The following is a 72,089-nucleotide window of genomic DNA, read 5'->3' as shown; positions in this document are numbered from 1 at the left end:
TTTCATTCACTCTGATCTTTAACCACCTTCTCTCTCATACTATTTCCTAGTTGTCTCCTTCTCTTTCTCTCTGAGTCATTCATTCAACAAAGATGACTTTGGAGCCCGATTTTCTGGGTTTCACCCCAGCTCTTCCACTTACTAGTTCTGTGATCTTGGGCAAACTGTACCTTGGAATCAATTACCCACTTATGGGGTTATTGCAGAGAGCAGATGAGTTAAATATGTAACCTGCTTGGAGGGTTTCTGGCACATAGCACTGTAGATGTATTTGCTATTATAATAACCATTACTATGTTCCAGGCATAGCACTAGCTCTGGAGATAAACAGTGACCAACGAAGAAATTCCACCTGCCCTCATGGACCTTACATCTTAGCAGGGAGCCGCATCTTATGATTGTGACAAGTGAAAGGAAGTAGAAGTACACGGGCTGGGAGAGATGTAATGGGGGTGGCACCTGAGTTGAGCTCTCCCCTCCCCAAGGACGCCTCATTGAGTTGACTTCAGAGGACGGTGGGAGTTGGCTGGACAAAACAGTTGGGGGGCCTGAGGTGGGAGGAGCATCTGAGGAAGTGAAAGGCCTATGTTAGTGGAGTTCTCAAACAGCAGGGTGGGGAGGAGATGAAGAACCTGAGGGAATCAGGAGTCAGGAGACCTTGGTGTGGGCCACGTAAAATTAGAGTCAACACCAAAGACACAAATCACAAAAGAAATAATTGATAAGCTGGACTTCACTAAAAATAAAAACTTCTGCCCTGTGAAAGGCAAATCAAGAGAATGAGAATGCAAGCCACAAACTGGAGGAAACTATTTGCAAAGGATATATCTGATAATGGACTGTTATCCAAAATATACAAAGAACTCTTAAAACTCAACAATAAGAAAATAAATAATCTAATTGAAAGATGGGCAAAAGATCTGAACAAACACCTTACCAAAGAAGATACACAGATGGCAAAGAAGCACATTAAAAATTACCCTGGGGAATTCCCTGGCGGTCCAGTGGTTAAGACTCTGTGCTTCCACTGAAGAGGGCATGGGTTCAATCCCTGGTCGGGGAACTAAGATCCCACAGGCCACACCGCACAGCCAAATAAATAAATAATTTTTTTAAAAAGTTACTCTATGTCATATGTCATCAGGAAAATGCTCATTAAAACAATGAAATACCACTACACACTACACGTTAGAATGGAAAATACTGACAACACCAAACACTGGCAAGGATGTGAAGCAACAGGAGCTCTCACTCATCGCTGGTAGGAATGCAAAATGGTGTAGCTGCTTTGAAAGACAGTCGGCAGTTTCTTACAAAGCTAAATTTATTCTTACCGTGTGATCCAGCAATCGCACTACTTGGTACCCAAAGGAGTTAAAAACTTACATTTACACAGAAATTTGCACACAGACGTTTATAGCAGCTTTATTCATAATTGCCAAAACTTGGAAGCAAACAAGATGTCCTTCAATAGGTGAATGGATAAATTGTGGTCCATCCAGACACTGGAATATAAATCAGTGCTTTAAAAAAAAAAAAGAGCTACCAAGACATGAAAAGATATGGAGGAAACAGATCCATATAACGAAGTGAAAGAAGTGAATCTGAAAAGGCTACGTGCTGTATGACTCCAACTATATGGCATTCTAGAAAAGGCAAAACTATGGAAACAGTAAAAAGATCAGAGCTTGCCAGCAGTTAGTGGGAAGGGAGGGAGGAATTCGTGGAGCACAGAGGATCTGGGGGGCAGTGAAACTACTCTGTGTGACACCACAATGGTGGCTACATCTCATTATACATTTGTCCAAACCCACAGAATGTATAACACCAAGAGGGAAGGAACCCTAAGGTAAACTATGGACTTTGGGCGATTAAGATGTATCAAGTTAAGTTCCTCAGTTGTAAAAAATCACTACTCTGGTCAGAGATGTTGATAGTGGGGAAGCTATGCATATGTGTGGGTAGGGGGGATTTGGGAAAATCTCTGTACTTTCTGTTCAATTTTGCTGTGAACCTAAAATTGCTCTAAAAAATAGTCTATTAAAAGGAGGGGACTTCCCTGGTGGTCCAGTGGTTAAGAACCTGCCTTCCAATGCAGGGGATGCATGTTCGATCCCTGATCCGGAAACTAAGATCCCACATGCCTCGGGGCAACTGAGCCTGTGCTCTAGAGCCCGTGTGCCACAACTACTGAGCCCACGTGCCCTAGAGCCCGCACACCACAACTAGAGAGAAGACTGCACACGCTGCAACAAAGATCCCACGTGCCGCAACTAAGACCTGATGCAGCCAAATAAATAAATACATATTTTTTAAAAACAGGAAAAGGAGAAAAAAGTCAACCAAGGCAGCAACAGTGGAGAGGGAGAGTGAGAGGGAGCCAAACTGAATACGTGAACGATGAACTGGGGTTAAGGGAGAGAAGAGGCTTGAGGGTGACTCCCTTGTTTGGCCCCAGGCCCTGGGGGTTTGGTGAGGGTCTGTTGGGGGAAGAGCCAGCCTGGGAGTGTGATGTGATCATTTCTGCCTTAGACATGCTGGGTTTGGAAAGTGTGTGAAACACCCAGGCAGGGGTATCCAGCAGGCATTTAAATTTATGGCTCTGTGTTGTACGGCAGAAACTAACACAACATTGTAAAGCAATTATACTCCAATAAAGGTGAAAATTAATTAATTAATAGCTCAAAACAACAAGGTCCTACTGTATAGCACAGAGACCTATATTCAGTATCCTATGATAAACCATAATGGAAAAGAATATTTTTTAAAAAAGGATGTGTATATATATATATATATATATATATAACTGAATCACTTTGCTATACAGCAGAAATTAACACAACATTGTAAATCAACTATATTTAATTAAAAAGAAAATTTTTTAGTTAAAAAATTTATGGCTCTGAAGTTCAGAGATGGGGGAGGCATGTACATATAAAAGATGGTTTAAGCCAGGAGAGTGGAGAGATTGCCCTGGGCAACATGAAAAGACAGAAAAACAGGAGGCCTGGTTTCTGCAGAGGTTACGCAAGGTCCTTCTTATGCGTCCCAGCCACACCCTGAGCCCCCAAATTGTGCCTTATTACCAGTCCCCATCAAAGCACAGGCAGCTGGGGCTCCCCTATCTTTAGAAAAGAAATCTGGTCAGACTTCAGGGCCTCAAGTTTAGGTGGAGTGGGTTTGGCCAACTGAGAGTGGGGATGGAGGAGGGGAGATGCTTGAGGGACAAGGGAAATGTGGCCCCAGCTGGGAGGGAGGGGAGAAGAACAAACAGGAAGGGAAAGAGGTGGTTGAGGGAAAGGAAAGGATGGGCTAAGGTGAGAAGGAAAGACAAGGCCAAACCCACCCAGCATAAATAGCTTTTGTAAAAGAAATCTCCTGGAAGCTAGCATTTACCCGTAGTGGGAAAGGGAGCTTCTTAGCAAATATATGAATGCAGGTATGAGTGTAAGTGCAGGTATGAATATGGATAACAACGGACACAGAAATGCATGTGGATGCAGATGTAAATGGAGAGGGGGACGCGTGGATGTAGTACGCATCCTGATGAGGAAAAGAGCACTGGGGAGAAAGGCTAAAAATAAGCAAACCGCCCGTCTACCGTCCTAACAAATCTGTTTTCATTTCCTTGTGTGCCTTCCCTGTCCATATACAAGTGTGCATAAGATTTTACCTCCCTGCAATCTTAATGAATACGGAATTCTCCTTTCTGCTGCCCCCACCGTGTACACACACCTGAGAGGCAAGCCCCTCGGCAGTCATCTGCTTTGGCCAAATGTTTCAGACTCTAACATTAGAGTCAATTACCAGCTGAGGGAAGCAAAGCTGTGCCTCACCCAGCAAAGTCCCGGACACCAGAAAGCAAACTCCTCCTGGAGTCATCTCCTCCTGGCAAGTCCCCTCCCCCTCCTAACATCCCCACCCCAGCTCCGACCCCACCCCAAGCTGGGCCCGCTCTGCATTTGTCTTGGCCTCCGCTTTGAGTTTCCCCATCCTTCCTCCTCTGAGTGCCCACTGCTCCCCCCAGGCTCCAGTCACTCACTCCTCCCCAGCACTGCATTGCCTCCCCCCGCACTAGGTTCCACCGTCCGAGGTAGCTGGCAGGTTTTTCCACAGCTGATGGTCCCTTTGCAATCCCTGCTCTTTCTTCCTGCTCTGAGCAGCTGGGAAAGCCAGCGACTCTACAACGTCTCATGTAAGCGCTTTTCCATGTCATGTGCAATCTGTGTGGTATCAGTTTTACTGACTGCATGTCCTCTACCTAACCATTGCCTAGGGTTGGAAATTTTGGGCAACTACTTTTTTTAAAAAAGGGAGGGTGGGCTTCCCTGGTGGTGCAGTGGTTGAGAGTGCGCCTGCCGATGCAGGGGACACGGGTTCATGCCCCGGTCCGGGAAGATCCCACATGCTGCGGAGCGGCTGGACCCGTAAGCCATGGCCGCTGAGCCTGCGCGTCCGGAGCCTGTGCTCCGCAACAGGAGAGGCCACAACAGTGAGAGGCCCACGTACCGCTAAAAAAAAAAAAAAAAAAGGGAGGGTTTTCCCCTTGAAAGCGTTCCCTATGAGCCTCAGACATGGGGAGGGGCGCGCTTCTCCCGATCCTTGGGCAGTTACATCCCAGAACTGTGGAAAGCCCGAGACAGTGGGGTTGACCCGTGTCCTGCCTTATCTGACCTATTTCCCTGTAGCCCCAGGGGAAGCCTTGGAGAGGGCCCCAGTCCCAGGGACACTTGGATCACTATCGCTCGATTTGCCACATTGCTTTAGAGATGCCTCAGGATCCTCCCTCCTCTGGTCACCACGAGGACCCTAAGGGCCGGCCATGTTCTCCTCATCTGTCTGCACAGCCCTCAGCTCAGTCCCGGGCACATTGTGATATGAATACACAGAGCAAACACGAAGGGAGCACTTGCTCTCTGCCATGCACAAGCGCCTTACACACATTAATAACCTAAGAGGTAAGCCACTAGTATGCCCATTTTACTGATGCTGAGACTGAAGCCCAGAGAGGTTAATTAACGTGCCCACAGTTATATGGGAAAGAGAGACCCAACTCATTTTCAGGCTCCTGAGTTTCTAGGTGAAACTTCCCTGAAACATTTATATAGCAGCAGAAATCTGGAGCCAGCTCCAGGTCTGGAAGGGATGGCTCAGAGGAAACACTGCCCCCAGCTCTGCTTCTGTTGAGCAATAGATGGCCTCAGAGGATTTAGAATTTCCCCAGAGTGAAGTAATGATTATAAATACCTTTATTACAATAGGCCTTGCACTGCTTTTACATAAACTTTTGAAAGCACTTTCCTATCAAATCTCTTTTTATGTTCTGTGAAGAAGGCAGGGCAGGTGTCCTTTCTATTTCTGTAAAGAACCCAAAGCCCCGAGAGAGGGGACTTATCCAAGGTCACAGCATGGTGAGGGCAGGAACGGTGTCCGTCAGCTGGAAAGGCTTCCAGAATAGGATGGCGCCCGTCTTTACTTGGGGAAGAAGCCCTCCTTCTGCCATTTGCCCTTGGCTTGAGGCCTCTGAGCTCAGGGCCCAGGTCTCAGGCCCGGCACTGCCCGTTCACCAGCCTGCCCCCTTCTTGGAGGCAGAGGCTGAATTGCCAGCACTCAGGATGGTGCCAGGTTGGCACAGGTCTCCTCTGCCTCAGTGGCTGCACCCTGCAAAGCCAGCTTTATGAAGGAGGACCAGCAGTTATTTCCCACCTAAAACACTTGCAAACACCAGACCCTAAAGTGAGCTTGCTCGGTGGGACCTGCCTGAGTAACTCTGTCAATCTGTCATAGAGAAACTGGCCCCTCCACCCAGAATGTGGCTGAAACCAGAGCCTGGGTGTCACAGCAGCCTTACCGCCACACCTGTAAGTCCAGGCTGAGCTGGGAGGGGGCAAGAATGAGACAGACAGTCCCCGGCTTCTCAGGAAAATGCACAGTTGGGATGTCTGTACAGTAGTGCATGTGCACGCTTGGGAAACCCCCACCAGACATAGGGGAATCCTAGAGGGTTGGCTGCCCAGCAGCTTCTTTTCTAGAAACTGCACATCCACATGGTTACAGCGAGACTCCCAGGGGCCATGTGCCTTTCTCCCCAGCCCCCACTTCCAGCTACATGATTGGACCAGCAGTGGAAGCCCATCTGAGTTGGGCCAATCAGAGTTCTTCCCTAAGAATTTGGATTTAGAACCAAGAGATCCCAGCAAGGTCTGGTTTTCTCACAAACAAGACGGATATAAACTTCAAGAATGTTGGTGCTGGCCATTTTCCTCCATATAGGCAAGGATACAGAGGAAGGCAGTCTGCATCAGGAGAAAAGAATGAGTCCGACCTGAAAATGAAAAGAGAAGGCCCAGTAGCATTTATACCCTTGGGTTCTCTGATACTCTAAGATTCTTCTAACAAAGGCACCATTTTTGCTTAGAGTTGGTTTCTGTTAATCACAACCAATAAAAAGTTAATATAGGGCTTCCCTGGTGGTGCAGTGGTTGAGAGTCCGCCTGCCAACGCAGGGGACACGGGTTCGTGCCCCAGTCCAGGAAAATCCCACATGCCGCGGAGGGGCTGGGCCCGTGAGCCATGGCCCCTGAGCCTGCACATCCGGAGCCTGTGCTCCGCAACAGGAGAGGCCACAACACTGAGAGGCCCACGTACCGAAAAAAAAAAAAATTAATATAGTACAACTCAGTTGTTCTCAACCAGGGGTGATTTTGTTCCTCAGGGGACATTGGCAATATCTGGAGCCATTTCTGGTTATCATAACTGCAACTACTCATCCTACAATGCACAGGACAGCTCCCACAACAGAGTTTTCCAGCACAAAAGTTGATGGTAGCAAGGTGGAGAAACCCTGGTGTGACTGAATGTACCATGTATGTCTAAGGCAAGAGCATCATCATATAAAAGTAAGTTCTCTGGGCTTCCCTGGTGGCGCAGTGGTTGAGAGTCCGCCTGCCGATGCAGGGGACACGGGTTCGTGCCCCGGTCTGGGAAGATCCCACATGCCGCGGAGCGGCTGGGCCCGTGAGCCATGGCCGCTGAGCCTGCATGTCTGGAGCCTGTGCGTCCAGAGCCTGTGCTCCGCAACGGGAGAGGCCACAACAGTGAGAGGCCCGCGTACCGAAAAAAAAAAAAAAAAAAGTAAGTTCTGTGTCTCCATTTAAATGGTAATATTCTGGTGGTGAGAGTTCTCAAGCATTGAGAGTGAGAGGAGTGTGGGTTAGTGCAACCTCTCAGAAGAATCATTTAACGATACGTATATCAAGACCCTTAAAATGTTCACTCTTAGATCCAGTAATTGACTTTGTAGAATTTATTTGTGGTAGAAATTCTTAATTCAGAGATATACACAAATATTTATACGGAAGGATGTTCATTGCAGCTTTATAATGGTGAAAAATCTTAAATATCCAACCATTGCGTATTGGTTACATAAATTACGATACGTTCGTGTCACAGAATAATATATGTAGCACTGAAGATTATGTTTGTAAAGTTTACTTAATAACAGGAAAATGCTCATTATGTTAACTGAAAAACAAGAATATAAAAATTTTGATACATATATGCTGTAGGGAAATATATCAAAACATTAATCATGGTTATATCTAGAGAGTAGGATCACAGCTAGGTTTTGTTTTCTTAATTTTAAGAAATATTTTCCAATTTTTCTACAATGAAACATGTATTACTTTTATAATTAGGAAAAATTAATACCAAAAATGAATCCTAAAGTCAGAATTGAGGACAGTGTAGATTTATTCAGTTATCCAAAAATAAATATATACATCAAGAACCTTCCATGTACCAGACATCGTGAACAAAAGACAAGGCCCCTGCCCTCGCTGGGTTTCTAGTAGAGAAGGAGAAGCAGCCTGGAGTTTCCAACCACTTTCAAATTCACCCTCATAGAAATCCTTTAAAAAGACTTCATTATTAATAGTTAAATATCTACCATTTATTGAGAGATTATTGTAGAAGTACTAGATGTCTTACAGTTTGGATCTCATGATCTCTGCACAACACCCCAGAGAAATATGGTCAAGTCTTGGTCAAGGTCACGTGGCTATTGGCAGTGGTCAGGATTCAAACCAGACCCATTTATGCTGTGAACAAATTACCTGTCCACTCTGCTCCCTTCCTCAGTGACTGAGCATTTGTGAGCCTGAACCAGGTGAGGTGGCAAATGGGGGTCCTCAAGGAGATTTTAGAAAGCGACATGCAAAGTAGGCCACAGACCAGGTATCAGGCTAACGGGCCAAGGGTCAGTTGTTTGTAGTGTCAGGGAAGGCGGCAGAGCCAGGGGTCAGCAACACTGTCACAGTGGTGCTTGAAGCATCCCATGGGAAGGAAGGATGAAAATCTCCCTCTTCCTTGGTGATGGAGAAGCCCAGGACAGGTGGGAGTGGAGAGACTGGGAAGCCCCAGCAGTGAAGCTGCTGGATTGTGATCAACGGGTTAACTTTGTGAACTGAATTAAGTAACAAGAGTGGATGCCTGGAGTGGAGCAACTTGGTTGGTTTGTGCCCAGAACAGAGGGGACGGTATCTGCACTTCCAACAGCTGGCTGCCCGGGTTAAACACTCCCCTCAAAGCCCAGGTCACTGCGGTTGGCGGGGGCGTCCTGGCGCCTTCAGTGGCAGAGGCAGAAGTGGAGAAATACCAGGCAGCCTGAGCTGATTTCCAATCACAGTCTGGCTCCTTGGTTCAGATATTTTGTCCTAAGAGGCAGAGGAATTTCCAGGGAAAAGCCCCAGGCTAGGAACCCAGAGGCCTGAGTTGGAACCCCAGGTGGACCTCATGTCAAAGGACCAGACCTTGTCACATAACCCCCTGAGCGCCCATGTCCTCAACTACAGACAGAGAATCACAGAGCCCTCCCCGCCCCTCCCGAAGAAGCCAGTTCTCTTGGGGCCTTAGTGTCCCCTTCTGTACAGGGGAGGTGATAACAGCACCTCCTTCTCCCCAAGTAACACATAACACCCGCCCTGAGAAAAAGCCTGGTGCAGAGGGACTTTGCTGCTGCCGCTGCTGTTTTTAGGCTAATTTGAGATAGATGTGGAAGTGCTTTGAGAAACACAAAGCACTCCATGTTCAAATAAGAGGTGTTATTTCCATTCTTCCTTCTTCCCACCTGGGTCCTCAAAACATCCCTCTCCACACCAGGCAGCTGCATTACTCACCGGTACCATCACCCCAAAACCTGCCTTGAGCTCCCTCCCGCCCCATGTTCTCCCTAATCTGACCACCCCTTCACCTGGCTGACTGAGACCCCCTCCCCTTGGCTGACTCTGAACCCCCTCCCCCTGGCTGACCCTGAACCCCCTCCCCCTGGCTGACCCTGAACCCCCTCCCCCTGGCTGACCCTGAACCCCCTCCCCCTGGCTGACTCTGAACCCCCTCCCCCTGGCTGACTCTGAACCCCCTCCCCCTGGCTGACTCTGAACCCCCTCCCCATGGCTGACCCTGAACCCCCTCCCCCTGGCTGACCCTGAACCCCCTCCCCCTGGCTGACTCTGAACCCCCTCCCCCTGGCTGACTCAGACACCCTCTCCCTGGCTGACTTGCTCCTGCCTGGCCCACAAAGCCCCGCTCTGCTTCCTCTGCCCTGGAAGCCTTCCCTGACACCCCCAGACGGGGCCAGAGGCTCTTTCTCTGGGCTTTGCCAGCACCTGTGCTGACTCCTAGCTGAATATGCTGTAATTTTCTGTTTTCACGTTTTGTTTTGTTTTTTTTTTAGTCTCTTGCCCTCACCAATTCCCCTCCCCTCCCCTCCCCACTCCCGACCCCCAGCACTATGAGCTCCCCACGCACAGACAGGTGTCCAATGTGTCTTTGTGTCCCTGGAATCTGGTGAAGTCTAGGCATATGATTTTAGGCTCGGTAAATGTGTATGTATTTGAATGAATGGGTAAATAATGTATATGAAATCACTCTTGACAGTCTTAAGAATGATTATTTTTAATAGTTCATTCCACAAATACTCATCGATCACCTGCTATTCTTTGCAAAACCTCTCCTAGGTGCCTTAGGCAACGCACATGAGTCCCTGCCCTCAAGGAGTTTGCAGGGGAATGGGAGGAGCCCTAGTGTAACTTTATTCCCTACAAACTTCAATAGCATATATATATTAGCATAAAGATGTGCTATGAAACAGGCCCAGGTGACATGTGGAAGTACAGTGAGGAACAGCTCTGCGGTGGGGTGGGGGGCGGCTTCGGGAAGGCTTTCTGAAGGAGGGGATGGCTTGAGCACTGCCTGTCAAGGAGCCTCGGCAAAACCTGTGGCAGGACCCAACCCTCCCCCAGCCCTGGCCCATTCAGTCTCACAGCCCGGCCCTGCCTCCCTGAAGGCGGCCAGCCCGCCTCAGCTCCCTGAGGCAGCCACCCCGGGACCACAGGGAGCCCTTGCCTGAGACCTCTGAAGCGACACCTCTGGCCAGGGCCTCAAGGCCAGCAGAGGCAGAAGTTGGTGGAATAAGGCTTTGCAGATACCAAACCCTGGCCGTGCCACTCACCACTGTGTGGCCTGACATGTTGACTTTACCCAAGGCTCAGTTTCCTCATGCATAAAATGAGGGCAACAATTGTAACTGGTGAGATGGTGACACAAATGAAACAATACATATAAAGAACCTGAAACATTAAAAAAAAAAAACTCTAGGGCTTCCCTGGTGGCGCAGTGGTTGAGAGTCCGCCTGCTGATGCAGGGGACACGGGTTCGTGCCCCGGTCTGGGAAGATCCCACATGCCGCGGAGCGGCTGGGCCCGTGAGCCATGGCCGCTGAGCCTGCGCGTCTGGAGCCTGTGCTCCGCAACGGGAGAGGCCGCAGCAGTGAGAGGCCCACATACCGCAAACAAACAAACAAACAAAAAAACCTCTATAGGGCTTCCCTGGTGGCGCAGTGGTTGAGAGTCCGCCTGCTGATGCACGGTACGTGGGTTCATGCCCTGGTCCAGGAAGATCCCACATGCCGCGGAGCGGCTGGGCCCGTGAGCCATGGCCGCTGAGCTTGCGCGTCCGGAGCCTGTGTTCCTGAACGGGAGAGGCCGCAACGGTGAGAGGCCCACGTAACGCAAAAAAAAAAAAAAAAAAAAAAAAACCTCTATAAATGTAACCTTTTTTACCTCTAGGATCCATCAAACTGCAGTACTTCTCAGGCAGGGTGGGTCTCTGGGCCTAATGGGTGTGTCACTCAGACATCTTACAGGCCCTGCCCCTCCCTCTGGTCTTCAGGTTTTTCCTGGGATCCCAGGAAAATGATGCAGGTTAGTAAACCCCAGACCTCCTAAATTTTACAGGTACATTTAAGAATCTCTCCCATCAGCTGGTCAAGAATTAGCCTGTAATTAGACTGTAGATGTCTGAAAAGAGAGAATGGTCCCATCTGAGCCTCTGAGCCTGTGAAGCACAAGAGGGCAGGCGGAATTACCCCAGATGAGGAAACCAGGTGTGGAGAAGGGAAATGACTTGGCCAAGGTCACACAGGGAGCTAGCAGCAGAGTTCAAACCAAATCTACTCCTGCTTCTACCACGTAGAGTTACTATCTAACAGGCTTGATGCCAGGGCTGAAGGCCCCAGCAAATACAAGTCACACCTAGAGCCACGCTACCTAACTCAGGGATTGGTTAGGTTTGGGGGAGATACTTCTGGGAGCTAATCAGAAATGTCTAAAACCCTCAGCAAATAGATCTAGTTCTTAGCTCTGCAACTTAAAGCCCTGAGACCTTGAGCATGTCCCTTTCCCTCTCTTGGTCCCCCCCTTCCTCCTTGTGGAATGAGGCAATTTTCCTTGAAGTCCCCAAGATGCCTTGTCCCCTGACTCTCAGGGGCTCCCAGCATTCAGAGGAGGGGGTGTAAGGCCAAGTCTCCAGCCTTGATCTCATTCTCTTTCAAAGGACACAAGCCTTAGGAATATCTGGCCATTCATCCTACTCCCTGCCCCACCCCCTTCCCCTGCCTCCTGCTTCCCAGATGGATCTGTCCCTAGTCCCCTGGTTGTCAGTGCTGCAGCTGGCTGGCGGGGAGGGAAGGAAGAGGCCGGATTCATAACAGCCTTGCCTGTATCTACCAAGTAGATAGATACCCCCACCCACCCCATTCACTCTGCAACTGTATCATCTCCAGTCACCCCTCTCCTCCCTGCACCCCATGCCCCAACCACAGGAGCCTAACAGATTCCCAGGTCAACAGCTCCTTGCAGCTGGACCCTTTGCTGGGGGGATGGGAGCCCTCTGAGCTGCACATCTCAGGGAGAAGACGACTTGGACCTCTGCTTACTGGGTCTCCTCTCTGTTCCATTTGTCCCTGTGCACGAGGTTGGTAGGAACAGTCACAAGTCACCTTGCCTGACACATTAAGGATGACGCAGAAGCCCAGGAACGTTCAATGGCTTGCTCAAGTTCAGGGTTGGAGCAGGAGGGGGAACTCGCTCACTCAGTGTCTGGGATGCACTTGGCCAGGACACCAGGCCTCCCCTGTACCCACCCCACTCCCGCCATAGCCTCACCCAGTATGGTGGTTGGGTAGATATGGGGGAGGGGAACTCTGTCTTCTAACTCAGTTTGTTGTGGGGATTCAGGGAGAACTCCAATTTCAAAACTGCCAGTGAGGCGTGGCAAAGGGGGAAAAGATAAATCAAAGACCACACACCCTAAAGAAAGGAGGCTTCAGACCCACTGATACACTCCCCCGGCCCCCTGCCAGCTCCCAGAGCCTGACACAACACCCCCTCCTACTGAATCTTTAATTAAAAGAACCAGGCTTACATGGGGATGGGTGTCAAGCTACACAATTAATCTGCACCAGAGACTGCCCCTCCTGGAGGGCTGAAACAGATCAAAGCTCCGACTGTGGAGCACACACTCTCCAGGGGAGCCAGAAGCAAAAACAAGATTTGGAAAACCAAAAACATAGATGAGGAAAAAGAGGAGAGTTGGGAGTGAGGGAATGTTTGAGGAATGCTGGACAAGAAGGGCACAGGGCTCCAGGCCACGCTTGTTCCCTTGTGTCTCTCTTCACCCCCGGCCTCAGTGACAAGACAGTTGGTGTCCTCAGCTCCAGGTCACTGCAGCGAGCCCCCTGTCTCTGTCCACCTGACCCAAATGAAGCTCCCTCTTATGACTTTCTTTCATCTCTGTTCCCAGTAACTTACAACCCTCCCTGACCACCCACCTTCTCTTTCAGGCTTCCAAGCCTTTGCAACTGCTGCTTCATCTCCCTGGAGTGTCCTTGGGTTGGGTTTTTGTCACCGGCAATCAAGAATCTAACATAAGAGAATGCTCACCTGGGGGCGTGGAGCAGAATGGATAGTTGTTAAGTGTGTGCACTTTGGAGGGAAATTGCCAAATTCAAATCCCTATGCCACCATTTGCTAGCTGTGTGACCCTGGGCAAGTCATTTAACTTCTCTGTGCCTCAGTTTACTCATCTGTCAAATTGGGTTGTAACAGTACCCAACTCACAGAGTTGTCATTAATGAGTTAATATCTGTAAATATCTGATTAGAAGGATATACCATGTAAGCACAGGCCGTTATTACTGCTATGACCACACCCCACTGGATTGACAGGCAAGGGCTCCTTTGCAAAGTAGGTATGCGAGTTACTCATTCAGCCAGGTGGGCCATGCCTGGTTCTGTAACCACGGAGCATCCCCTTGTGTGTTGTCCTCCAAGGCCACATCTAAGAGTGGGAGGACTGGACCACCAATGGGGGAGGAGTTAAGTGGGAGAGGACTGTGGACAGAGAGAGAGGGGAGGGTTGGGGAACAAGGGAGTATGCACATGGGACATCTAGGAAGTCCTTGTCTTCCATGTAGTACCAGGAAAGGGACACCCGCAGGTTCTGCAGAGGACAGGGCTGAGCTCTGGTCTCAGCGATCCTTGCAGGGGGACTTCTAGCCCCCTGAATGCGGCCTCCTATCCCCACAGCAGCTGGTTTCCTCCTAAAAAGTCTTAAGTCAAATATACCTCGGCACCAGAAGATTAATTTATCTTCAGAGCTCCCCTTTGGTCTATTAGAGGTATTCACATTCCTCCGACTCTCATAACTTTACTCTGTCTCACAAGAACTCAGACTCCTGGCCTTATTTTGCAAATAGAGCATTTGTCCCCCATCCTTTACCTTACAAATTACTTACAAATTTGCTCCTCCGACTGAGCAAAAACATTTTAATCTGTCCTGTATAGGAAGGGAGGGAGGCAAGTGGGGAATGGGGTAGGATGAGGGATAATTAAATACATTCTGCTACATGAAAGAAGGAACAGCATAAAGCTTTTTAAAAATAATTAATTAATTAATTAATTTAGGCTGCATTGGGTCTTCATTGCTGTACGTGGGCTTTCTCTGGTTGCGGCCAGCGGGGGCTACTCTTCGTTGCGGTGTGCAGGCTTCTCATTGCAGTGGCTTTACTTGCTGCGGAGCACAGGCTCTAGGCACCCAGGCTTCAGTTGTTGTGGCACGCGGGCTCTAAAGCGCAGGCTAAGTAGTTGTGGCGCGTGGGCTTAGTTGCTCCACAGCATGTGGGATCTTCCCGGACCACAGCTCGAACCCGTGTCTCCTGCTTTGGCAGGCGGATTCTTAACCACTGCACCACCAGGGAAGTCCCATAAAGAATTTTTATGTGCTGCTTTTCCCAGTGAATTAACACAAACAATCCCTCTCTCCTATCTGGTACTCAGTAAATAAGACAGAATGACTGTCTTTCCTTGCTCTGATAAGTCATAAAGTCCATGCAGCCAAGTCAGCAGTAAACCTAGTTTATATGCAGTTTTTGTTTTGGGACCCCAGGCCAAGGTGAAGAAAATATTTGTTGAAAAGAAGTGAGAATGTTCATTCACTGTCTGTGTTTGGTGGGGCAGGGGGGTCTACCTGGCTTGGTGTTGGGAACTGAAGGGTGGCCTCCCTCTGGTTTCCAAATGCAGTTCTCTGGTTTCCAGACAAACCAGGGTTAGGCTACCCATCCTTATGTGGGACCCCACAGGCAGCTCCAGTGAATGACCACGATGTGGGACCTCATTCCAGCTGAGCACAAAAGTGTGCAAGAAAGAAGGGGAGATTCGGGCAGGACAGGTTCTGGCCTCAGTTGGGCCCTGCTTTACTCATTACAGATATTTCAGGCTTTCCCTAGTGCTGCGATCGGTCTGTCTGTCCTTGGTTCCACAGGGGAATTGCACGCAGATCCTGGTTACTACTTGTACATTGAGCATGCTGGGAGATTCTAGGGACAATAATTTCTGAGTAAATTACCTAAGTGCAGAGGGTCTAACATCGGAGCTAGGAGAGCACAGAGCAGGGACAGGAAGTGGGAATAAGTGATTTGTGCATTAATCACAAAGCAATCAGTGGATGACAAGGGGCCCTGGAGCCACTGGGTCTGTCCAGCTGGACTCGACAGAGGGAAAGGTCACACTTGCTCCATCCATCACCAAGACACCCACATACCTGGCTTCCATGTGCCCAGGCCTCCTGTTTCTGGCTCAGCAGAGATGCTGCTCTGACCTGGCTCATTGTCCTTGATCCTCTGGGCCATCCCAGAATCCACATGCCCTGCCACACCTGGCACAGGCCACGGGGTCCCCTTGGCCAGCACAGTGCAGAGGAGGGCATGGCGTTGGCCAGTTAACCTTTGTAAGGCCAACTGGCCCGAGGCAGGGGAACGCAATCAGACTCACAGGTTGCATCAGACCGAAACTTTCCGGACCACCCAGTTCCAGAAACTGACCTGGAGACTTTCTGGACCACCCAGTTCCAGGAACTGACCTGGGGACTTTCCACCCGGCCCAGGCTTCCCGCCTTTCGAGGGGTGGGACTAACGGTCCCAAGACTGATGCGACCGGCACCAGATATTGCCACGATACCCGAAAAGACCACCAAATAAGGAATACCCTATGCCCTCCCGGATTCACCACACCCCTTTCCCTTCTTCCCCTATAAATTCTGCCCAAACCCTCGCCCGGGCGCGACTTCTCTGGCCCCTTTCTCTCGGACCAGTGAACCTCGCCCGGGAGCGTTCCCAAATAAAGCTTGTTTAAGCGCTCCTCCATTTTTGGTGCCGTTCCTTACAACCTTTAGGAAGCCGTTTTGGGGGCTGGCCCTCCTCAGCTCCCGAAGTCTGCATCCTCCTCTTCCTACACCTTGTATCTTCCTGGTTGTCACGGGGCAGGGAGAGAGGGCACATTTCCCACTGCTCTGCCACCAACTCACTCTGCTGATCCTCCCCAGCTTCCTCCTCCTGTCAGGTCCATCCCTACCCCTCAGTCCCGGACAGCACAGAGGACCCTGCTGGAGGGAGCTCCTTGCCTACCTTCCCCGGCTCCTCTCTGACTGGAGAGGAAACCAGGTGTGGAGAAGGGAAATGACTTGGCCAAGGTCACACAGGGAGCTAGCAGCAGAGTTCAAACCAAATCTACTCCTGCTTCTACCACGTAGAGTTACTATCTAACAGGCTTGATGCCAGGGCTGAAGGCCCCAGCAAATACAAGTCACACCTAGAGCCACGCTACCTAACTCAGGGATTGGTTAGGTTTGGGGGAGATACTTCTGGGAGCTAATCAGAAATGTCTAAAACCCTCAGCAAATAGATCTAGCTCTTAGCTCTGCAACTTAAAAGCCCTGAGACCTTGAGCATGTCCCTTTCCCGCTCTTGGTCCCCCCTCTTCCTCCTTGTGGAATGAGGCAATTTTCCTTGAAGTCCCCAAGATGCCTTGTCCCCTGACTCTCAGGGGCTCCCAGAATTCAGCAATGCACATGAGTGCATTGCCCTAACGTCTTGGGTCCCAGGTGCAGATCAATTTGTTTCTGACATTATTTTCATGGCAAGTGTGTTACGCCTTAAAGGGCATTTCCATTTGAACGGGAGCACTGTCTTTGCCCAGATGTGACACTTGGCAGTGGATCTCAGCAGTGGTGACGGTCTGGGGGAGGAAAGAGTCTTGACTATAAGGGCTCATTCATGGTTCAAATCCACAGCTCTGGATTCAGACCCTGGATTTCAAGCTGGCACAACAACTTCCTAGCTGTACAACCTTGGGCCAGTCATCTAACCTCTTCTAGTTCCTCATCAGTAACAGGTATAAACATACCCACCTCACAGATCAAGGAGAGGATTTAATAAGTGTATATTTTAAGAACCTGGTACAAGTTTGAAACTGTTCCCCTTTGCATGGTAAGGCTGGTGTTTCTGGCATTGGAGAGGGGGTGAGGGGAGGTTGAATCAAATTGTCCTCTGAAGCTGAATGCCAGGAGGGCAGGTTATTTTAAAGGTACTTGGCCCCAAATATCTATAGCACAGCACCCCTCTGGATTTTCACCATTATAGTCATTTTTCAGGGTAAGCATCATTGTTCCCCTAGGGTCCTCTTTTGAAATGTGAAAATCCTTGGGAAGTCAAAGTCACTAATACTGTACCGTGAGAAGTTTAATCAGATGATTTTGTTTATTTCATTGGAGAAAACACAGGGTGCCCCGCAGCTCGGAGTCCAGAAGAAGCAAGGATTGTCCCAGCTGTGGAAGGCACACTATGTGCCAGGACCTGAGCCAGGCACTCGCTTACCCATGACCTCATTCCACTCTCACGACAACTCTCAGAGGTAGTTATTGTAAAACGGTAATTTTTTTTAAAGGTAACATCAAGATCTTTGTACAAATATAAAATTAACACAAGTCAATGATATCATTTAACTCATCAATTAACGAGGGATCTAGCAAGATGTTACAATTGCTCAAAAGAGAATCCAAAGCGCAGATGTACATAAGCCATCAGGAATGCTTGCAATTAATTTACTCAACAGACACAACATTGGTCAATATCCACAGGGCAATAATCCACTGCATGTCCACTGGATACAATTTGTATTTTTATTGGCAAAATCATTTGCACTATGATCAGTTTTCTACAATTTACAGAGTGGTAAAAGAGCTCAAAGACAATGAAAGGCAAAGATAATCCAAAGAGAAACTAGACAGGACACCCAATAACCTTTTTTGCCCATTTCAAAGTCTTTCACAACTTTTCCTAACATGATGACTATCCTCCTTTCATGACAAAGCAGAAACGACAGAGACGGGCACAGAAAGTGGGAAGGGAAAAGCCATCTAGTGCCAGCCCCATCGGAGTGCTGAGGAAGTCCATGACAAAGATGTCACATCTGGGATGAAATTAGGAAAATAAGAATGAGATAACTTTCTCATAAAGCTATAAGATTTTATTCAAAGGACCATCCTTTATTAGAGATTATCTCCTTCACACATTTGTGGCATTAAAATATACTTTCCTTTATGAAAGGATGGCGGTAATATATGGTAGCAACAGTTGTTCTTTTTTTTTTTTAATTTATTTATTTGGCTGCGCTGGGTCTTAGTTACAGCACACCGGATCTTCGTTGCGGCATGCAGGATCTTTTAGTTGCGGCATGCAGGCTCTTAGTTGTGGCATGCATGTGGGATCTAGTTCCCTGACCAAGGATCGAACCCTGGTCCCCTATTGGGAGTGCGGAGTCTTAACCACTGGACCACCAGGGAAGTCCCGAGTAGTTGTCCTTTTTTTTAATGTATGTGTTTGATGAAATAAAGGCTGGCAACCCTATGTAAGTCCCCATCTTAAAAAAAAATGTCAATTTTTATTGCTGTGCTTTATTTTTAATTCCATTCATCTGTGATAGCGAAAATTCTGGAAATGCTGATCCTGTTCACAATTCTGAAATTTTGTGCTGTAGGTAAATTCCTTAAAGGATGATTCCTGAGCAATACTACCGAGGTCCCCTAACCTATCAGAGTTCTCCTTGTAGTGGAGGATGGGAAGCTGATTTGGACAGAGCATCCAGATATGAGGCTGAACAGAGAAGGAAGAAGAAAATGATGACCCATGGTCTGACTCCCAGGGATGCCAGAGGGGGGTTAAGATGGAGGAGAGCTAGGAAGTCACCTTCCCTGGCACTGGCCTCAGAATTCATTCTGTGCGTTGTGCTGCAGGCCTGTCAACAGCCTTTACCTACACCATCCTCCCTGCCCGTAGCAGAGAAATTTTTGAAGCTCAATAAAACCTGGCCTATGCTGGATGTGGTCCAGGAAGGATAGGCAACAGGGCTTGGGACCACCTCCCTTCTGAGAGCCCACCCTAAGGCCTAGGGTATAGGGATGTAAGCAAAGTAAGGAAAGAGAGGCGTTACAGACTTCTGAAGCCAACAACTGACTAGACCTGGAGGACTGGAACAGAGATTTCCTGGCATGTTAGATATTAACATTTGCAACCTGGTTTTCAACTCCTCCATATCAGGAGTTTCCTTGGCAAAGCCCTGCTGCCTCCCCCACATTTGCCTGCCCCACTGCTACAAGTCGGAAACAGCAGAGGGACTGCTTTTAAAGGCACGGTGCTGCCCGCCAGAGAGCAAGACGCCCCGGTGGCCCCTCCCCAAAGATCAGGGAGGGCAGGCGCTGGAGTTTGGAGTTTCATTCCCATCACAGTCCAGAGGGGAAGGTGGGTTGAGTCCGAAAGAGGATCCACAGGCACAAGCATTCTGTGTCAAGTGCCTGCTTTCTGCTGGACTCACAGCAGAGAAAGAGAGCAGAGGGAAGGAGATAGTTCCCGAAGGTTTTCTTAAAAAGTGCATTTAAACTTAAGACTATAGTGCAGCTGAACAGCTGGATTGGAAAACTGGTTGTTTAGCTCTGCAGTCGGTGTCAGGGCCCACTGGCTGAGAGAGAATAAAAGCTGTTTGAGTTTGTGAACTGCCAGTGCTATGAACCAAGGCAAAGGGCCTCTAGGGAGCGGGGACTCAGTGACCTCTTTTCCCCATTTCCACACATCAGGGTGAATGACAGCACTGAGCTAAGGAACCATTGCCAGGGGCCTGGGCTGGTAGCACGAAGGCAGTGGCCCTGCTCTAGAGTTTTCCTGTTCCCAGCTCTGCCTTTAAGGAATCACAGCCCCAGAATTCCAGAATCTCAGATCCAGAGGGGACCAGAGATTGCACAGAATGCCCGCTTCAGCTCCCTGGACAGATGGTCCGCTAGCACAGATGCCCAGTTCCCCAGGGAATGCTCACAACTCTTCTGTCCCGATGTTTGCCAGCTCAGATGGGTAGTAAATTTCCTTCTTGTGTGTGCTGAAACCCACATCCCTTCCACCAACCAGCATGGTGGGTATATCCCTTAAATGGGAATGGCCCCTCAGATGACCTGACCCACAGGTCACAGACTACCCAAATTCACCTGCAGGCATTTTTTTCTTGGCCTAACTAGTGCTTAAAACTCTTTTGTTAAATCCAATATTTACTCCAGCCCCAGCAGTCCCTGTTGTCCCCTGGCCCAGCCACTTTCCTTGTCTGTGAGACCCGGCTGGTCTCCAGAGTTACACTATGGGTTTTAGCAGTGACCATATATGAAGAGCCTCCTTGGTCTAGTGTTCATTCCCTTCCTTTATAAATTAGCCTCTTCCCTTCCAGAGCTACACTCACCCCAGGGATTTCCTTCCTCTTGTCATGCTCTTATCTCCATCTTGTGACCTTTATTAATATAAAACCAACCAAACCAGCAGAGCAATTTTACTGTTCCTTTTCCTGTGCACGTGCATTTAAGTCAGTGGTTCCAATCAGCAGCAGTATCACCTCTACCCTACCTTCTGGGATTTGGGGAAATCGGGGGTGTTATCATAATGACTGGGGCAATTAATGCTTGGGGGCCAGAGATGCTAAGTATCCTGCTGTGCAAGGGACAGTCCCATTAAAAAAAAAAAAAGCCACTAACCCTCACGGAGAAATACTGATTTAAATGGAACTGGCTTAATTTTTTCCTATATCTTTTATTTAACTTCTTTCTCTATACTTCTTTAAAATGGGGGTAACTTATTTCACTCACAGAACACTACATTTCCTTCATAGGGTTGTTGTGAAGATTACACAAGATAAAACAAAACAGATGCCTGACACGTCTGAGAACATAATAAATGTTAGTGATAATGGCCAATTTAAAAAATTGAGTGGTGAGACAAGAACAGGTGTGTCTACCCATGGATCTGGAGTCTAGTCCTACTAGAATAGCTAGTCTGCCATTAAACAACCATGTAATTCTGACCATGGCATTTCTCCTCTCCAAACAATGAGAGGTTGTACTAGATTTCTGGAGACCTGTTCTTCCCAAATATTCTACGGTTCTGTGTTACTAATAAGATGCATGACATACCCTTTTGATTTTCTTTCAGGCTTTCCTAGTCTGGGCCAGCACTCCCAGGAACAATGTTGAGAGCTGACCTGAGGCTATATTTCCTCCTACATCAGATTAAAGGACAAAGAAGACAGGTAAAGAAGAAACAGTGTGTACAGGACAGATACACACAGGATATCATTTCTTCCCTGAAGTCTGTGATATTTTGCGGGAGGCTGTGTTGGCTGGTGGCTTCAACTTTTTCCAGTTGTCTCCCTTCCTCAAATGGAGAAAGAGCTTTCTCCCCAGAAAACATCCTTTTGTGCTGATCACTAGACTCTCACCACAAAGGGATTCAGGGAAGCAGCTTCTGAGGCTCAGCAGTGAGGCAGAGGCTCAGAAATAGATCCCCCCACCCTCCCTTCCCGCCTGCTAGAAGGAAGGCTGACCGTGATTGGAGGCAAGAGGACATCAAAGGGAAAAAACAGCGGTTCAGCTCATTTGAATAAACCAGGAAGAAAGGAACTGCAATAGCTTATTATTGAGAGAATAATTCGTACCTAGGTTACATATAGTAAGAGGAGATGGAGCATGGATGGTAGAAATTAACAAAATAAAAATCAGAAATATAATCTTCTTTGTGCCTGGTGTGGAGTTAGAGTACCATTTACTCCAAATTTCTTACTTCAGATTTCCCTCCTGGATATTTGAGGAATCTTACAAATGATTCTTCTAAGCACCAGGAAGAAGAATATTCAAATAAGACTTGAACCTAGGGGGTTATCCTCAGGCAGATTCAAGTATGCTGTTTTAGTGGCAAAGGGACCTTCCTCTTAGATTTTACAGATTGCTGGGGCCCTCTGGTGGAAGATAAAGGTTACATCTGCTGGTTAAAGGCCACACTCACGTTTGAGGAAGCTGCAGCCCCCAGTTCTGAGGTAAGCAAGAGAAAGAGGAAATATCAGGTGCTAAGTATCTCACAGGCATTACTTCATTTGTTCCTTAACGCTCTGTTTTCTAGATCAGGGAGCTGAGGCTCAAAGACCCTAAGTGAACTGCCTGAGGTCACCTGCTAAATAGCTAACTGGCAATCCTAATTCAATGCCAAGGATTCCAGAAATCCTGATGGTCACAAATGTTTTAAATACAGACAACACACACACAGAAGAAAAAGAACACAGATGCAGTTATCCCCAGAATGTGTCCCATATTTAGGTAACAGATTTATCTAGTTTTAAGCAGTGTACTTTGCTGGAGTTTGAATTAAGGTTTTTCAACACAGTGCACCAGAAGTTTCATGTTTCTTTAAATTGATTTGAATACATGGCTTATTTCCCACTTTTTCTTTTAAAGGTTAATGATGAAGGGGAAAGAGCCGCAGAGGGAGAGGAAGCAAGATGGGGCTACCTAGACCAAATGTGTTAATTAGCCAAGCAATGCTTCATATCACTTCCCCTCTTTGGGTGTTGAAGAAAATGATCTTTAAGGACACGTTAACCTAAAAGATTTTTTTTGCATACCTTGCCCTAAACCTGAAATGACTGCTTACTCCTCTCTCCCTTCTTTTCTCCACCCCTGAAAGTTTTCTGTGTGTATGTGTGTGGCAGAAACATTTGAGTATCTAACTGAAATTTAGGAGTCTAGTAGGACAAAGCAAAAATCCATTCTTATACTCATGACCTTGCCCCCAGCAATTGCCCGCTGTTCCTCTCCCTCCCAAAACTTTCTATTATAATTATAGACTACAGCAGTGATTCTCAGAATGTGGTTCCTAGACCAGCAAAACCAGCATCACTTGGGAACCTGACAGAAGTGCAGGGGCTTGGGCCCACCCACACATACTGGTCGGAACCTCTGGAACAAGACCTAGCAATCTGCGGGCCAAGCCCTCCAGGTGATTATGATGCTTGCTAAGGATTGAGAGCTACTGCTCGAGAACAGGGTTCTTAACCCAGGGTCCACAGAGAGTGTTAGGGGGTCTAAAAGTTCCTTGGGTTTGCATATAAAATTTTACATATGTATTTACCCTTCCTGTGGAGACAGGATCCACAGCAGCCGCCTCCTGACCCCAAACAAGCTAGGGACTACTTACGGCCCTACAACTCTGTTTCATGGTAAACATTCTGCTTGCGCCCACAAACTCTTCTCTTTCCTCCACTTCTTTACCTTAAAGGATACCTGGCTTTCCCCCAAAGAATCTTAGTGGTCATTTTCCCACACCTCATCTACCTTCGGTACAGGAGATGGGCCTCCCCTGTACTGCACCCCAACCATTATCCGTCTGCACATAAGTCTCTGCTCTTTTAAGACTTAAACGTATTCTTCTCTTTTCTCCTCCTTTATTATGTCATCTGCTGACCTTCCAGATACCTTCCCTCATTCATTATAGACTTTGGGTTCCTACAATCCTGCCATCATCCTGGGTGATATCAACATCATATGAATGAATGATTCATCTGACACCCTAGCCTCACAGTACTGTCATTGACACATCAACATCAAAGAATTTCACCCCCATAACACTTCAACCACTCACTCTGTGCCACACCTGGGACTTGCCCTTACCTGGGATTGTACCAGACGGCTAAGGCTGAGTTACAGTGTGGTAACAAATCCCCAAATCTTGGTGGTTTCCAATAAAACGTTTGTTTCTCTGCCCACTGCAGGACAGCTGCAGCTCTACTCCCTGTTCTCGCCGATCTTGGAGCCAGGCTGAAGAAGCAGCCCCCATTCTAGGGTGCACTAGCCTTGTGCTGAGAGAAAGGAGCAGACTGGCCCCCTCAATGGTCCCCAAATCTCTCCTCAGAAGTAACATGCTTCATTTCCACTCACATTTCATTGACAAGCCTGCTGTGAGAGAGGCAGGAAGCACAGTCCTCTCCAAGGCCTGGTGGAGAGAAGAGGCAGATGTCTGAAGCCTTACTAGGACATCAATCTCTCTAAGAATGTGGCAACCTGTCTCTTCTGCTCTCGGCCCACTCCTACTATGCCATTCTTCCAATTTCATTAAGGCTTGCCATTTCCTATCAGCCCCCTCCTGGAAATAGTGAGAGTAGATACCCTGAACACTTAGTCAGTGCTGACTTGACATCTGTTATCCCGTGAGGTATCTGGGGCTTAGAGAAGTTACATAACCTGTCTTCACTTTCTTCTCATGATTGTCTTCTAGATTAGAACCATCACTTCAACCATTAGGGAAACCGAAGGACCAGGCAGAATTGCAAGCCCAGGTGGGGCACATGAATGTGTAGTAACAGCAGACCGCAAGTTGTGTGATTTTCCTCCTGAAGCACTCAGCAGCTGGACCTACTGGTTCTCAACCAGGGGCGATTCGCTCCTTAAGTGACATTTACCAATGTCTGAAGACATTTTTGATGATCATAATTGGTTGGGCAGGGAGTGCTACTGGCTGCTGGCATCTAGTGAGTAGAGGCCAAGGATGCTGTTCAACATCCTACAGTGCACAGGACACCCTTCCCCACAACAAAGAATTTTCCAAACCAAAATGTCAATAGTGCTGAGGTTGAGAAACCCAGGTCTAGAGATGGGGTAGTCTCAGGCACTTGTCTTGCAAAAGTTTCCTACTCTGTTCTCTCTCCTTTTCTCCAGCGTATCAGTTTCAGACCTTCTCCATTCTCTTCAAACTCTTATCCCAACTACATCCTCTTATCATACTAAACTCTCTCCTTCCGTGCTTTCAGCTACAGTCTTCTCAGATGCCATTGTTTCCTCACCTAAAGGCCCTTGCATGTCTCCTCTTATCTGTGGCATTCCTCCCCACCTCTTCAAACTCCTATCCTTCCTTTAGATCTGTTTCTCATTTCTTCAAGGAGGTTGCTCTTAAACCCTTGATTAAATGAGGCCCCTCTTCTATATTTCTCATAGCAGCATGTATTTTTCCAACATAATTCTTCACATAATAGTATGTGCTTAACTAGTTAGTTTCCCTAAGCCATGAGAGCAGGGCCCACATTCATCATCTTCACCACTGTATTCCCAGTACCTAGAAAGTATAAGATACGTAATAGATACTTAATATTTACAGCCCAGGGCTTTCCTGAGCTCCTTTTCCACTTCAATCTCCTCAATGCACAAAATCAACACATCCAACTCATGACTTTTTTCCTACCTCATCACTGCCACCAAAACCCTACACTTTTACCCATATTCTTTATCTCAATGAATGGCACCACCATCCACCAACTGTCCAAACCATGCTAGACACCTCCCTTTCCCTCACATCCACATTCATTCATGAAGTCTGTCACTTCCACCTTGATTTCTCTCAAATCCATGCACTTCTTTTGGGTTTTTGTCTCCGACACAACGGTTTTAACTGCTGACTCTTCAATTCTTAGTTGCCTTGGACATATTAATTTTGCTAAGCCTTAAATACCTCCTGGGATAATAGATGCCAAGTCAGCACATACTAAGTGTTCAGTAAACGTTACCTATTATTCTTTCCAGTTCCACTGCCATTGGCTTCGGAGTATCATCATTTCCAGCCCAGATAGCTGCCACAGCCTAATGGTTCTCCCTGCCTCTGATCTAGCCAGCACTCCAGTCTCTTATCAACAATGCAGCCAGAATGATCTTTCAGAAATGTAAATGACATCATGTCACACTCCTGCTTAAAATCCTTTGATGGCTATCCACTGCCTTCAGGATAAGGTTCAAACTTGTTAGCTTGGCTTATCACATCTTCATTACCCAGCCCCTCCAACACTCCAGTCCCATCTCTCGTCACTTCTCCAGGCACATCGTTTGCTCCAGTTATGCGGAACAACTTTATGTTCCCAAACAAGCCATTCTCTTACCTGCAGTACTTTCATTACTGCTTCTTCAGCCCATGTGGAAACGGTCTTCTGTCCCTAACGTGACTGGTAGACTGTTAGGCAACTTGAGGGAGCTTCCTTATTCACTGTGGTATTCCCAGTACCAAGTAGGCTCTGGCTCCTATTAACCCTTAATAACTTTATTGAATGAGTTTAACTCTTACCCTTTATTTTGAAAAGAAAGCAAAAGGAAAACATTAATCAAATGAATTTAGGGTTGGAGATATACATAGCAAGATTATCCCTGTATCCCCAAACCTGTAATGACCTGAAATCTTTCTAATAGCACTAATGCTTTTTATACTTTTAGAGGTTGGATTTGAGCAAATTCTAGCAAACAATCACTGGCTAGGCATTCGTCTGCTAATAACAGATTAGCTCAGTTACTAGTTTCAGCTTGCCTTCTTCTAGCCTCAAGACTACTTTCAATAAGGATAAACCTGCAGTACCAGGAATTAAGGTGAGTAGGATACAAACCCCAGGAAACAAAACATGGTATGCAGTTGTTATTATTAAAAAGTAACTTTTGGGACTTCCCTGGTGGCGCAGTGGTTCAGAATCCGCCTGCCAATGCAGGGGACACGGGTTCAATTCCCGGTCCAGGAAGATCCCACATGCTGCAGAGCACCTAAGCCAATGTGCCACAACTACTGAGCCTGCGCTCTAGAGCCGTCGGCCACAACTACTGAGCCCACATGCCTAAAGCCTGTGCTCGACAACTATAGAAGCCACCGCAATGAGAAGCCTGCGCACTGCAACGAACAGTAGCTGCTGCTCGCCACAACTAGAGGAAGCCCGTGTGCAGCAACAAAGACCCAATGCAGCCAAAATATAAATTAAAAAAAAAAAATAACTTTAAGAATTCACAAAACATGGGAATGGTTGTGTGGACACAGAAGCTGGCCTCATCCTTGTCTCTAATGCTCCTCTTGCTTTGTTTTCATTTTTTAAATGCCATCCCTACTATTTCCACTCTCTCTCCCACCCCACCCCCAGGCCTCCTCATACAGGTGTATACTACCTAACTCTAGGGGGATATCATTTGTATGGCAGCGTATGAAAGGTGCTCCCAAAAGTTGTGCAGTGAGCACCAATCTGTGCCTACAATGTGACAGCCGTAAGCTCAGGACAACTGACCAGATGCTTTACCCACCTTAATGGCCTCAGCTACCAGGGAATGATCTTTTGAAAAGCATGTGTGTACTTTGTGACAAGCCCTCAGTACCTTTCATACTAGCCCCAATTCAAAAACACAACAAAATAGAACCCTGCACTTGGCACCTCTTCATAAACTCAATAGAGGCAAATCCATTGTCATCATTTGAAATCTCTTCAGTAGCAAAGAGGGTGTTGGACAAGTTGATATATTCATGGGTTCAGAAGAGTTTGGCAGTCTTGGGCCAAGAAGAGGGCTTGCCTTAAATCATTCTAGACATGCAGTTGCTACTGTATCTGCTCTAATTCTCAAGGCCTCTAGTGGGGGTAACTCCACAACTCACTGCCTTAGCTCAATGCTAAAAATACTCTGCAAAATTTTGAGGTTTCCTTCAAGATTGGGAGCCTAAAAATGAAATACAGCAATTACTCTAATAGTTAACTGTGTGTATGTTGATTGGAGGTGGGGGGGGGATTAAAAGTTGTTGTTGTTTTTGAGTACAATAACTTCTATTTATTCTCTTCATTCCTGTCAGACCAAAGACTATATAAAGACAGAAGACAAGATTTTGCTATATACAAAGCCAATTACATACTTCCCCAATAATGACACCATGAAATGGCAAAATGAAAAATATTTAATACACAAAAAAAGCACAACAGAATCAACAGATATTAAAAGCATTACATAGTGCAAACACCGAAAAGATACAGAGCTATTAACTTAGTGGTGCTTATAAAGATTAGGCAAGAACTCATGAAAATATCTCCTTTTCTCATTTGGTGGGCTGGTCACTATTCAGTTATTTTAAATTGCCTTTTTCTTCCCATTTTATGAAACCACATTTGCTACTCCTATTAATTATGACTACCTAATCAGATATGTTATTTGGAAAATTGCATGCTTTCTGTATACCGACTGCATTTTATGCCATCTACTCAAGTGCACGTAAGACAGAATTTTTTATACCAAGACCATAGCAAGGCAGTTGTAGCTACTAGCCAAATCTACACACACACTGCTCTCAGAACCTAGAGGCAGAACTCTTCTAGACAAGGGCTCATGTCAAGCAAAGGATATCTGAGCTAGAGGCATGGGTAAAAGGAAGCAATATAGGCTCTGCTAGGCAGGCACAAAGGGGAGTTCGTGCTCAGCTTCCAGGACATGAGGTATTCTGAATATATACCCCAGAGCTTGGTCTACCCAAAGCGTAACAACTTCTAATATCTTATTCAAGGCAATTAGAGGTTCTATTGCGCTCCCACACTTAATCCCCACAACAAACTATGAGGTAGAAAGAGTAGTATGTGGACTCATTTTACAGATGAGAAAAATTGAGGCTTAAGAAGGTCAAGACTGGGACTCACCATGGTGGAATAATCTTACTCCTTATCTCTGTCCAAGAGGCACTTAACAGCTCCTAGCTATAGACTAGGAGAGAGTTCTATTCAAGAGGCTGCTTTGCCAAGTGCTGAGGAAGCCAGAAACATTTCATTCCTCCTTTAAAACATGTTCTATAACTTTCTAAAGGGGGAAAGAAAAAACCAAAGGAGACATTTTGATTCTTTATGAAAAAGGAAGTGGAAAAAATGAGGCAAACTGTAGGGAACAAAATGTATACATTGCTATATTTAAAATGGATAACCAACATGGACCTACTGTATAGCACAGGGAACTCTGCTCAGTGTTATGTGGCAGCCTGGATGGGAGGGGACTTTGAGGGAGAATGGGTACATGTATATGTATGACTGAGTCACTTTGCTGTGCACCTGAAACTATTACAACTTTGTTAATTGGCTATACTCCAATATAAAATAAAAAGTTTAAAAATAAATAAATAAAACGGATAACCAACAAAGACCTATTGTATAGCACAGGGAACTCTGCTCAATATTATATAACAACCTAAATGGGAAAAGACTTTGAAAAAGAACAGATACATGTATAACTGAATCACTTTGCTGTACACCTGAAACACATTGTTAATCACTTATACTCCAAAATAAAATAGAGTTAAAAATTAATAATAATCTTCCTGTAGGAAGAGGACAGGCTGACCTCAATTTCTAAATGCTGAGACAATAGGGGAACTAAATCCCCTGTTGCCCCATCATACACACAAATCCTCAACTACCATTGTTTTGTACTAGATGGTAGTTCTGATGTCATATCTTTCCTTCTTATGGCTAGAATCTACCACCTAACTCTGCAAGAGAAACAATCCCCAGGACTGGCTGGAAAAGAGGAACCTTATCTAAAGATACTGTAGTTACAACCACCCAAGGGGTAATACAGAAGGCCTTTGGTATAAAAGCAATATTCAGAAGTAGATAATAACTTTGAACTCCAAGAAAAAAGAGCAACAGGATGGAAGGAAGGAAGGGGAAATGTCTGACATCAAAGTACTTACTGTTTAAAAAAAAAAAAAAAAGCCTTAGGATAAGAAATTAGATGCTCTAATAAACTATTATAATAATGTCAATTTGCCAAATTACAGCAACTATTACAGCAACTATTCGAGAAAGGAGTTGCTCTGACAGCACTATTTGGCCCTTTTTAGGATCCTTGACCCATCCTGCCCCAAGAAATGAGGAGTTCTATTTGCTGTGCCATGTTCCCAGAAGACATTTAATAAAGATCCTGAATGAAGGAAAACAATCTGAAGAAACAGCATCTTGGATTTCAGATAAGCTACCAAGATATACTAACTACCTCTTTCTGCAGATACACTTCTTTCTCTAACATTTCAGTCATTCAAAAGGCTCTTGAAAGAAGTACAGTAAACCCAAGTGTAGGTTTATTATAATATGCTCTTTAACAATGCCACATTCACCAACAGTAGAATTATTTGGGATTGCACGTTCATTGCATTAAAAGATCTCAAAATGCTAATAGGACATTCTCCCATAGGAGAGAAGAGATCTGTGGCTCTTAAAGAAAGCAATGGCAAACAAGGAAAGCTCTGTCAACGAAAAGGATATCTCAAGGCCATCTGGAAAACTGTCTTCAGATTAGGTCTGGGGAGCTACTTGAACCACTACCTCAGATAATCCTCATTTCCAGTTTAGCTTTAGGGTCCTCTGTATTCCTCCTCAGCTAATCACAAATCTGGGAAATTCCAGCAAAGTAATCTCAGCATAGCGTATGGCAGTGCAAAATTTCAGACATTTGTAAACACTGTACATGTTACTTTTGGCACAGGGGAGGGCCTGCAGGTTCCTTTATCTTTGAAGTACAGATTGTAAACACAGCCAGTCCACAGACATTTTTAGCAAAAGCTTTAACAGTCTTGATAGTGTGTGTGCACACATGTACACCCATGAATGGGAGATCTGTCAAAATGAATTCTTTAGGACATGGGCCTGAATAATTTAAGCAGCTATCTGGCTAAATGGAAAACAACAGATTCACAGTATCTAAAATCATATACTTTCAGAAGTTCATATAACTCTCTGTAGGAAAAAAATCAAATAGCTGGTTAACAGGTTTCCTCCTTTCTAAAGAAAACCAAGAGGTAACACTACAATAGCTTTGTAGAACACAAGATCTTAACATTTACTAATTTCTCAGCAACTGTCAAAGGAGCCAACATTGCATCGAACTGACATTAAAAAAGTTTACAAATGATCCTGACCTCTAAAAATAAATTCTTACAAACAAAATAACGTCCCACAAAGCATTACATACATCTAAATATACATAAATTATTATTAAAACACAACTGAATATTTCAAATGCTTGGCAGTGATTCAATCTTATATTAAACAACTTCATGGCAGTTTGGAAGCTGGCCTGGCTGGACACTGACCACTGTTCAAGCCTAGGATTGGGAACCTATGATATTCCATAGATGGACTGTGAAGAAATGCTTGTAAGTTTAAAGCCTTGATCTACGATTTTTATAAAGTCTGATTTAAGTATTAAATACAGAAGCATACCAAATATTATAATTATGGTGCAAGTAAAATGAGCTAACAATAAGAGACGGAAGACATTTTTAGCTATAATCTAGAAATTCACCGCTTTTCTAAGGATTTGTCATTTCCGGTCTGAACATTTTGTCTGGGATAACATGGTCATAAATATTAATTTATATAACTAAAATAAGAAATTTGATGCTAATGTGGGATGATTTCATTAATTACAAGTCTATGGCGTGATGCAGCGGAAACTATAAACTCCACTGACACCTACTTTAACAGATCCTTTCCTCACAATTAAGATTTCAATCCAAGCATGGCTTACCTATAACTAGGAAGACCATAATAATTTAATGTCCAAAAGAAGACATTTGAGAGTGAAAGGGGAGCAACAGAGATGAACTGGATAGGATGCTGAAAAATAGGGGTAAACTGGCACTGTCTCCAGAAAACCAGAGTACATAGTCACCCTAACTACAAAATAAATGACAGTGCTTGGAAGTCAAGAGTTTCATCATCACATAGCAGTAAACTATGACGTCTTCAAATACAAACCATGTCTTGCTTATCTGTACCGCAGTGACATTGAAAAAAAGAACAAAATCAAAATCAGACCAAGAAGATGGCTTAACAATTCTTGCGGGTAAAGAATTGCTCTGATAGTTCTATTTGGCCCTTTTTAGGATCCCTGACCCATCCTACCCCAAGAAACAAGGAGTTCTACTCGCTGTGCTATGCTCCCAGATGACATTTAATAAAGATCCTGGATGACGGAAAACAATCTGCAGATGCAGCATCTTAGATTTCAGATAAGCTACCAAGAAACACTACCTACCTCTTTCTACAGATACACTTCTTTCTCTTTAATATTTCAGTCATTCAAAAGGCTCTTGATAGAAGTACAGTAAACCCAAGTGTACATTTATTGTAATACTTTCAGCTCAAATGCGCAGCTTAAGATCTTCTAAGTAAAGTACTTACTGCTAATGGGGACAGTAAAAACCCAGGTGACCCAAGGGGAAAAGAAAGTAAGTAGAGTAACGTAAGAGGATTCTGTGCTAGGCAAGGATGCACCAAATTAGCATCAAACATCTACACACAAATAAAAATTCTAAATTTTTTCTTATTTAAGTTTTCTAAAAAACTGCAACTTTATAAGGAATCAGAGGGTACAAGTGCAGATTCCAGCTCTCCCTGCTCCTTCTTTGAGTTATCACTTGCAAAAGCAATTAACTGGCAAAAATAAAACAAAATCGAGGGCTATCAAACTATTATAAAGAGAGTAATGGTGGGGGGCAATTAGGGTAGAAAATTATTTAACTTTCTAAATATTCAGAGCATTTACCATAGTCTAACAAAACACTGAACAGTCTAACAAAACACTGAACTTGAAGAACTGGTTCTACTTATTGGGGGGAAAAAACCCTTGTCCCTAATGCCCGGAGGGAGCCAGAGACCTGAGTTTCATTCCCCAAGAAGGAAAAATACTGGAGAAAAGAGTTCAGGTTCCTCTGCCATCTTTACTTGTCTTCCCAATGGGAGGAGTAACTTATCTGATTATATAAGAGAGCTTGATATTTACTGTGCCTTTTCTCTTTGGGGAGAAAGGGTTAAAAGTCTCTGTTCTCTCTGAAGTCCTATTTTGGCTGCAACTCATATTCTCCAACAATATTTTAAGGTTATTAGTTGTTCCAAATTCAATAAGCACCACCATTTAACAAATAATGAGAAGGAAGCAAGTATGGTTTAAAGGTTTACTACAAGAGACTTAGATTCTAGTAATAGCTCTATCACTAGCTGTGACTTTCAGAAGTCATTTATCCTTTCAGCCTCATGTGCAAAATAAAAGGGGTTGAGTAGATGAGTGCATCCTAATTTTAAAGTTCTATGAGTTTAACAAAACTTCTCTAGAAATTAAATGTAATGCTAAACAAAGGGATCTTGTTCTACTTCCTGCACCTTAAAACACCCTTCCTTCTAAGGCACGGCAGGGCTTCCAAAAGTGTGGTTTGTGAACTTGCGTCAGCTTCCAGAAACACTTGTTCAAATGGAAATCCCTGGCCCAGACCTCAGGGATCAAAGAGTCTGCGTGTGCACGCACTCCTGTGAGTGTATGCACGTGTGTGTGTTTCGGGCCAGGGGTTGAGATGGGCGTTTAACAAGCAACACAGGTGATTCTTATGAGCCTTAAAATTGATAATTCTAGGGCCTTGGTTTTCAAAATGACTACATTCATACTGGTACCCAGGCATACACCAAGATTTTTTCCACAGGGAACGCAGACAAGAATATCTGTAAAGAAAACAACTTAAAGATCTTCAATTTCCATATGTATTATCGTAAGATTTACGTGATCAGATAAGGCCTCTTCAGAGCTATCATTTCTCTTTAATTACTTTCCTTTTCACAACTGCTATACTGTTTTCAGAAGAAAGGCTGCCTCTCACCCATCTAAAATCTTACTATGGGGCATTGCCTCAGAATGTAAAAAACCTCAGAGGCATCAAACAAAGACAAAAAACCTCTAGCAGACTCCCAAGAGACAGGAGGAAAGAGTAAAGCAAAGAGAGCTTTGGTTAAAAACTGTGTGCCTTATCTTTTTTAGAACTGTCATTGAGAAGAGGTTGTGCCATAGATGTATATAATACATTTAACTGAATTAAATAAAGTCAAACACTTTGACTGAAAATGAAATCTGATTTGGCTGATTAGTTTTATAATGAGAATAGGCTTTGCCAGTTTATATGACCCGACTTTTTCTATAAATTCAATCAGCTAAATCTAAAGATCCAAGGTTTGGGCAAAAATATCTTGAAAGGACATCTACAATATACTGGATGATACATCCTCTGTAAGTACTTAAATTTTAAAAATTTAGAAGTCGAATTAAACATGTGCAAAAGGAAAACTAATCGAAGGTGAGAGCCATGAAATGGTGGAGGAACTGCCTGGAAAGTGGCACAAGAGAACATTCTGAGGTGACAGAAACATCCTATTAGAAGGGAACACTTTGTTTGCTAATTATACCTCAATTATTAAAGTACGCAAAATATCATATATACTTTTTCAAAATTCTTTTTGAGGTACATTAGCAAAAATGTTTGCTACCACTGTTCTAGGCACTTTACAAAAATATTGGTTCCTCTGAACAATGCAACATAAAGTGATCTACTTTATACATAAATTACTTAGTTTTTTTCATTGTTAGCTTTAATATTTTTCTAATAGCCATCTTGGATTTTGAGGCCTAAGAACATTCCCTAACAGAAAAGAAGAGTAAGGAATAAAATTAACTAAAGAAATGATTAATCTTCAAGTAATTTGCTAAATGAAAGAATGAATGTATTTCTATTTGTACTGGTAGTTGCTCCCTCCCAGATCTTCATCTTCTTTTTTTTTTTTAAATAACTTTCTTTTTTTTCCTTTTTTTAAATATTTACTTATTTATTTGGCTGCACCAGGTGGGAATCTTCGCTGTGGCATGCAGGATCTAGTTCTCCCACCAGGGATCAAACCAGGCCCCCTGCACTGGGAGCTCAGAGTCTTAACCACTGGACCACCAGGGAAGTGACAGATCCTCATCTTTGAAGACAGAATGAAGTGATTAACTTCTCTTTTAATGTTACTGGTGTCTCCAAATTGATAATCTAGTTCGAAAGAACTTATTATCAAATTCCATATAAGTTTAGAAGCAAAAATATGTCCTACAGCACAAATGTTTCCATGAATAAATGAAAGTATGAAATGGGTCACACTGAGATGCTCAATACTGACATTTTGATATATGACCAGGCCCTGTTAATATTTGTCTGCAACTCATTGATTCAGCTATGCTATAAAAACCTTAATAACCAACTGAATCTCCTTCTTGCAAATAGGACATGAAGCCCCAGCCTTCTTTAATCTTCTGGCACAATGAAAACAAGTGACAAGATGGCCTGTCCTTCCATGAATTATGTTCCCGTCTCGTGGTCTTTTCTCACATAGACTACATGGCTTCAAGAGATTCTGGCAATCCTCCATGTTTTCTGTACCTGTTCTCTGTTCATAAAGGTTATCTGATTTTTCTCCCATGCTTGATATGGTCTCTTGGCTTTCAGAACTGTGAGCCAAATCCAAGAATTCCACTGAGTTGCAGGGACCAAAAAGTTTGGAGTTTTCTTCCTTTACATATATATCTTTAGGTCTAACAACTGGAGCTGATATGGTTCTTCTGCAGTCAGGAACATCAATTCCTTCACTTTCTTGCTTTTCAGGTATGGCAGTGATATCAGACGTGGAGAGAGAATGGGTTAACTTAGAACAATCTGAATACCAATCCTTCCTCAAGGCCCAGCAACGAAAACAGTACCTCTTGCTTGGAGAGTTAAATTTCTTGCACTCAGTACACTGCCACTCATCCTACAAAGACAAGTGCAGCCAATTAATACTCACTCAGTGGAGAACATGATGCTGAGGAAAAGGGAAAGTAGGCCAAATTCTCATCATCTCACACTAAGCTAGTAAGAATCCAGACATTCCACACCAGTGGTCTAGCTTAGAACTTGAACAAAGTCTATGGCTACGTGTAAATAAGTCTTGAGAAGTTTTACAATGACAGTGACATAATTGCCATTTCAAGCCAAAATTTGATGTAGCTAATCTTTTAAAAAAAGTTAAATCATTTTAGCTTTCTATTTAGTCTGGGTAGAATTTACATTGTTTGCTTTTCCCCACTGCCTTCTTTTTAGGTCATTTTTCTTTGTATAACTTACTCTTTTATTGAGCAAGAGGCTAAAGAATGAAGAAAAGATAATACTCTTTCTTTCCTACTAATTAAGAAATGTTATAAAATTTGTCAAAAAGGAAATTAAAATGAAATTTGAAAACTACTACATTTACTCATGCTCTCTCACTGCTCTCAGGATCATAGGTAGCTAATTGTATGCCTAAATCACATTCTCTGAAAAATGAATATTCTTGTCCTTGAATGCCAAGTAATTTTTTTCCTACTTCTCCATGTTCAAATTAGGAGATACCAGAGCTCAATGAATTTCAAATGCCTTTCTTAATTCAAAGGTAGCTACCTGGAACAAGTCAAGAGTATTTAATGTGGATAATTGCCTGGCTTTGACAGGATCAATGACTTGACACATGCTGACTTGATTACTTTCAGAACGAAGGCCAAGCACTTCAAGTTTAGAAGTCGTAACTCAACTGCCTATACTGAGAGGCAGGGACACAACCATTTGTTAAACTGGGATGTTCTCCAGAGAGCCTCGGAACATTCTTGCCAGTTTAAGATCCTCAGATTTCATCTGAAATGCTATACAAATACCCAAAGGAACTTCAAAGATCTGGAATTCATAATTGATGGTTTGTCGCAGTCTAATTGGCATCACTTTTCTTTTTTAGTAGTACATAAAATAATAGGGCTTATTAAATTCCATGGCATCTCTGAATTGATGAAATATAGTCTATTTGCTTAATAGGTTTTCTGGGCCCAAGTAGCCTCAGAAGTCTGATGAAGATGGAAACACTTATCTCTGCTACTTGTATTATGGTCAAGAACACTTAATGGACCAATATATCTCACCTTATTACTTAGCTATGCACAAACAATTTGCAATGAATTACCATAATGGTTAGCAGTGGTGGGGTGTGAGCTAGGGGGAAGGATCAACACTAGAGACAACCTAAAATTTTTATATCCTTACACAGCAAAATGTAAAATCCCCTCCTTATCCTTCCCCCACCACCCTTCTTCCCACAGTGAGTTAGCTGAGGAAGTACTAAAAGGGAGATGGGGAACTAGCATGAAAAGAGAAAAGCAAGGTATACATTTGAATCTAAACCTGAGTTGCCAATTGGTGACAAATCCACACCTGTTATCTAACAGCTTAATACTCAATATTCATTTATCAGCCCCCATTAATATAAACCTGTGTAGAAGTTAAGCCATTTTCCATTTGTTTCTGTTTAAGAAAGCACTGAAAGTATTATACTTGACCAAGAATTTTAGATAGCTTATAGGCGTATCTTTGGGATTACAGAGAGGTGTTTAGTGGGAAAAGCAGTACAGGACTATTTTGAATAACTGTGTATCCACTGCATAACATCCAAAGAGTTCTGAAAGCAGGGAGAAAGGCACACAGAGAGGCATTTAAGTCATCCCTTTTCAAGGCAGGGAGAGGATTAGATCAACTCATCCCCTTCTCTTCTCAAATTCCAATAAAAATCTAACAAGATGTAAAGAAACCAATACCTCTACCTAGGAAAGGTAGATAGAAATGGGGGATATGGCATTCTTCAACACAAGTGAACTGCTGGAACATTAACATCTGAAGACGTGGGTGGTGTAAAACAGCTTTTACTAGAAACTCATACCTCAGAGGTAACTTCTATATCAGTATCATCACTTATGGACTTAGAGTCCTCAAGGTCATCATTTTTTCCCACTTCAATCACCTGAGAAAGCAAAGACATCTTATTAGCAAGGTTTACCTATTTTAGATGTCATTACCTGAGAGCAAAAAAGACAGAAGAGCTTCAGTTTAAAACTCACATTCTTCTCCCAACACTAGCACTTAAAAAGGAGACTGCTTATATATGAGACATGATTCCGTACATACCTAGTTGACATTTCAGTAGAATAAAGCACCCAGAGGGGTTACCAAATATCTTTGGCATTCAGAAGAGAGAGGGTTCCCAAATTTATGCATTTAAATAAACAATATCAGAGTATAAATTATTAAATGGGGAATTTTTTTATCTTGAGAATCTATGTAGGCATTCACAAGAATAAAACAGGATTACATGAGAAAATGGAAGTAAAAAGCACCATATAGAATGAGAAAATTAGATGTGAAGAATGAAAACAAAGTACATTTTACTTTTCATATTCAAAAGTAAAACTAGTTATGTGATACTCTTGACTGTCCTATAAAAACATGCCCATGGACCAGGAAAAAAAGTCAAGAAATGTGGGAAGTGTCTTTTAAATTTTGAAATTTAAAATTCTAAAAATTAAAATCCCAGTTTTGTGATCCAATGAATGGAATGAAACCAATTATGATACAATTATGAACCACTGTATAGCAACCTTCTCACAAAAGTTCAAGTATTTTAAGTCCCATCTCTCTCTATAGAAGTTTCCAGTGTTACCTCTGTCTTCATTCTAATAACTTGTACTCCCTCCTAATGCTACCAAAAAATAACTAGCTCAACAAAGACCAAGCATCTACCTGCCTCCCACAAACATATCAGAATACCCTTCAGGGACCCAAATTACTATGAAAAGCCTTTAAATTAAAAGAATGACTCAATTTAGGTCTGGTTTTTGCAGTATTTATTCAATGGATATTTACTGTGACTCTCATCCAAGTCAGCACTGGACCTGCTGCCCAATGCTTTTTGAGACTTGAGCATGTGCCTATATGACTCTTCATCTTGGTGTGCTTACACCATGTGTACTATGAATTCTAACTCTCTTCCTTCCTCCTATTTAAACTCTAAAATATGTAGGAAGAGCTCATCTGTTTAGTTCCATTTAGGTATAAAGCAGGTATGGAAACTACTGAGAAGTCTAAGAAATAAAGATTTTTTTTTGCCCTACAGGATTTTGTGGCCATTTAGAACTTTGCCTTGCTAGCAAAGTAAGGTCTCCAGAAGAAAAAACTCCACAATGAGAGATTAGACAAGCAGGAAAAGGGTACCTTATTGCTTCTAACAAACTAGGAGCTTTACCCATGAAGGCCTATCCTATTTTTAAGACAGGCTTGGTTAACTTAATGTAAATCTTGAAACTGGATATAGGAAAAGTATTAAAAAAAAAAGGGGGAGGATTAGAGCTTCCCTGGTGGCGCAGTGGTTGAGAGTCTGCTTGCCGATGCAAGGGACACGGGTTCGTGCCCCAGTCCGGGAAGATCCCACACGCCGCGGAGCGGCTGGGCCCGTGAGCCATGGCCGCTGGGCCTGAGCGTCTGGAGCCTGTGCTCCGCAACGGGAGAGGCCACAACAGTGAGAGGCCCGCATACGGCAAAAAAAAAAGGGGGGGGGGATTACATGAGTCATTTGTTCTGCAAAGCAGCACAGGGTCAGGTCACCAGATTTGAAAAGATTATACTATATGCATGTAAATCCAATCAATGTGAAATTTTTCCACAGCATACCTTTTTGTCTCTCACCTTCCCTACTTCTTCAATTGTTTGTTCAGGATCAGTAGCTTCAACTTTTATTCCAACACCAAACTGCTCTGATACTGACTCATTCAAAAACCACAGGTCATCTGTGGTGTCTGAAACAATGGCAGTACCTATATCCTAATATAAAGAAAACAAACATGAGTTTTTGTAGTCAGAGGTTTATTAGAGATGTTGAACCCAAGTAAATGAAGCCAAAACTCAATGTCCTCACACATCTCTAAAGAACGCCTAGCCTTTCTTCCACAGATATGTATTCATTCAACAAATATCTACTTGGCAGCTACTACGTATAAACTAATGGGTGGATATAAGAGCACCTGGCAAGGAATTTTCTATTTTAACAGTAAATCAGGCATTAACACCAGAGAAACAGCACTAAAGTGCTTAAAAGCTAAAAACTCGTAGTTGCTCAACTAAATAGAATCTATCCACTACAATCCGTTCTGAGGACCTAGAAAACTTCTATTAATTGTGACATATTCTTTCCTGTAATAGTCAATGATGTTTACCAAAGAAATATGAGAAATACTGATGATAATTCAAACCTTCTGTCTTCTTTCTGAACTTTTTTTTTATTTTGAGGTAAAGTTGGTATATAACACTTCTTTCTTAATTCTTAACTTTAAATATAACTTTCTACATTCATCAACGGACATTTTATGACATGTTTTTTCTACAATATTCATAAGAGACAACTTATTATTTTGCCATTATTATACGTCCATTCACTTACTGAACAAATACTCACTAATTGCCTATTATGTGTCAGATGCTGCCTATTGCTTCTATCTAGGCAACAGAATAGAGTGGTCAATAATACAAAAGCTCTGGACCTGTATTTCAATAGGGTCAAACAGACAACAAACACATAAACAAAATAAAATAATAGTTTTACAAAGTGAGAAGTACAATGGAGAATATAAAAGAGCAGAATGGTGATAGCCTGAATTAGGCTGTAACAGTGAAAGTAATAAAAAGTGGATAGCTAGATTTCAGGTATGTTTTAGAAAAAGCCTTGATAGCCTGAATGTGGTATATGAGAAAGAAAGAAATCAGTGATATCCCTTGATACTTGGCTGGAATAACTGGGTGGAAGGCAGACTTATGAAAAAGGAAACGCTGAATAGGAGTGTTAGTTTAAGAAGAAAATCAAGAGTTCTGTTTTGAACATGTTAAATGTCAGATCATCTAAGTGTTGAGTAGGCAGCTGGATATGGAAGCTGGGCACTGAGGAGAGAGGTCAGCACTGAAGATACAGATTTGGGCAACACGTGCATACAGATGGTACTTAAAAGTCATAGCACTGAATGGGAATTCTTAGAGGATGTAATGTATGGTTCAAGAGTAACCAAGAATGTCACTCTTTCAAAAGAAAAAAAAAGTTCCTCTTCAGATGTGAAATTCACCTGATTTGTCTGTAAATCAGTTGAGCCATTACTTCTAGGTGTATAGTTATTTCTCAAGTTTCCTAAAAACCACCAAGGCAAGCCAGCTACATCCCACTCCTCAAACCCGAGGTCCAGTCTTGACGTCTCATCTTGGGTTAAATTTGCTACCAAGTCTTCATCTACAAAAGTCAAATGAAAAGGATGGTAACTATGTACACAACACTTAAGAATCAAGACTCTCTTTATAATACTTACAATCTCTTGTGTAAGAGAGGTAAAAAGAAATTGCTCTTCCCAGTAAGAAAGAATCAGAAGTCAAATACCTGTCTCAGTGGCAGAGCCCAAATCTCCTTCCCCCCCCCCCCCAGTTTTAGGCTTCATTAGCAAGTAATGACACTAGAGATCATTCATCAAGGAATATAAACTCTGAAAGCATCCAAACAATGACATTGTTCTATCAATAAAAGGATATCTAAATGGTCATTTATTGGCAATTTAAACATCCCTACCACTGTAATAACTGAAGAATGACTTGCTCCAGTACATGATACTTGACAATGGCTTGATTCAGTGGACTGCAAATGATGATGGCATAGTGGCCCAACCCTTGAGATAGAAACAAGGTGGCACAGACCATAATGGGCAATCACAAGGTTGCCAAGGCAGTCTCACTGGTATCACATATTTTCGGACATTTCTCAACAATTCATATGTTTTAATAGGTAACAACCACTATGAAACACTGAACTCTAGGCTGTCCAAATAAATATATACATATGTCCTTTCTGGATCAATAGGCTCTTTTGGAGTTAAGATATCTAAAATCTAGAAATATTGCAAATCCAAAACATATTAAGGGCCCACATGTTCTCAATAAAAGATCTCGTGTTATACATCTAGATGATATTCAAGGGAGTTACAAACATAAGTTTGTTGCTACCACATGAAATTCTTTTCCTTCTTTCCCATGTCCAATCTTTTTCGTTGTGCTTTACTCTTTTCCTACTTTCTTACTCTCCTCTACCTCTTCCCAATGCCCTAGGCATGCCAATGGCAACCGAGGTGTTTAAATGTGCTAAGACACATACGGTTGAAAAAATGTCTGCAATAAATGGATCCCTGACAAAACAAAAGGTTACCCTCTCTACTTACAAATTATGTTGTTCTTGCCTATTAAAAGGCATACTTGTGCTCACGGAAACTTCAACTATCTTTAACTTACTCATTGCTGAAATTATGAGAAACCTAATTCCTGAGAGGGTGCCACATTAAAGTTATCTCCAACTATTCAAGCTCTATAACTTCTTGGGAAAGGAATGAAAAGAGGCCATTCTTTCCACATATAAAAATTCTGTCCTTTCTACATGTACACCTCCCTGAAAATACTAAGCTATTTCTTCTCAAAATTTACATCACAAACTTCATAGAGTCTCTTGAATTGGCTGTTCTTATATTTTAAACAGCCTTTTGAGTAGAAAATAAGCCAGCACCTGTATTTAAAGAAACAAAATTACACATTTAATACCATGCAGACTGGAATAAGCTCCAACATAACTAGATAGTCCAAAATTCAGTTTATATTCAAATGCAATTTGAAGAAGACAATCCAGCATGATAAACAGATTAAATTTTAATTTAATCATTTAAAATAATTTCAGCAGCATAATTTTCTGGGATGTTACTAGAGGTCTAACCTGCCAATTTTGCAAGTTTGAGTCAGGTACCTATACTAGAAACCATCGTGCCATAAAATATCTTTGAGGAATTTATGATTTTACATTATCTTTGCAGGAAAATTTTTAGAAAATGCTTTATAAAGTAGGGTTTGGGGAAAACTTCCAAAACGTTGATCAACTCACTTAACCTGACCATACTATATCTAATATGAATGGCAAAGATCTAATGACTACCATCCAGGGGCAAAGGAGGTACTAGGCTTCTTACGTCTCATTCTTGGCTGTGAGATATTAAGTATATTTTACCATCTTTGCAAACTTCAAAAAAATCTATGAAAATTAGCCTTTGCCTCAAGCAGACAAATAAAAATAAAAATTCTAACCAGATCAAATGTATAACAGGGATGCCAAGGTTTAAAAGGCCAAGGCAGCTGAGTTACCAGGTGGCAAACTGATAAATGTGTGGCTATCTTCTGTTAGCAGGCTAGCTAAAGGAAGGGTCTTGCTCCATCCAGTCATCACATGTTGCTAAAAAAGAACTACCACCTTCTTCAAAGTTAACAGTGGTGACTAGGGTAAAAAAAAAAAAAGGTTTTCGGAAAAGAATGAAAAATAAGTATGACATATGCCCCCACTACTCGACATACAAAGAGACAGCATTATTATTTTTTGAGTTCTCTATAACGGTCTTAATTACTGCTAGTGCTTAATATGGATAGATGCCATTTCTAAGTCACCACTGGGACTTCCCTGGTGGTCCAGTGGTTAAGAATCTGCCTTGCAGGGGTTCCCTGGTGGCGCAGTGGTTGAGAGTCCGCCTGCCGATGCAGGGGACACAGGTTTGTGCCCCGGTCCAGGAAGATCCCACATGCCGTGGAGTGGCGGGGCCCGTGAGCCATAGCCGCTGAGCCTGCGCATCCGGAGCCTGTGCTCCACAACGGGAGAGGCCACAACAGTGAGAGGCCCGCGTATTGCAAAAAAAAAAAAAGAAAGAAAGAAAAAAGCATCTGCCTTGCAATGCAGGGAATGCCGGTTCGACCCCTGGTGGGGGAACTAAGATCCCAAATGCCACAGGGCAACTAAGCCCGTGCACCGCAACTACTGAGCCCTCGTGCCACAACTACAGAGCCCACGCGCTCTGGAGCCTGCACACCACAACTACTGAACCTGCGCACTCTGGAGCTCGTGCACCACAACTAGAGCCTGCGTGCCACAACTAATAAGCTCGTGCACCACAACTAGAGAGAAGCCTGCGCACTGCAACAAAGAGCCCACATGCCGCAATGAAAGATCCCGCGTGCTGCAACTAAGACCCAATAAATAAATAAAGAAACATTAATAAAAAATAAAAGTCACCACCAAAAAATAAGAAAGAGAGAGAGAAACAGAGAGAAAAAAAGAAAGGTCTACATAGCCTTAATCCAAAACTTACCTTCTCTAGAATTTCTGCATTTACGCTGTGAGGTAGGCAGTGCGGGAATATTGCCTTCTTCAGTTCTTTTCCTGGAATTGGAACTTTCCTCTACACTTTGCTGAAAAGAAGGGAAAGGTGTCTCTCAGTGCAGTAGAAATGACTGTGACCAGGGGATGTAGCAGTTCCATTCTGGCTCACCAGTTAGTGTGCGACACAATGGGTTACGCACAAGAAAGGAAAACTCTGGAGTTCACAACAGTCATCAAATAAAGGCAACCTCTCCTCAACCCACTGTGGGGAAAAAAATCTGCACAAAAGGCCAAAATCTACTGTTTAAAACAGGTTATCAATATAAAGCCTCTAGCCTACACAAAATTAGGCTTAATTCAGAAAAAAAGAACGTATACCAAGATGATCATAAAGTTTTCCCAGGTTTGGGGAAGCTTTAAGAAATGGCCTGACCTGAACTTAATTGCAACAAGCCTGTTAAAATTTAATAAAGCAATTTCCTCAGACACCTACATACCTACACCATCACACACACAGGCACATACAAACCCTAAGAAAATGCAACTGGAAGAACTGAAGATCAGAAGTGCTACATCCCAAGGAAATATTCAGAGACTGGAACTCTGTTATGGGCAGAACAGAGAAGGTTCACTCTGTCCCTAGTCTGTGAACTCCCAAGAACCTTTCTTGTTAAATTCTTACCACATTCAGGGAAAGGTCTTGGGAGTCCAAGATCATAGGTACAGAGAAGGGGCCACTCTGTACAACAAAAGAAGTCACCGTGTGGTGATTTTACCTTCAGTTGGTCTTGACTTGGAATATCCATACTGTGATCCTGTGCGAGAGCGAGAGTCTGAGCAGCATCTGGATAGCAAGTAAAACAAAAGGAAAACCTTCCCTGGTAATAACCATTCTTTCCACACCAAAAGGACCTCAGCAAACAACCCTGGAGCCAGGTTTGGTCCCTAAAGATGATTCTGACCGGCCAAGGCTTTCATCCAAAAGGAAAGGAAAAATGAAAACTAATAAAAATGGCATAGATCAAGAGAGGCTATTTTCAAAATATATTACCAAAATATAATCTGAAGAAAAATCAAAAATGACTAAAAAATGTTCTTCCATAGCACGCTTTCAAATTCAATACAGAAAGTGATTCCAAGCACGGAATAATGGAGAGTATTTTATCATCTATTCCTACAGGTGTGTTTCCAAATTTGCCTAACTTGTTAACAATAAGAAAAAAAATTTGGCTTTTTAATTTAATTTTTATTTTCAAGTGTTAAAGCTATACAGTATTATGAAATCTAAAAATCTGGGATTTTTCCCACTTGCTTTATGACACAATAGCATCCTCATGCATTCTAAGTGTCAATGATGATTTCACAGTTTAAATTCCCATCCCCTGAATATAGATTCGTTTTTTTAATCAACCAGTCTTATTTTTCCCAGTTTCTATAAACATTTCCTAAGAAGGAAGAAGTAGATAAAGTTTTTCTCAAGGCCAATAAAAAGAAGCAAAGGAAAGAATAACCTGAGAGAATTTCTTAGATAGAGAAAAATGTATTTCAAGGCCTTGAAAATTTTTCAAGCACAAAAGAAGATGAAAACTTAGCTACAGGAAAAAAAAGATGCAGAAAATTTAATAACCTGGATCACTCATTATATGAGGCTATTTGTAACTATATGCACCCAAGTTAAGTCTATCATGGATTGGGTTCATCAGCTACTATCAGGTCCAGAAATAAGACACTTATGGAAAATGCCATCCTCATCCAATAAAGACTGCCAGAGAAAGAATACAGATCCTACAACTGGTCTGACAATTGAGCTGTTTGGCACAAAGCAAATACTTTCAAAACTGTAATTATAAAGAGCATTATTTCTAGAAGCATTTTTATAGATAAAATGGAGATACTGAGAGTTTCTTTCAAGAGCCAGCATTTTCTGACCACAGCAATCTTTCAAGATCAATTAATATACAATGCAGTGAAGCATTTCTTTAATAAAGTAATTTGATTACTGTCATTTCTAGTTCTATATACTACCTTAGGTTAAAACTATTTGAAGCAAAAAGAAATTATCGGAGAAAACTATAATGTTCAAGGAAATTTTAAAATAGATACAAAATTTGTCATATATATTTCATTTTATTAAAATACATGTGGAAATTTGGAGAAATGATTTATAAAGAACCACCTTCATTTCTTCAATCGTCAAAATAAAAGGTTTATCTCATTTGCAAAGGTATAAGACAGTTGATATGGAAGGTGCTTTTCTCATTTGTCTTTCAAATAAAACACATGCAACCCAATTTATGAAGATCAGCAGATGGCCAACCACAAGTACTAATGCAAGTTCAAGTCCAGAACAGACAACCACTCAAAATTACTTTGGGACAATTTCCTGGTTTTGATCACTGCACTACAGTTATGTAAGATGTTACCATTTGGGGAATCTGGGTAAAGAGTATATGCAACTCTTTTTAATACCTTCATAACATTTTTGTAAGTGAAATTATTTCAAAGTGATAAATTAAAGAACAAAGAAAATGTTTCAAAGATTTAATGTTCAGATTTTTTAAATGTGTTAAAAAAATTAATTGAGGCAAATTCTGTTACTAGCAAGGGTTAAAGAGACATCAATGTGTGGCACAAAGGAAAGAGCAAGGACTGGACAGTCACAAATATCTGCTCTATCCCTTATCAGTGGCATCTCATCTTGGACAAGTTACTCATTCTATTAAAAAAAAAAAAAAAAAGCCCTCAGTTTCTTCATCTCCAGACCTTCCTCACAGGGCTGTTATGAGGATAAATTGAAATGTTTGCTACAGAAATGTTCACTTTAATATATGGCATGTTAAATTCTGCTGAGGAAGTGCAAGAAAGAAAATGAGAGAGAAAAAAAGTGAAAATTATACCCACTCTAGATATTCAGAGAACACATCAATCAGAAAGCAAATTTTAGTGAAAGAACAGATAAGCAAATATAAAATTATCTGTGTATTTCAAGCCTGTAGTGACTATCCCTGGAAAACCATACTATTTCACAAGTCACTGAATTTCAAAAAAATGCTGTATCATTTGCAAGGCCTTCCCTCTCAAACAGAAATTTACAGCTGAGTGAAGTGGGCAAATGGCTCAGTGAAACCAAGAGGCTTCAAAATTCACTGTAAGTTCAAACTCACATTTCAATATGAGAGCAAAGTCTCTTTGCTCTCACTTTAAAGAGTAAATCTTTATTAGGAAAGGATTTTTTTCAAACTATTTGTTTGAAAAATAACCTATCTAAAGGGATTACAAACTTGGGCTTTCTTCAAAGGACAACCTTACCTAAAATCTAATTTGAAACTCACAAAATGGCTTCATGTAGGAATGGAGAAAGAAGAAAGTTTCACTATTTGGAAATGAGTGAGAGTGTTACATTTTAGTTGTATCCAGTTTATTCACTTATCTCTAACACACCATACTTCAGACCCCAAAGCAGCCAGTTTCCTGCACATAACTAATAAACTAAACTCAAAGGGCAGTATTTAAAAGATATAAAATCAAGCAAAAGGTTAGACAAATTGGCATTCAAATAACAGAAAGCTAAAACCTTTAGGTGAAAAGTTCTCGGGGGGATCTTTATAAGATGGATCAGGGTGACACCACATAAGCCCACAGAATCTTAACATCACTGAAAGAGGGACAGGTAGACCTTACAGGGCTCTGATGTGATGCAACAGATATATAAAGCACCACCTATGAAACATTCTCAACAAAACATTTAACCTTGAATCTATCCAAGCACTATTTGTTTACCAAAAATAGAAGAGACAGAGAAACATGTTAAACAACATCACAAGGATACAATCTGCAAACTAGAATGTGGGAAATTCTACAAGACAAATCATCTATTTCTTCAACAAATGACATAACAAAAGGAGGGTTACGTTTTATAGATTAAAATTACTTAACAGACATATCAGCCAAAGGCAAAGTGTGGACTTTGTTTGGATCCTGATTTGAATAAGCCAAATGTAAAAAGACATTTCTGAAATAATGGGTTAACCATGCATGAACTGCCTATTGGATAGTATTATGGAGTTACTGTTTATTTTGTTTATTATGTTAATTTTGTTGGGTGTAATAATGGCATTGTAGTTGTGTTTGAAGGAAAAATGTCCTTATCTGTTAGAGATTTTTTTTTAAAAGCCTGTGTAGATGAAGCAAATATGGCAAAACATTAACAATTACTACATCTAAGAGGTGGGCATTAATTATACTAATCTCTATTTTCACTATATTTGAAAATTTTCACAATGAAAAGTCAAATAACACAGTAGTAACATTCTGTGTGACAGGTAATCCTCCCAGTCATGCCAAGACAGCATTCAATTTCCATCTTGATCCTCCTTGTTCTCCCATGATCTGCCCCCCTGAACTCAAAATTGTGATAAAGATTGAAGAAATATAATGAGACATACCTGTAGTAGCAGTAGATAAAGTGACAAGATTCTTTCTTAGCATATCATAGAGAGGGCTGTCAAAGAGATAAAATTAAAAATTAATCCCACGGTTTTCCGTTAACATGGCATCTCCCAACATTCTCTATAACATATGAAGAGGCAGAATATTTTCCCCAGAATAGATTTTATTAAATTATTTAAGCATCAACGTGTTAATACCCAAGCCCTTGTGTTACTCTGCAACCATTTAAAAAAACTAATTTACGTTTTATTTCATAAGCTAACAGTAACCCAAGTGGGGAGATTTCCTTCAAGACTACTTCCTTCTAAGAACTAAGTTTTACATTTTATTGGGGAATGGAGGTGGGAGTCTTATAAGAAACAGTCATCACAAAACTATAGAGAGAATGAGAACAATGACTTCTCAACTACTAATTAGCTTTTGACTGTGTAAGTTAATAACCATACACCCTGTGCAGCTGGAGAATGCCATGCAACAGGTAAGAATAGCTCTAATATGATTCTTATGAAGCCCATCGTTAACCTCAAACTGCCCAGCAATTCTACATTTCTCTCATCAGCTCACTCTTCCTCTCTATAACAACTGTTTCACAAAATTCTAATCTCGCCACATCAATCTCCCTCCTACCTAGGCCTTTACACATGATGTTCAATCTGCCAGAAGCTCTCCTTCAACCAGCTCCCTCTAACTAATTATCCTTCAGCTCTCAACTCAAATATCACTTCCTCAAGGAACCTTTCTTCCACCCCTAAGACCCTAAATCCCATCCTCCAACACAGCCTCATGTACCTCTTTTATGTAACACTTGTCATAATATAATTTTACCATGTATTGATGTGATAATTCGATTAAGATGGGGAAGAGTGTCTACTGTCTCACTCTACTCTTTAAGCTCCATAAAATTAGACACTGTGCTGCTCACTACTATGTTCTCAGTGCCTCACAATCACCTGATATATGTAGGCCCAACAAATATTTTGTAGACTAAAAGATTAAATAACCATTAATAACCTATGGAGATTAAGTGGTTAGGTATAAGCACCCCGAAAAGATAAACAAACCCTCACTCTTTTTACCTTGGATCTTTCACAGAGAAGCTCTGACGACCTAGTAGCTCTCCCAAAAGATCTCCACCACAATATACCATATGCTGCTCCTGCTGATCATAAAGCTGCTTCACCATTATATACTGGCCTAGATAGTGCATGACCTACATGGGAACAACATACTATGAAGAGATCTGTCCAGCTGCTGCCCAAAACACAAATTAAATGAGGAGATAAGGTAAGTTAGTTTGCTAGAGAAAGAGGTAACATATAATGAACATGACTGTCAGTGCTTGTGTAAGGGGTCCTACAAAAGGACAGTTGCCCCCAATTACTCAGTTCATCTACTTATCATTCTGGATACTATCAGACCCTTACTTTTTAGAATAAAAATGTACCAATCTGATAATGAGAAAAAGTGGTGAATTTACTTAGTATCCCCTTAATGTTCTCACCAGTCCAAGTAAAGGGGTCTGTTCTATTACTAGAAGTAATAAACTTTAAATTTGCCTGGATCATAAAAATATTTTCCAAGTCCAGGGGCACATAACTACTATAGGCTTTGATGTATGTTCACTTAAGTCTTTTTGGCAAATGAAGTACAATGGTAATAAGCCATTAGCACTATAAGTGCATAAAACAGAATTTAAGTGTTTATCAAATAAAAATTTAGTCTACCTGACCTTTTTCACAGAGTTCACAAAATGGGAGGGAACACACACAAGTTCTTGATTCAAAATTTTTAAGTTATCCAATTTTCCTAATGTGATAGATTTTCCTCCAGGTGATAGATTTTTTTTTAATTGCTTAATAGTTAAGTTCACTTAATGATAGTAATAATTTTATCACAGATCACAAACGGACCAAAGTAGCTATCTTTATCTTTAGGCCCTGACTTCCCAAGAATTATAAGATATTTGCACAAAAATTTTCCTAATACTGTTTCCATTATATTGAAGCAATGATGCTCTTAGGCTCCCATCCATCCCAGGCAACATGTCCCAATATTAACGGAGCTCTCATATCTAATCAAATATCTAGAGAAAAATAAGATGAGAAAGAACACCTACTATAAGAAAAAGGAGGAAGGTTTGTTTGTTTGTTTGTTTTTGGCCATGCCATGCGGCATGTGGGATCTTAGTTCCTAAACCGGGATTGAACCTGTGCCCCCTGCATTGAAAGCGTGGAGTCTCAACCACTGGACCACCGGGGATGTCCTGGAAGTTTTATATTTATGTCTGTCCAACTTCCAGAAAAAAATAAATCCACTACAAGTATACAAAACAAGATCTTCAAAAACACTACGCTGAATTTCTATATGCTACTATTCTCATTATACCATATTGCCTCAATGCACACACTGATAACCAATATTTAAAAATAAAAAACTAGGAAATTCCTCTTTATGCACCAAGTAGTGTCAAGATTCATAATAAAGAGCTTACTGTGTAAACTGACTCCGTCCAACATTTCCCCCATAAAACATATGTAATTAACTCTGTCTTAACTCAGGCAAACTCTGCCATGCTACTGAAGGAGACAGCATAATGCATTATAACAACTTTATTGATATAAAAATCCACACTTTAATAACAGTTTAGAAAAAAGTCTTACCAGAATTTTACATACAAAGTCCAAAATGACAAACTTAATTTAAAATGATAAAAGAAATATGAGTATTCAAGAAAATCTGAAATGACTCCAGATTTGTTTCCTTGAGAGGTAGAATGACTCAGGAGCATAGCATTGCTAACAGCTTTTATGAAAAGTCAAAAAGAAGCTTGAGAATTTTGTTTCCTCTGTTTAAGAAGGGTTCGATCTTCACCCTACTAAATCCAAGCAGTTCAAAGAGATTAACATTGTAATACTGAGTCTTTTCCACTTAAAGAATTCAATTTGTTTCTGTGTTAAAAGAAAACTTTAGAAACTAAATAAGTTATTTAAATGCATGTTTAAAATAACTCACAGTGCTCAAAAGAGTATCTGACAGATTTATAATGAAAAACTACTGCATTTAATTCCTGCCTCACAGCATATCTTGTAAATCATAGACAGTGTCTTTTTTTTTTCTTTTTTTTTTTTTTGGCCACACCATGCGGCTTGCTGGATCTTAGTTCCCCAACCAGGAATCGAACCCATGCCCCCTGCAGTGGAAGCACGGAGTCCTAACTACTGGACTGCCAGGGAAGTCCCTCGATGGTCTTTAAAATACAACAAAAGATGCCTCTCCAGTACCACAGGAATAGAACTTCCTTTCTTAGGCCTGATTTCAGAACTATACATTCATAGGCTTCTATTATACTTCTCAGCTTTTCTTTAAGCTGAGAATTTTCTTTGATGGCTTACCTCTTTAACAGTGAACATTTCACCTTGTGCACCTGCTGCCTGCAAAATCTTCAGAAGTGGCAGTTTTGGTCGTACCTGATATAAACATAAAATAAATTTGCTATTTACATTTCAATTAGACTGGTTTCTGAGCCCCAAGGGAAAACCAAATCTCCTTAAACTTTTTTTTTAACAAACCCTGGTTCATACTTAGCATCTAATAACTACAGAAGATCAGTCTATTACTTGTTAACTTCCTGAAAAATCACGTTTTGAAAAGGCAGCGCATTCACACCCACTAGGATGGCTATAATAACAGGAAAAAAGAAAAGAAAAAAAATAACCAGTGTTGGCGAGGATGTAAAGGAACTGGAACCCTTGAGCACTGCTAGGGGGAATGTAAAATGGTGCAGCTACTGTGAAAAATGGTTTGGCAGTTACTCAGAGTTAAGCATAGAATTACCATATGACCCAGCAGTTCCACTCCTAGGTATATATCCAAAAGAACCAAAACCAGGGACTCAAACAAATATTTGTACACCGCTGTTCATAGCAGCATTATTCATAATAGCCAAAAGATGGAAACAACCTAAATACCATTGACAGATGAATGGATAAACAAGATGTGGTATATACATACAAGGACTAGTGACTTTGTTTGCCATCTCCTGACTCTGATTATACAGTCTGTCTTTAGTCACAGAATTTAATTTTTTTCATTTTATATGATCAAATTTGTCTCTCTCATCCTCTTACAGCCTCCTTGGTTTTGTCTTTTTTTTTTTTAATATTTATTTATTTGGTTGCACTGGTTGTGGTAGGTGGGCTACTTTGTTGCGGCATGCAAACTCTTAGTTGCGGCATGCATGTGGGATCTAGTTCCCTGACCAGGGATCAAACCTGGGCCCCCTGCATTGGGAGCGTGGAGCCTTAGCCACTGCACCAGCAGGGAAGCCCCTCCTTGGTTTTGTCTTATTTAAGGTCTCTCTTATTCTAAAGTTTCAAAATACTTCCTAAATTTTCTTCTAATATTTTTTATCATTTCACTTTTTACATTTAAATCTTTCTCTCTCCAGAATTTGTTTTTGTACAAGGTTTGAGGTCTTCATTTGCTTCCTTTCAGGGATGGCCAATTAAGTCAAAACCATTTATTACATAAGGCACATTTTCCCCCATCAAATCAAATTCCATCTTTATCATAAATTAAGGTACATAATATATATATGGTGCAATGTTTATGAAACCACAAAACAAAATTATGTATTTTATGTTAGAGGAAAAGATCTGGAACAAGACACACCAAATTGATAATAGTGTTATTTCAGAGGGAAGGGACTTAGGCAGAAGAAGGGAGGAGATGATCAAAGGAATCTCTACAGATAAATACTTTATAAATACATGATAAAGACTGAATTTTTTATAAGAATACACTTACTATATTTACAATTTAAAACTGATTTTTAAAGAAAACAAATTATATACAATGAAGTGAGAAGGAAGACAAATATATAACTTGGCCCCAAATCCTCCACTAGCCATCCATACCCTAAAACAGGATAGGTGTTTAAAATGTGCCATTTTGAGCAATCTGTAACCTCCAAGTATTTATTTAATCAATGATCAATTCAAATTTGTAAGCATTGATACTGTTTACTAGTTTCCCTAATATGACATTTAAAAAAGGAATCTTTTCTGCTCTGAATGAAATCCTACAGTCAGTGAAGTCAGTTACATGACCCAATTTAATTTTTAAAAACTTAAAGAAAAATAGGAATGCCTAAAAATAAGTTACCTGATTGGTTTGTTCTGGAGAGATCCTGCAAGCACTGTCAGATGTTGAACAATGGGCAGAGGTGGAAAATGTTGTCATTTTGGCAGTGGTGAAATGAAGTCTGCTGATAAATCTAAAAGGAAAAAAATTGTAAAAATCTCTTCTAAAGTAGAAAATTCTCTTTAGGATTTACAAAAAAAGCAACCAGCAGAAGTAAAAGAAACACATATATCACAGCACCCTACACAAGTGCAATGTACCCATGCTGAGGTTCTTGTTACCCTTCTGATCACTTTCTAGTTCAGATCCTGCAAAAAACTGAAGAGCTTCACTAAGAATAAGAACCATCTATACTTCCCTCAAGTGAAGCCTGCAAGAGAAACAGGTTCAGGCATGCTCCAACCTCTACACTGATGATAATGAGTAAACTGTTTTAGCTGAAAGTGAAATTTGCAATCATTACCTCCCCAGTTCTCTGGTATCTCCTCCTCTCTTGGACAGTGCTCAAGAGCACCCCCTAGGAGACAGATGCAGGGCTGGGGGAATTACCAAGATTAAGTAATAGATTTAAAGACTCCAAGAGCACCAAGGAAAACCTCTGCAACATGTTGCAACATGTCTTGGCAAGAGACCACAGGAAAGTCAGAGTCAAAATATTCAGTATCAGTTAAAGCAGCTTTTAAAATGTGCCAAGCCCAAAGAGTAAATACCTAAAAAGAGTAAATACCTAAATACCTATAAAATGGGTTGAACCAAGGTGGACATACATCATCAAAGGAAAGATATAGCATGAACTGAAATAAAGGGTAAGGTTTAATTAAAGTTTTTCACCTTTTAACTTTTGTCCTTAAAAAAAAAGCTATAGAGAAGGAAAATAAATTTTTAAATAAACTTGAGTTTACCTTCAGAACTTTTTTTTTTTAATTTATTTTTATTTATTTTTGGCTGCACTGGGTCTTCGTTGCTGTGTGCGGGCTTTCTCTAGTTATGACGAGAGGGGGTTGCTCAGCAGTTGTGGCGCAGGGGCTTAGCTGCTACGCAGCATATGGGATCTTCCTGGGCCAGGGCTCGAACCCGTGTCCCCTGCATTGGCAGGCAAATTCGTAACCACTGCGCCACCAGGGAAGTCCCCAGAACTTTTTCTAGTAAAAAGGTGACAAAAGTCAGTGAAATTTATAAATAAAAAAATCAACAGAGCCTGGGGACTTCTCTGGCAGTCCAGTGATTAAGCCTTCGCCTTCCAATGAGGGGGGTGTGGGTTCGATCCCTGGTCGGGGAGCTAAGATCCCACATGCCTCCCCATCAAAAATCCAAAACATAAAACAGAAGCAATATTGTAACAAATTCAATAAAGACTTAAAAACTGGTCCACATTGTAAAAAAAAAAAAAATCAACAGAGTCTGGTTTACAGCTAACAAGGTTCCTCACTCTTCTGAGAAGACTTATTAATGACAACAAAGTATAAATTCAACCCTCCTTCTGAGACAGGAAGGGGGCAGGGCACAACTGTTAGGTAAAACACTGACTGAAACTGCCCACCCTGGCCAAGCAAAGCAGTAACAATTTGCATGAGTTATTTTAGGACAGGAGATCCTTGGTAAGGAACTATCAAGCCACCACCAACCGGAATAATATGGGAAAGGTCAAGAGGAGAGAGGAGATGCCAGTCCACATGTCCTACTAACCTCCTAGAATCCTCCTCGCTGGAATCCATCTTGGCTGAGCGGTTGCGCGCCACCAGAAAGGACCCTGAGTCAAAATGACTGGCCAACCCGGAAACTAATCCCATCACCATAAAACCCAAGACTGAAAGCCACTTGTGGCAGAGCAGTCCTCCTGAGTTCCCTTACCCTCCTACTCTGCCCGGGCGTCCGTTCCCAATGAAGTCTCTTGCTTTGTCAGCATGTGTGTCTACTCAGACAATTCATTTCTGAGTGTTAGACAAGAGCCCACTCTCGGGCCCTGGAAGGGGTCCCCCTTCCTGCAACACAACCTTTGAAAGAATGGCACAGCCTAAGAACCTGACATAAACTGGTTAGAACCAACTAGGTCCAAGATGGAGGACAAGTCGACTTCCACTAGACCTTGAGCCTCAGTATACACTCATTGTAACACATCAGCAAGCTAAATGACACACCCACAGGTACCATGACAGTTCTAAGGCCAACCATAAAGGTCAAAAATTGGTGGCCCAATTCCTGAAAATCCCCACCCCTTCCCCAATATAGCTGGAATACTCCTCCCACTCATTAGCCTATAATATTACCCACCCCTATAAAAACTGACAACCCCATACCCTGGTGCCTCTCTCACCTTCTGAAATGGCCCACACTCTCTCTACGGAGTGTGTTTCTCCCTGAATAAATCATCTTTCATTTTACTACGGCTTGCTCTTGAATTCTTTCCTGCGCAAAGCCAAGAACCCACACTCGGACTTGCCTGAGACCTGGGACATGACCATCCTCTCATGCCCCACTCTCTTTCCTGCAACACTTCTATCAGCTTCCCTTGCTACAAAATGGGAAGTCAAACAGGATACAAGCATAACTTGTAGGGATTTTTTGTAAATTTATTTATTTGTTTGTTTATTTTTTGGCTGTGCTGGGTCTTCGTTGCTACTCGTGGGCTTTCTCTAGTTGTGGCGAGCGGGGGCTACTCTTCGTTGCGGTGCGTAGGTTTCTCATTGCAGTGGCTTCTCTTGTTGTGGAGCACAGGCTCTAGGTGCTTGGGCTTCATTAGTTGTGGCACACAGGCTCAGTAGTTGTGGCGCACAGGCTTAGTTGCTCCGTGGCATGTGGGATCTTCCTGGACCAGGGCTCAAACCTGTGTCCCCGGCACTGGCAGGCAGATTCTTAACCACTGTGCCACAAGGGAAGTCCCATAACTTGTCATTTTAAAGCAAATAGCGTTTAACTGGCATTTCAAACCTTATTAAAAAAAAAACCTCATCTTGAGAACAAACATATGGACACCAAGGGGGGAAAGCGGGGGGGGGGGTGATGTGATGAATTGGGCGATTGGGATTGACATGTATACACTGATGTGTATAAAATTGATGACTAATAAGAACCTGCTGTATAAAAACATAAATAAAATAAAATTCAAAAATTAAACAAGAACAAAAACAAAAAACACCTCATCTCCCTAAACCTGCTAGTGCTATAGTCTCCCCCATCTCATTAAATGGCAGTTCCATCCTTCCAGTTGCTCAGGTCAATGACCGTGAAGTTATCCTCAATTCCTTTTTTTTCTCACACTTCACACCTAGTCTATGAATAAATTCTGAAGCTCTATCTTCAATATATATCCAAAATCAAAGCATTTCTCACTACCTCCGTCATTACTACACTAACCAAACTGCCCATCTCTGAACTGCCTTAGCTCGTAAAGGTTTTCTTGCTTCCACCCTTGCCCCTCTGGCTCCTAACCTCCTCCTTTTGTCTTTGCTCAAAATGTCATTTTATCAATGAGGCCACACATTTTAAATGTGACCACACATTTTAAAAACTGCAACTCCCAGCCCCCAGTATTCCCTATCTCCTTCCCTGCTTTATTCTTCTTTTCTTCACTGTCCTTGTTACCAACCAACACAGTATATACATTTTAATTTTTATCATGTAAAACATAAGCTGTAAGTGGGAAGGGATTTCTATTTATTTGTTCATTAATATATCCCCAGTGCCTAAACTGTCAATTATGTACATAGTAGAACAACACGATGGATACAAATATTAATAATAGTTTGGACAATTTCCAAAAATGGCCCCCAATAAACCACATCTCCCAACTGGCTACTCTACTGGTGACCACACAAAAAGGCCACGTGGAGAGGCTCAGTCATCCAGCTGAGCTCAGCTTTCCAACCATACCCTCCAAAGTATCACACATCTTGGGACATTCCAGCCTCAGGTGACACCTAACTCCAGCTGCATGACAGACTACAAGCGAGACCACCAGAACCAACGCATAGAATGGGATGTTCATCCCACAGAACTCAGCACATAGCATCATAAGAAATAAATGGCAAAGACTTATATAGAGCTTAATCTGTACCAGCACATATATTAATCTGTTTAATACTTAAATAATCCTATGATGTAGGCACTATTATTATCCTTACTTTATAAATGAAGCAAGAGAAGCACAGGGACATTATTTGCCCAAGATCACACAATTAGGAAACTGCTGAAGTCAAGATTTTAAACTCAGAACAGCTCTGAAGTCCCCACTTAGCAATATTTTTTTCCCATTAGACTTCAAGTACACAGAATTAATCACAATTCTTTCCTTCAATACATACTCTCATTGTTCATCCACACATGGCCCACTTTTACTTGAGTTTTCTTAATAATGCAATAAACATCCACAAACTAGGACTCTGGCAACAGTCTATATTTACCCATAAGATTCCCCCTCCCATTCCCCTGCCTCCTCCCAACAATCATCCTGAATTGTTTTGATTTTCTTCCCTTCCTTTTTATGCACTTTACTGCATCAAAATGGAATCCTAAAAAGTACATATTTTCAGTTTAGCTGCTTTTAACTCACAAAAAAGGAAGTATGTTGTATGTAATTTTAGGAATTTTTGTTTCACTAAAATAAATTCCTACTTCCGTGTCTCTTGAGTTCCTTCATATAACAAAAATTTACCATTTTTTAAAATTTTATTGAAGAATAGTTGATTTACAATGTTGTGTTTAATTTCTGCTGTACAGCAAAGTGACTCGGTTACACATATATAAATTCTTTTTCATATTCTTTTCCATTATGGTTTATCACAGGATACTGAATACAGTTCCCTGTACTATACAGTAGGACCTTGTTGTTTATCCATTCTATATACAATAATTTGCATCTGCTAATCCCAAACTCCCAGTCCTTCCCTTCCCTACCCCATTACCATTTTTAAATTTACAATTCAGTGACATGAAGTACATTCACAATGTTGTACACCATCACCACTATGCATCACCAGAACTTTTTCATCACCACAAGCTGAAACTCTGTACTCATAAAACAATAACTCCTCACTATCCCCTCTCCCCAGAGACCCTGGTAACCACTACCCTACTTTCTGTCTCTATGAATATGCCCATTCTAGGTACCTCATATAAATGAAATCATACAATATTTGTCCTTGTGTCTGGCTTATTTCATTTAGCATAATGTTTTCAATGTTCATCCATGTCATAGCGTATTTTATTCTTTATTTACTTTGCTGTATATTTCCAGTGTGTGATGGACATTTGAGTTGTTTCTAGGCTTTCACTATCATGAATAGTGCTATTAACGTTCTTCTATATGTGCCAAAAAGTATCTCATGGGCATATCTACAAGACAGATTGCTGGGTTATAGCATATATGAATATTCAACTTTAGGATCTGACACCAAACTGTCCTCAAAGTGTTTGTACCAATTTATAATCCTATCAGCAATGTATAAGATACCCTGTGAATCTACCTCCTTTCCAACATCTAATGTCCTAAGACTTTTTAATTTTTCCCAATCAAATAGGTATGGGCTTGGTCTACAGTTCCCTGATCACTAATGATGCTATCTCTTTACATGCTTATCAGCCATATGTGTTTCCTCTTCTGTGAAATGTGTTGTCTTTTACACACTTTTCTAATTGATTTTGTTATACTTACTGATTTGTAATAGTTCTATATATATTTTTAATATTAACCCTTTGTCAATTGGATGTCCTGCAAATATCTTCTCCCAATTTTTAACCTCCTTTCCATTTTCTAGAAGGTGGAAAAATCTTTTTGAGCAAAAACTTAATTTTAATTAAGTCAAATTTATATTTATCAATCTTCTATTTTTTAGTCAATGATCTCTGCCTGGGTTAAACAATCTTTTACTCTCCAAGGTCTCATTTTCACCTAGACTGTCTACTAAGATTTGTGTGTGTGTGGGAGGGGGATGTCTACTAAAACTTTTAAATTTTTGTTTATGACATTTAAACCCTTAATCCATCTAGAGTTGACTTTTTTCTTTTTAGAGGTCAGTTTTATTCTTTTTCTATATGGATGGCCATTTTTTTCCCAGCTGAATTTATTGAACATGACCTTCTTGACTGACAGCCACCTTTGTCGTGTATCAACATGCATGAGTGTTTACGAGTTTTCTATTCTAGTCCACTGGTCTGATCTTCCTGTCTATACAATTTGACACTTTTTTTTTAAGTTTATTTTTTAAAGTTTTTTTGGCTGCACTGGGTCTTCGTTGCTGCACGCGGGCTTTTCTCTAGTTGCAGCAAGCGGGGGCTACTCTTTGTTGCGGTGCGCGGGCTTCTCATTGCCGTGGCTTCTCTTGTTGCAGAGCACAGGCTCTAGGTGCGTGGGCTTCAGTAGTTGTGGCTCACCAGCTCTAAAGCACAGGCTCAGTAGTTGTGACTCACGGGCTTAGTTGCTCGGCAGCATGTGGGATCTTCCCGGACCAGGGCTTGAACCTGTGTCCCCTGCATTGGCAGGCAGATTCTTAACCACTGCTCCACCAGGGAAGCCCCTGACACTATCTTAATTCTTCCATCTTATCAGGAGTCTTGCCATCCCACAGGGCAAGTCTTCCCCTCCCATTCCTTTTTAGAAGTGACCAGCTATTCTTGGGTCCTTAACTCTTCTATATAAAATTTAGCATCATCAAGTTTCATGAAAATCCCTGTTGGGATTATGAATGAAATTACATTTAATATATAGATCAAACTGTTTTTCAATTCATTAACATGACACATTCCTCTATTAAGATCTTATTTAATATCTCTTAGAAAAGTTGTACAATTTTCCCTTTAGAGGTCTAGCACATTTGTGTTAGACTGATTTCTAAAGTTGATATTGATACTACTGTGATGCCTTCTCTTCCACTGCTTTTTAGTGGTTTTTGCATATGTACAGAAATACAAGTGACTTTCAATAATCTTATATCCAGTCACCTGCTAAACTTACGTAATTATTTTTAATAACTTGTCTGTGGATCCTTCTGTTTTCTATGTAAATGACCATATCACCTGCAGATAAAATTTTATTCCTTCCTTTCCAATTCTTGTGCCTCTAATTTCTTCTACTCATCTTACATTACTGCTTAGGACTATCAATACAATGTTGAGTACACACAGTATCAGACATTTTTGTCTCTGATTTTAAAGGGAGTGCTTCTAATGTTTCCCTACATAACATGTTTTCTCTATTTTTTTTCTTATGGTTATTCTTTATCATCTTGAAAGGGTTCCTTTTGCTCCTCATTAAGAATATATCATGGGGACCTCCCTAATGGCACAGTACATAAGATCCCGAGTTCCCAATGCAGGGGGGTCAGGGTTTGATCCCTGATCAGGGAACCAGATCCCATATACATGCTGCAACTAAGAGTTCGAATGACACAACTAAGGAGCCCACCTGCCACAACTAAGACCCAGTGCAACCAAATAGATAAATATTTTTAATGTGGTTAAAAAAAATTTTAAAAAGAAGAATATATCATGGACATACACACTACTACATACAAAATAGATAACAAGGCCCCACTGTATAGCACAGGGAACTATACTCAGCATTTTGTAATAACCAGTAAGGGAAAAGAATCTGAAAAAGAATATATATATAACTGAATCACTGTGTTGTACACCTGAAACTAACACAACATTGTAAATCAACTATACTTCAACAAAATAAATTTTTTTAAAAAAAGGATTATATCATGGAAGAGTGATTTAGAAAATGCTTTTTCTGCACCTATTAAAATGATCATGATTTTTTTGGTTTTTTAATCTATTAATGTGGTAAATTTTGAATTTCATTTATGGATTTTCTAATATAAATATCCTTGCACACCTGAGATAAATCCAACTTGGTTTTGGATATTATCCTTTTTTGCATACTGTTGGTTTTGATTTGCTAATATTTTGTTTAGGTTGTAAAGTCTCTGCTGGTGAATGAAATAAGTCTGTTATTTTCCACTGTCAAGTTTTTGTCTCATTTGGATGTCAGGGTTAGCTGGCAAATAGTCCCTATTTGTCTACTGCCTGAAAAAAAATTCTATAACAAAATTGAGATGTTCTAGTCTTTGAAAGATTTCTGACCTATAAAACTTATAAAACTTATAAAACCCAGTGCTTTCTTTGTGGAAAGATTTATGTATGTATGTATTTATGGCTGTGTTAGGTCTTCGCTGCTGTGCGCGGTCTTTCTCTAGCTGCAGCGAGCAAGGGCTACTCTTCATTGTGGTGCACAGGCTTCTCATTGTGGTGGCTTCTCTTTGGTGCAGAGCACAGACTCTAGGTGCACGGGCTTCAGTAGTTGTGGCACACGGGCTCAGCACTGTGGCTCATGGGCTCTAGAGCGCAGGCTCAGTAGTTGTGGCACAAGTGCTTAGTTGCCCCGTAGCATGTGGGATCTTCCTGGAGCAGGGCTCAAACCCGTGTCCCCTGCATTGGCAGGCAGATTCTTAACCACTGCGCCACCAGGGAAGTCCTGTGGGAAGACTTTTAATTGCTGCTTTAGCTTAATAAATATTAGATTATTCAAGCTTTTTTCTTCTTACATTTTGTCTAAGTCTTCAAAATTGCTGGCATATAGTTGATAGCATTCTTGTCATTTTTATTTAGTGGACAGTTGCATCCTTCTTTCCATTCGTGATATTGTTTAACATCTTATTACTTCTTCTACTTTAAAAAATTTATTCTGTTCATTTCCTGATTATTATAAATTAGACACTTAGTTTACTCCTTTTATAATTGAATATTTAAGGCTAAAAATTCCTTCCCCCTTCTACCCCAGCACTACTTTTTTATTCAGCTCATAGGTTTTGATATATAAAGTCTTCATTCTCATTCAGCTGTAGGTATTTTTAAATTTCCATAATTTATTTAATCCATGAATTATATAGCTATGCCTATGTATACTGTATTTCTCAAATGTATGTTTTTGTGATTAACCACTAATTTAGCAACACAGTGGGAGAGATCACCCTCTGCATAAAACTTGATCTTTCAAATTGTTACGGCTTTCACCATGGTCTAGTTGATGATCAATTCCATACTAACTGCGTGCAAAACTCTATGTTCATTAGGTTAAGCTTGTTGGTTTTTTACACTCTTCTATTTCTGCCAATCTGTCAGCTTGACATACAATTAATTAAGAGATGTAATGAAATCTCCCACCATGATGGTGGATTTCTCCATTGAGCCCAGTGTAGTTCTACCAATTTCACTTCATCTGTTGTAAGGATTTTTAATCAGAGGCATTCATGCTTTAAACTGCTATATCTTCTTGGTGAGTGATTAATATATAGTGATTATAATTATGTAGTGTTTCTTTCCATCCCAATTAAGACATTCTGTCTTCAAGTATATTTTATCTTGTATTAGTATGGTCATGCCAACTTTCTTTTAGTTAGTACTTCCAGGTATGTATTTCCCCAATCTTTTAATTTCAATTTTTGCATGCCCTTAAACTTTTGGCGTGCCCTTGTAAAAAGCATATATCTGGATTTTGAGTTTTTTAATCCAATTTGTCAATTTTTTTTTTTTTTTTTTTTTTTTTTTTTTTTTTTTGCGGTACGCGGGCCTCTCACTGTTGTGGCCTCTCCCATTGCGGAGCACAGGCTCCAGACGCGCAGGCCCAGCGGCCATGGCTCACGGGCCCAGCCGCTCCACGGCATGTGGGATCTTCCCGGACCGGGGCATGAACTTGCGTCCTCTGCATCGGCAGGCGGACTCTCAACCACTGCGCCACCAGGGAAGCCCGATTTTTATCTTTGGTGAATTTAGTCCATTTAATGTAACTGATATCTATAAATCTTCTCTTTCATCTTTTTTCTTTTCTTTTTTTTTTTTAAGAACAAGTTTTGGAATGTCCAAAGAGTTTCTTTCTTTTTTTTTTTTAAATATTTACTTATTATTTGGTTGCACCGGGTGGGCTCCTTAGTTGTGGCTCACCAGCTCCGTAGTTGCAGCACGTGGGCTCCTTTGTTGCGGCATGCAAACTCTTAGTTGCGGCATGCATGTGGGACCTAGTTCCCTGACCAGGGATGGGACCTGGGCCCCCTGCATTGGGAGCATGGAGTCTTAACCACTGTGCCATCAGGGAAGTCTCCCCCACTTTTTTTTTTTTAATATTTATTTACTTATTTGGCTGCACCGGGTCTTAGTTGTGGAACTTGGGATCTTTCAGTTGTGGCATGCGGGATCTAGTTCCCTGACCAAGGATTGAACCCCGGTCCCTGCACTAGGAGCTCCAAGTCTTAACCGTTGGACCACCAGGGAACTCCCTGTCTCTACCATCTGAATTTAGCATTCTAGTTTGTCCTACTCTTCCTTTTACCTTTCTTAAAATTGTATCTCTGTCTCCCTGCTAATAAGATATGAACTTCAGCATGATATCATTTGGACTTTAAATTCTGGGGCAGATATCTTTTCCCCTCTCTTGAATTTTCCTTTTCTCTCTTTTTTTTTCCCCTTTGGCCTTAGCCTTTACAACAATAAATGATAACAAGGTATCTGATTACCTTTATTTCATATATCTCTTGTAACATTTTCTGGATTTGAATCTCTCAGTACTTCATCTAGAACTGTCTTCAATGTGGGCCTTTAGGTGGCAAGGCTTCCAATACTTCATATGCCTGAAAATATCTGTATCATCCCCTCCTATTTAAATAAATGTGGTTAGGTATAAAACTCTAAGTTTCCCTACAAAACCCTAAAAACACTCTTGTCTTCTTGCATTTAGCGATGTTGTTCAAAACTCTGATGTCAATTTAATTTTTGCTCCTTCGTGTGTGATCTGTTCTTTCTCTCTGAGGCTCCTACAATTTTCTTTTGCTGTGATACACTTAAATTTCACTATAATATGTCTAGAAGTGAGTTTTTCCTGACCTCTTATTTTTAGCACTCTAAGAAACCCTTCCATCTGGGGACTTTCTTTTTCCTTTTTAATTCTAAAAGAACAATTTTTCCATTATTTCTTCAATACTTCCTCCTTTCCATTTTTATTTCTCTAAGATTCCTATTATTCAGATGTGAGTACCTCTACATCTATTCTCCTTATCTTTTAACTTTTCATTTATATGTTTTTTTCTTTGTCCTTTTCTCCTTTGTTCTGGGAGTTTTCCTCAATCTAGAATTCTAATTCACTCAATTGTATCCATTCTGTTACATCCATCTGATGTGATGTTCTTTATTTCAACCACTATATTTTTCAAGGCTACTATTTCTGCTTGGTTCTATCAGCCTCTGCTTATTCTTGTTTCAAGTTGTTAATATCATCCCTACTTCCTCTAGAATGATTATCAGTCTAACTTTAAACTTTTTTTAAAATTTTATTTTATTTATTTATTTTTGGCTGCATTGGGTCTTCATTGCTGTGCACAGGCTTTCTCTAGTTGCAGCGAGAGAGGGCTACTCATCGCAGTGGCTTCTCTTGTTGCGAAGCACGGGCTCTAGGTGCACGGGCTTCAGTAGTTGTAGCACACAGGCTCAGTAGTTGTGGCACACAGGCTCAGTAGTCATGGCGCATGGGCTTAGTTGCTCCACGGCATGTGGGATCTTCCCAGACCAGGGCTCAAACCTGTGTCCCCTGCATTGGCAGGCAGATTCTTAACCACTAAGCCACCAGGGAAGCCCTAACTTTAAACTCTTGATCCATCTGTTCTATTACTTATGTTCCAATGAAGCCTATATATTGTTCTCCTATTGAAATACCTGTGCTCTTCAACACTGTTATTTTTCCCTAGAGGACAGCAGCTATTCTGATTGGCAAAGCATAAGGGAGAAGACCAAATTCCAGCCAAAATCAGCCACAGTAAGCTGGAGTAAGGTAGGAAATGAACACTAAAGTAGAAAATCCCAAGCACCAGATAACCACAATCACTATCCATCCCATACAATCACAGCTCAGACCAAGGATTCACCTTCTGTTCCCCAGGGAGATACAGCATTATGATAGGGATTTGGGGAGACCTAAGAATTAAGAAGGTAACGGACAGAGAAGTGACTGCCTAAAGTCAGTCATCACTTGTTTTTTTTCTCAACTCCTCCTCACAAGTATATGCTTCTGTAATGCCCTGATTTACTCTTAAGGAAAGCTGGACTAGGGTTGAGTCACAGCAAGTGTAGAAAAAGGTAATTCCAAAGTAATGAGGCAGGAGAGCAACTAGAGCAGTATTCCAATAGTTCCCTTCTTCCACAGTTTTATTCTCCTACAGCTATGCCTGCCTGACTCCTGTCCTAGGCCAAAGACCCACCCTCCCCCAACCCCCACCTCCACCCCACAAAGCAGTTCAAAAAAGTCCACATCACCCATTTGTTTCTCACAGTATTTTCCTTTTATAGTCCCTCTAGGGATGATTTGAGAGAAAGGAGTCAGCATTCATGCCAGTTCAGCATCTTAGTAGGAACAAGACTTGACCGCTTGGCAGCTCTGAAGAATTTAAACGTCAATAAGGGTTTAACATCTGGTAGAAAGTGTTGTGCCATTAAAAAGATACTGATTTAAGGGCCACAGAAGTTCAGAGAAAGACAAATTACTTTTGATTGCAAGGCAGAGGAGGAATGAGAGGGAATGGCAATAGCAGTGGGAGGACTTTAAAATGGGAGAACACTGGAAAGAATAGGAGAGAAAAATACCATGAGGAAAGGAATTGTTCTCGGATGTATGTGAGAAATGAAGTCAGTTGATGGGCTCTGAACCCAAAGCAAGATCTTTTCCCTTTTTCACCTGGAATCTGTTTTGAGTGCAACAGGGTTAGGTACTGTTAGCCTCTCCTTAATACAGAAAACTGAGGCTTAAAGAAGTCAAATAGCGCTTCCCTGGTGGCGCAATGGTTGAGAGTCCACCTGCCGATGCAGGGGACACGGGTTCGTGCCCCGGTCCGGGAAGATCCCACATGCTGCAGAGCGGCTGGGTCCATGAGCCATGGCCGCTGAGCCTGCGCGTCCGCAATGGGAGAGGCCACAACAGTGAGAGGCCCGCGTACCGCAAAAAAAAAGAAGTCAAATAACTTGCCCAAGACTAAAGCTTATCCTTTTACATTCAGTTTCTCAAACCAGAAAGTTAGAGTCATCTTGACCTCTCCCTCTTCCCCCATTATCATATCATCAAACTTTATGGATTTTAACTCCTAAATCTTTCAAAACCACGCCCTCTCTTCATCTTCACCATCAATTCCCCAAATCAAAAAATGTTATTTCTTGCCTGTGTCACTGCAATAGACTCTTAACTGTCTCTCTAACTCCACTTCAATCCAAACTCCACACTACAGCCAGAAGGATTAAAAAACCAAAATAAAATAAACAATCCTACCCTGCCAGGCCCTGCTCCACTGCTTGCTACTGTTCGAAAAATAAAGAGCCTAGGCCCTCAGCACCTTGCCAGTCTTTCCAACTTACACTGCTCTTCCTTACACTCCCTGCACCTCATCCACACTGATCTTTTAGTTTCTCAAACCGGGCCTTTGCACACATTGTTCCTTCATTTTGAACACAGTTCTCTGTACAAGACTGACTCATCCTAAACCTTCCAGTCTCCAGTTAAATGTCATCTCCTCAACAATCATTAATAAGTGTTAAAACCATATAAGTGAAAGGTTGGGGGAAGGGGGGACTTAAAAACACACTGAGCAGGCTTACAGCATTTGACCCACTGACCAAATTTATCTCTAGAAAGAGCAGCATTCACACATCGTGTACTTCCTGTGTGAAGCAACTGGAAGCACCCAGTACCTCCTATGAAGTATTCTTGGCCCCCCACCCCCAATCCAAATCTAATCAAGCTTCTAGATCTAACTAATATGTGTTTGTAGGGGGAAAAAATGGAGGATGGAGGAATAACTAAACAATACTAAAAGCAGGCAATTAGGCAAATCCAGAATGTAGGAAATTCTACAGGGTCCTGGGTGCAGCATTACTGTTGAAGTGGACAGACTGTTATAGAGACTTAAAAAACACTACCCTAATACAATGTGTGGACCTTGTTCAAGTCCTAATTCAAACAAGCCATCTGTAAAATGTCATTTTTTCCTAAACAATCAGGAAATTTTGAATTATGTACTAGGTATTAGATACTATTAAGAAGCTGTAAATGGTAGTAGAAAGGCACTGTGGTAAATTTTTAAAAAATCCTAACCTGATAAGAGCTACATCCTGACATATTTAAAGGTAAATAAAATGACACATCTGTGAAACTTTAAAATATTTCCTTAAAAAGGTGGGAAAATAGAAAATAACAATATTAAATTAAAACAATAGGTTTTAATTACCTTATTGAATGGTACACAGCAAATGTGTAAGAAATGACAACAATTCCATGTGTTTATCTATTGTATCTTGAAAAAACTAGTAATCTTGGAAATACTATTCCAGTTACCTCCTTGGTCAAGGCTTTTCTGACTCCCCAAAGGAAGCTGATGACACCACAGCACCTCTATTAAAACACTCACAACATTGTATTTATGTCTTTATGTGTGTCCCCTACTGGATTGAAATCATAGAGAGAAGGAACAGTCTTATACATCTCTCAATGATAACAGAAGAGTGGTTTTTACCCTACACTTAGTCCAAAAGACTCCTACACCTCATCTTCAAATCTCTACCTTTGAAGATAACTGTGATTTAAAGACTAATTAAAATAAAAGCTTCTTGTCAGAAATCAGCAGAACTAATCATTCTTATCAATTCTTTAAAGCCCTAAGGACCTCTACTAAACACCAGTCTGACTGTCTTTCAACTAAATATGTTAAAGTAATAAAACCAACTGTTTTCTTTTAAAAAAGAAACTACCATTCAGATGTTGTTTTAGTTCTTACCAGGTCTGTTACACATCTAAAAAGGTGAAGTGTGTAGCAAGAGTATGCTCCAGCAGTTTGCAAAACAAACAATATGCTAGGAAACAACCTAAAAATCCATCAATGGGGAGCTGGTTAAAGAAATTCTTGTACAACCCTATAATTCAATACTACGCAAGCCCTTAAAAGAAAATATTATATGTAGACTTTATGGAAAGCTGTCCCTGATGTTATTTGAAAAACTTAAAGTACAGAACAGTAGACACAAAATGACCCCACTGTTGTTTAAAAATGCGAGTACGTGTGGAAAAAGTCAGGAAGGACATAATACCAAGCAGTTAAGGGTAGCTAGCTTGAGGAGGGGACAGGTTAGGGACACGTTAATGGACAATTAACTTTACACACTTCTGTACTGTGCTTTTTTTTTTCTTTTTAACAACAGGCAAGTAGTATTTTAGTTTTTTAAAAAACTTTAAAATAAAAAATTGTGATCCTGACCGTACTGTGAAAGAAAATATTCCGAAATAAATACTTCTAAACTAAATTAATTTTTCATAGCAGGAATGTATGAGGAGGGAGGGGACTAAACCCAAACTGAGATGTAGTAAAATTTAATACCAAAAGGTACCAAGTTATCTTTGATACTTGTTCCCCGTGCCAACATCCCAAAGCACGGAGCAGCTTCGTAACTAATAGATCTTTCCGGATGAAGGAAAACAGAAGCAGCATTTTCTCCGGGTGTCGCTTTAAAACACTGGTTTTCAAACTTGAGGGTGTACAAGAATCAACTGGGAAATGTGCTGATTAAAATACATATTCCCGAGCCCCAGCTCCCGGCATTCTGTTAGAGGAAATCTGGGTGTGGCCCCCAAGTGAGCATTCTTCAAAAAAGCACTCAAGTGCCTCTGAGACAGATGGTCCGCAGCCCTGAAAATTACTGCCTTAAAATCTCGAAGACACCTCAATGTCACTCTCTCCGCCTCCCTCTTTCCCACCTTTCCTACAAAGTGCCTCAGTCATCCTCATATTTTGCGTCCAATTAAGCATCGTCAATCTATTTCGATTTGGTTTGTAACCTGTTGGCCGACCTGCATCACGTCACTCCACCTCCATTTTTGTCCTCTGCTGATTCTCATCTTATAACCCTTCCTCCACCAGCCCTTCTTCCGCCCTGTGCGACCGTCCCCACGCCGCCACCCACGCCTCTAGCTCCTCCCGCCGGCTACCCCGGCTCCGGGGCCTGCAGAACTGGCCGCGCCGCGCCCGCTCCCCACTCTCCACTTCCCACCCCCGGCCTCCCGGCACCCCGCCGACTAAACCCAAAAGCCACACCTTACGGCCGCTCCATGAGTAGCTCCCCCGCAGAGCCCGGGGGGGAGGGGGCGTCAGTCACAGGCCCTAAGGCCTCAGCAGCATTTTGAAACGGCGAGTAGTGAGGGCGCAACTTCCGGCCTCGCCAACCCATCTCCCATAAGAGCTTCCGGTGAGGCCTCCAGAAACCATAGATGGGCCAACTGGATGGCTAGAGAGTCAGGAGGCTGAGCCGCCCCTACCATAGAGTAGATCCAGTCCGGGGAAAGAGAGTCGCAGGACCTGGACCACTAAGAGTTGTGAGGTTTCAAGAGAGAACATTTGAGGAAATTGCAGGATCTTGTGATATTCATAAACATGTCCTGGGAGATCAAAAAACAGGGAGGGGAGAAAGCTAAAAGCATAATCAGAGGCCGCCTTTTCAGCTCTTCAGAAAGCTGAAAAGCCACTCCCTCTGTTTCTCAGTGTTAACTTATTCATTCTTACTCCCCAGAGGTGGCTGGAGCGGAGAAACAGCATCCTAGTGTTGTCGCTAATTGGGTGAGAATAAGCCTAGTATATACACGAATCACTACAAGAAATGCTAAAAGAGAGATGCAAAGGACAATGAGGTGGAGCTTGTTTGGATCACACAACCAGGTCATCTAGCCTGCTTTCTCCCAATACAAAAGCACCTTCAAACCTCTCAGGCAGGTTGTCTTCAACCTCTGCCAGTGCCAACTGGCATGACCTCCCCCCAATACCTCATTTCGTTTATTTTAGGGTGATTCTAGGTGTTAGAGGAATTTCTGGGCTGAAATATGTTATTTTGCCATTTCTCTTGGTTTCAGTTCTGCAGTTTGGAGAAGAGTAAGGCTTTATTCTTTCCAATATAAGTACTATTGGTTTGGGGTTTTTTTTGGTTTTTTTTTTTGCGGTACGCGGGCCTCTCACCGCCGTGGCCTCTCCCGTTGCGGAGCACAGGCTCCGGACGCGTAGGCTCAGCGGCCGTGGCTCACGGGCCCAGCCGCTCCGTGGCATGTGGGATCCTCCTGGACCAGGGCACGAACCTATGTCCCCTGAATCGGCAGGCAGACTCTCAACCACTGCGCCACCAGGGAAGCCCCTATTGGGTTTTTTTGCAGACAGTTATCATGCCCCATCTCTAACTCTCTCTTTTGTTTTTCTGCAGGCTGAAAATCCCCTCAGAACCTTCAGCTATTTATTTGCCATGGCTTCAAGCCCCCTTGCCACCCTTCTGAACAAGTACCTCTTTGTCCTATTTAAAATGTGGCTCCCAAAACCAGATACACATGCATGCAAAATAAAATGGGGCAATGACCTCTCTTAATTTGCACATTGCACCTTGCTCTACTTCTGGCATCACCTCCGACTTAGGTGGAGATCCAGAGTTTTGTAAATAAGCTGAAGAATTAATTCTTTTTTCACAGTTTTTCCCAGAGAGCTTTTTTAGGTGAACCACTGTCAACTATTTCTCCTCTCTTTTTCTGCAATTAATTTTAATTTTTGAAAAAATCCCAAACAGGAGTTTGTTTTGTATCTTTTAAATAGTGCCTCGTTACTTTAGGTCCTTTCCTACTGTCTCCTGGACTGTTGGAATTGTGATCCTGTCATGCAATTCAGTTTGTCGACAAGTATTCGTTGAATATCTGCTGTGTGCCAAGCACCAGTGTAGAGGATTCTAAAACAAGTGACACCTGGAATCTGCCTAGAGGAGGCCTCAGACTGTCCAGGTAAAGAGAATGTGATAAGTGCAATGATGAGCTGCAGTTAGCCTTGTCTGGAGAGTCAAGAGAGATTAGCTCTTTCACTTTTGCATTTTGCAAATTGTTGATTAACATATCTAACTTATTTTCATTTAAAGCCTTGGTAAATATGTTGAATAGGACATGATTAAGAGTAGAGCTATTCCCCTCATGGTTGACTCTGATTCATGATTAATTGTTCCTCTTCCAGGGTTGTTCTTAAACCAATTATCCCACCTACTAGAGGTCAACATCTGGAAACATTTCTCTGACCTTTCCCAAGGAGTTCATAAAACCTCATTAAATGACTTGCTATCATGAAAACAAATCATAACTATAGTATTTCTTCTACCAGTCAAGTAATCTTGCCAAAAAAGAAAATGAAATTGGCTTAACAAGCTCATAACTGACTCAGTGATCACCGCTTCCTTCTCTACGAACTGTGCTCACAAACCACTTATTCAATAAAGAAACAGGAAATCTGGGTTTAGTCTAGCTATTCTAGAAATGAGAAAGTTACATAGGTCTTCAGTTTCCCAATCTGTAACATAAAATGGCTGAATCAGATGACTTTTCTAAGGCCCATTGCAGCTTTAAAGGAATTAGAAGCCAATGTTATTGGTCTAGAGCCTTTCTTAAAAGTTATAAGGAGTGGGCTTCCCTGGTGGTGCAGTGGCTGGGAATCTTCCTGTCAATGAAGGGGAGACGGGTTCGAGCCCTGGTCCAGGAAGATCCCACATGCCATGGGGCAACTGGGCCCATGCACCCCAACTACTGAAGCCTGCGCACCTAGAGCGCATTCTCTGAAACGAGAGAGGCCACCACAGTGAGAAGCCTGTGCACTGCAAAGAAGAGTAGCCCCCTCTCACCACAGCTAGAGAAGGCCCGCGTGCAGCAACAAAGACCCAATGCAGCCAAAAATAAATA

General features: G+C 41.9%; 1 protein-coding gene across 8 annotated transcripts; it reads right to left on the bottom strand.

The window, feature by feature from the left end:
- Positions 1-27,744: 27,744 nt before the first annotated feature.
- MDM4 (MDM4 regulator of p53) lies at positions 27,745-69,543 on the bottom strand. 8 transcript variants are annotated; one of them, XM_082833756.1, is made up of 11 exons: positions 69,439-69,543; positions 53,348-53,459; positions 51,577-51,651; positions 49,261-49,394; positions 48,181-48,236; positions 44,512-44,579; positions 43,725-43,824; positions 40,635-40,795; positions 39,196-39,345; positions 37,412-37,492; positions 27,745-35,446 (listed from the first exon to the last, which is right to left on the bottom strand). In XM_082833756.1, the coding sequence occupies exons 2-11, from the start codon at positions 53,423-53,425 to the stop codon at positions 34,874-34,876; spliced, it is 1,476 nt and encodes a 491-aa protein (XP_082689882.1). In that variant the 5' UTR covers positions 53,426-53,459; positions 69,439-69,543; the 3' UTR covers positions 27,745-34,873. The 8 variants fall into 8 exon arrangements, 6 of the variants coding, with proteins under 6 accessions (XP_082689882.1, XP_082689884.1, XP_082689883.1 ...); XM_082833758.1 differs by lacking the exon at positions 69,439-69,543 and adding an exon at positions 69,195-69,231; XM_082833757.1 differs by lacking the exon at positions 69,439-69,543 and adding an exon at positions 69,102-69,209.
- Between the last annotated feature and the right edge of the window lie 2,546 nt (positions 69,544-72,089).

The sequence above is a fragment of the Leucopleurus acutus genome (assembly GCF_964270905.1).
Source record: "Leucopleurus acutus genome assembly, chromosome: 2".
Lineage (NCBI taxonomy): Eukaryota > Metazoa > Chordata > Mammalia > Artiodactyla > Delphinidae > Leucopleurus > Leucopleurus acutus.
This window is presented reverse-complemented; position numbering and strand designations above follow the sequence as displayed.

What these genes read in the sequence shown, in the direction of transcription:
- MDM4 (XM_082833756.1), bottom strand. Translation starts at nt 53,425, where the DNA reads ATGACAACATTTTCCACCTCTGCCCATTGTTCAACATCTGACAGTGCT. An exon ending in CTGATTTACAGACAAATCAG is followed by an intron (nt 39,346 to 40,634) that starts GTGAATTTCACA and finishes TCTTTATATTAG; the next exon opens with GATATAGGTACTGCCATTGT. An exon ending in ATATAGAAGTTACCTCTGAG is followed by an intron (nt 35,447 to 37,411) that starts GTATGAGTTTCT and finishes TTGTCTTTGTAG; the next exon opens with GATGAGTGGCAGTGTACTGA.